General features: G+C 39.8%; 7 protein-coding genes across 12 annotated transcripts; 4 read left to right on the top strand and 3 right to left on the bottom strand.

Moving 5' to 3' along the window:
* Positions 1-4,663: 4,663 nt before the first annotated feature.
* On the bottom strand, positions 4,664-6,883 carry LOC102709752 (patatin-like protein 3). Its single transcript, XM_040525228.1, has 3 exons — positions 5,779-6,883; positions 5,631-5,693; positions 4,664-5,517 (listed from the first exon to the last, which is right to left on the bottom strand). Exons 1-3 carry the CDS (start codon positions 6,679-6,681, stop codon positions 5,242-5,244), a joined length of 1,242 nt encoding a protein of 413 aa, XP_040381162.1. The 5' UTR covers positions 6,682-6,883; the 3' UTR covers positions 4,664-5,241.
* Positions 6,884-27,420: 20,537 nt separating this feature from the next.
* On the top strand, positions 27,421-31,573 carry LOC102711268. Of its 2 annotated transcripts, XM_006656312.3 has the most exons (9): positions 27,425-27,599; positions 28,549-29,001; positions 29,187-29,361; positions 29,456-29,750; positions 29,984-30,056; positions 30,158-30,248; positions 30,534-30,613; positions 30,696-30,940; positions 31,063-31,573. In XM_006656312.3, the coding sequence occupies exons 1-8, from the start codon at positions 27,555-27,557 to the stop codon at positions 30,930-30,932; spliced, it is 1,449 nt and encodes a 482-aa protein (XP_006656375.1). In that variant the 5' UTR covers positions 27,425-27,554; the 3' UTR covers positions 30,933-30,940; positions 31,063-31,573. The 2 variants fall into 2 exon arrangements, with proteins under 2 accessions (XP_040381354.1, XP_006656375.1); XM_040525420.1 differs by lacking the exon at positions 31,063-31,573 and having other exon boundaries at positions 27,421-27,599; positions 30,452-30,613; positions 30,696-30,844.
* Positions 31,574-33,141: 1,568 nt separating this feature from the next.
* Positions 33,142-36,647, top strand: LOC102711538 (probable 3-hydroxyisobutyrate dehydrogenase, mitochondrial). Of its 5 annotated transcripts, none has more exons than XM_006656314.3 (11): positions 33,155-33,327; positions 33,659-33,805; positions 33,988-34,076; positions 34,192-34,306; positions 34,553-34,703; positions 34,887-34,969; positions 35,099-35,194; positions 35,290-35,432; positions 35,596-35,680; positions 35,880-35,959; positions 36,050-36,647. In XM_006656314.3, the coding sequence occupies exons 2-11, from the start codon at positions 33,707-33,709 to the stop codon at positions 36,135-36,137; spliced, it is 1,029 nt and encodes a 342-aa protein (XP_006656377.1). In that variant the 5' UTR covers positions 33,155-33,327; positions 33,659-33,706; the 3' UTR covers positions 36,138-36,647. The 5 variants fall into 5 exon arrangements, 4 of the variants coding, with proteins under 4 accessions (XP_006656377.1, XP_040381479.1, XP_006656376.1 ...); XM_040525545.1 differs by having other exon boundaries at positions 33,155-33,287; positions 33,385-33,805; XM_006656313.3 differs by having other exon boundaries at positions 33,155-33,287.
* Positions 36,648-38,257: 1,610 nt separating this feature from the next.
* LOC102710033 (geranylgeranyl transferase type-2 subunit alpha 1) lies at positions 38,258-42,625 on the top strand. Its single transcript, XM_006657183.3, has 8 exons — positions 38,258-38,624; positions 38,943-39,102; positions 39,327-39,493; positions 39,574-39,678; positions 40,126-40,893; positions 40,970-41,159; positions 41,626-41,803; positions 41,966-42,625. Exons 1-8 carry the CDS (start codon positions 38,509-38,511, stop codon positions 42,355-42,357), a joined length of 2,076 nt encoding a protein of 691 aa, XP_006657246.1. The 5' UTR covers positions 38,258-38,508; the 3' UTR covers positions 42,358-42,625.
* Positions 42,626-42,780: 155 nt separating this feature from the next.
* LOC107304421 lies at positions 42,781-44,039 on the bottom strand. The gene has a single exon (XM_040525042.1). It carries the CDS (start codon positions 43,889-43,891, stop codon positions 43,274-43,276), a length of 618 nt encoding a protein of 205 aa, XP_040380976.1. The 5' UTR covers positions 43,892-44,039; the 3' UTR covers positions 42,781-43,273.
* On the top strand, positions 43,999-49,277 carry LOC102710602 (zinc finger CCCH domain-containing protein 45). Its single transcript, XM_006657185.3, has 7 exons — positions 43,999-44,369; positions 44,869-45,285; positions 46,090-46,252; positions 46,365-46,475; positions 47,077-47,145; positions 47,272-47,358; positions 48,124-49,277. The coding sequence occupies exons 1-7, from the start codon at positions 44,020-44,022 to the stop codon at positions 48,910-48,912; spliced, it is 1,986 nt and encodes a 661-aa protein (XP_006657248.3). The 5' UTR covers positions 43,999-44,019; the 3' UTR covers positions 48,913-49,277.
* Positions 49,278-51,309: 2,032 nt separating this feature from the next.
* LOC102711985 (auxin response factor 17) lies at positions 51,310-57,750 on the bottom strand. The gene is made up of 14 exons (XM_006656315.3): positions 56,791-57,750; positions 56,021-56,139; positions 55,775-55,873; positions 55,634-55,690; positions 55,385-55,540; positions 55,222-55,306; positions 54,817-54,907; positions 54,534-54,698; positions 54,342-54,464; positions 53,966-54,041; positions 53,638-53,785; positions 52,345-53,534; positions 51,865-52,055; positions 51,310-51,783 (listed from the first exon to the last, which is right to left on the bottom strand). Exons 1-14 carry the CDS (start codon positions 56,846-56,848, stop codon positions 51,591-51,593), a joined length of 2,751 nt encoding a protein of 916 aa, XP_006656378.1. The 5' UTR covers positions 56,849-57,750; the 3' UTR covers positions 51,310-51,590.
* Between the last annotated feature and the right edge of the window lie 12,331 nt (positions 57,751-70,081).

A 70,081-nucleotide genomic window follows, 5' to 3' on the forward strand; every position in this document is an offset into this window, starting at 1 on the left:
TAGTCTCCGTTTAGGTCCATTCAAGTTTCATTAAATTTATAAAATTGCCAAGAATCCATTAAAAATAGTTTCTTTCCCTGTTTCAATAGTTTTTTAGCCTGTTTTGTTTGTTTTGACTTGTTTGTCGTAGGTTTTGACCCCGTCGCAGCGTCGTTCGTTCTCGAAGTCGTCGCCGAAGTTCCTCGTGGGTCTAAGCAAGGCAAGTGGCACCCTTCTTTGATCATATTGAACCTATGTTTATAAAATCCCCCGCTTTTACATTCAAACATGCATTGTTTTATGCAAATCTATTTATTGTATTTATCTATTGGGAATTTACCATTATATCCGTTGATTCCCATTCATTATTATTGTCATCCCAGGGTTAATTTGACTAGACTTAGGGTTAGTCAATGCTTAGCCATGCTTAGTTCAACTAGCTCACCAATTATTATTTAATTATTGTTGCACTTTGGTACGCCTTCAATGGTTGTTATCATTATTCATTTCCCGAGGTGGATTAATACAACTAAAATATTGCTTATGGTGGGCTGTGGGTGCATGGTTTTGAGAGTCGTGCCCATGGCAATTAAGGACTGGTTCTCAGGAAACCCTGAAGGTCTTACACGTACTAACCGCAAGCCAGAATGGGCAACGGTCAGACTCGTAATCTAGCTTGTCCCTATTCGACGTACCCAGGCAAGGGTAGGCGTGATGGAGTATGGACGGGCAATCGTGGTGTAACGAAAGCTTCTCCTGCTTCCGGATCTACCAAGGCACAAGAGGGGACTGCCCGACTTGGTGTAAAGGAGGGGGTGAAACCTGAAGTGTGGTGCGATTGTCTAGGGAGGGTTAGGTGAAAGGTCTTATCATGGTTTCCGTACTGAGGTATCGTGGTGATATGTTGGGGCATGGTAACATGCTTGGCAGCCATGTCTTGTGGGTAAAGTTGTACACCTCTGCAGAGTAAAACTATTCGAATAGCCGTGCCCGCGGTTATTGGGCGAACTGACAGACTCACTGGGATTAGTTGAACCTCTTTAATAATTTTATTAATCTTGGAACTGGCTTGACCCTGCGCAATGTGGTGTAACGTTGGCAGTGGTTTGGGTCTGTCGCAACGTGGTTTAACGTTGGACAGAGAGTTGACCCTGTCGCTACGTAGTGTAACGTTCGACAGCGGTCTGGGCCTGTTGCAACGTAGTGTAACGTTGGACAGTGGATGATTATTTTAAATGTTTACTTTACTTTTATTTCAGTCTATTTTATTTACTGTTTTGCTAAATTACTGCAGCTTTGTGCAATTTAACCTTAGCCTATCATTGATACCCTATTGCATTCATTATCCTCCCTCTCTTGGGTGTTACTTGTTGAGTACGGTGGTTTGTACTCAGCCTTGCTTAATTTTTCCCCCACCAGAGCAAGTGCCAGAGCCGGTGTCAGAAGAAGGTTGTTCCGAAGGTTGAAGTGAGGTTCAATCCGACGTCGAGAATGCCTGTGGTGTGGAGCCGTCTTCGCCAGCTGAAGCTGAAGATTAGATGGTTTAGTTTGTTTCCTTTTCCGCTGCATTTCGATAGATACTTGTTTTTATTTGTTTTTAAGACGTGGAACTGTGTATTAATTTGTCATAGTGTGTACTCGGGCTGATGCCTGGACCGAGATTTAATACATGCTATTGTTCAGAAATTTGGTGTAAATTTCTGGGCGTGACACTTAACAAAAACAATTCATGAGAGTTATTGTCACATCTAGCCAACATAAGGTAGAGTAATAAACCGCTCTCGAAAACATTTTTTATTCCATCACAAAGTTGCCTACTCAAACAACCATCTCACCCCTATTTATAGGGCTAATCCTCCATTAAAAAAAAGACCACAATACCCTTGAAACTTGGCGGCTACTCCAAGTCCTCACAGCCGTCGGATGCAAAATCAAGGCCTCAGAATGAGCCACGTCTCCTTTTTCTGATCTGCCGCAGCTGATCCGGATGCCACAGAAAATCCACCTTACAGTTACCTCCCGTGCGCATGTGAGGACGAAGGTCTTGCCACGCGTCGACTGCAGACTGGTTTCTCGTGTGCACCGAATATTTCGACCGGGGCCCGCCTGTCAGCAGCTGCTGCATCCCACCCGAGACCGAAGCACTGGTTGCTCTCAGCGATTCCCTCTGCATGGCGTGCATGCATCGCCTGGGCCCAGCCGTCAGCGACCACTGGCCCGTCTCCCGAGTGCATGCGTCATGGTGTTGTTGCATCCACCCGCAAGCTAGCTCACCAATACATGCACTTATGCAGGTTGACCAAGCCAAGCAATCCAAGCCAGCCATGCTGCCTTGCACCAACCAACTAGCTAGCCATCCATTCTTTGCACGTACATATGCATGCGGAATAATTAACTTTTTGTCACTCTTAGAAATGGCACTAACATATTTGCCACTGGACCCACATGTCATAGACACATGAGGACCTACGTGTCATAGACAGCGGGTGGCAAATATATAAGGTGTCATTTCTAAAATTGGCAAAAAGTTAAATCCCCCTATGCAATGCAGCCATGCATATCTACTGTACCTCCTCTTCCTCGATTTTCTTTGCGAATTCCGATGCTTCCGCACGATGTCCAATTTTGCGTACGCACCTGTGTCCCACCTTGTCACCCAACGTCCTCGATCGTACTAGACCACAAATCCCCTGAGTTTGATCCCGGTCTATCGTTGACCAAGGTTGACCCAAGCACCTGCACACAACAATACGAACCATCGTTTTGCGGGTACAGATTTCACGACCTGACCCTCATTAGTCAACACACACGCTTGCCACTCTTGTCAATTTTTTATCACAATTAATGCAAACCACTGTTGGTTTCTGTGTTAAATCTAGTGCAAAGTGAAACAAGATACACTTAAAAAATAGAATTCGAGCACGGATGATCTGAACAAAAATGGACGAGAACGGGAAATCGCAGACAATATGGGCCGGAATGTGATTACCACGAGCGGGCCGTGCTGATTCGGCCCGAAAAGGGTTTATCCCAGAAGGCTCGTCCTCCGCCCCCGCCACCGTCGGTGGCCACCTCGCCGTCGCCCTAGTCGCCGTAGGCAGCTCCCGCCGCGGCCATCCTCGCCGCCGGTTACGCCGACCAGCATCTCTCGTTCAGGTTTCAACTAACCGAAACTGCCCTTCGATTCCTTTCTGTGTTTCGTCGTACATACAGCCCATGACCGCCGCCGCCGCCGCCGACGAGAAGGAGAGGAGTCTCTGGCACAGCTGAAGCCAAATCACATCTACTCGCTTGGATTGAAGCGATTTTTTTAATGGACGCAGTTAACTTTAGGCCTTCAGGGACATAGGGAAGGAAGAGAAAAGAAGTAAGGAGAAAAAAAAATCTAACATATAGGGTCGTACGCAGTAAAATCGTCAAAAAAATAAATTTAGGGACTTTTTGAATTGTTTATGTGTGTTTAGAAGTATATATTTTTTGTTTTGGAACTAAGAGACTCGATAAACTCGACGTTAAGTTAAGAGATCCTAGTGAACTTAGGCCGTATTCGTTGCCCCTACTAGTTAACTTATCCTCTCAAGTTTTTCGCACGTACGCTTTCCGAACTACTAAACGGTGTATTTTTTTAAAAAAAATTATAGAAAAGTTATTTTAAAAAATCATATTAATATATTTTATATTTTTTAATAATTAATTAATCATATACTAATCTATTAGTATATTTTCCGTGTCGGGCATAAGTTAACTACCGGCCACCATCCGAACGCTGCCTTATTCCTCTAGGAAATACAGTCATCTGAGCCCAATAAGTTCTGGTTCGACTGTTGTAATGTTGTTTTCTAGACGGCTTGTTCTGAATCACCTGAAAGTCTGCATGAATTTCAGTAAGTTTTTTCTTCTGTGGTGATAGTCAGGCATACTGTAGGACATTATCACTGTTACACTGTACCAGTACTGCTAGCTAGCTTTCAATCTCTAAAGAAGCGGCTTTTCACTGACGGCATAAAAATCATAGCGCTGTTTTCCTACTGATTTTCAGTTAACTTTTCCCTCACTTTTGGAAGATGGTTCTCTGAAAACCTGAAAAATGAGCCAGGGATAAAATGGTAGGTAGAATGATGTCAGTTCATCCTACCCAGGTTGATGACAATGATGTTGGTACAAAGTGCCACCTGTTTTGTATCTAGGAAGTCAAATTACCTCTGAAGATTAGAATCTTTTTTATCGGTTCCTGATCCATAATGTGTTCTTGACTAAAGATGATTCGACCAAAGGGAAATTGGAATGGAGAGCCTTCTTGTTCTGGTTTAGTAGATGGTTCAGGAACTAGATTCTAGTGACGCATTTACGCTGCATCATGCTCCTTTTCCTTTGTGTGATCTGTGATGGCACAAAAAAACTGCAGCTTCCTCTCGGCTTTCAGTGATCCTTCATCTTTCTTTCCAAAAGCCTGAAAACTGAATGGGATAACATAGTGCTCAGGTTGGTGCTAATGCAGCCTAAATCCATGTAGAACGCTTTCTGTCATGACGATGTTGCTACTTGGTACCCTTTAACAATGTAGTAATTTACACCCTTCTTGTTTCTGTATGATCACAATGAAGATTTTATGTGTAAAAATTTACCAGATATGCAATCTGAACTAAAGATAGTTCTGAAATCTGAAGATGACCACATTGTTCTGAAATCTGAACTGAAGATGAACAGATTGTTCTGAAATCTGAAGATGAACAACATTGTTCTGAAATCTGAACTGATCCCTGGCAAATTGCACGGACAGTTAAAAACTTACATAGTTACATCAGCAAACGCCACATCGATCGCATTACATCGCAAGCAACTACGTAGCCAGTAGCAGTACATTGTACACATCATCATACGCTGCAGCTTCAGCTGCAGTGGCACACGTCACTCTTGCCACGTCACGCGGCATCTCTTCTTCTTTTTTTTCTCCTAGCTAGAATAGGAAGCCTCTCTGACAATCCTCACTCTGCCACTCTCCTCTTTCTTCCCGGTCGCCGGCGGCGGCCCGGGCGGGGAGCGCGAGCGCCCGGCGGCGCCGGCAGGCAACCAAAACCCGATGCGCCGGCGCCGCTCGGGCTAACTAAAAATCAATCAAAGCCAACTACTTTACTACTCCAAGCAACAAGATCGATGATGAACTCCAGCATCCAAAAAAGAAATTAAATAGAATAAAGAAAAAAAGGAGGCAAAGCTAGTAGTTAATTTTGGCGCCAGTTTGGTTCGTCGTGTGTGCGTGTCTCATGGAGACTCCGACGAGGCGTTGGTGGACACGGTGATGAGCGTGGACGCCGACGACGACGACGTCCTCGGCGTCGCCGACGGCTTGATGAGCACCACCGGCGTCTTGCTCTCCATCCTCCGGTGGTGCTCCCGCAGCAGCTGCTCCGCCACGCCGTCGAGGCGCTCGCCGTTGGTCTGCGCCATTAGCTTCTTTCCCCGGAAAAGGACGGACTCCACGCTCCGCTCCGTCATCGCCGCCTCCGCCGTCGTCGCTCCGGCCGCAATGCCGTTGCCCTGAGGTGAGAACGAAGCAGAGAGGAGTTAGTGCTTTGCAGTTCTTGGCTGGTAAAATGAGCATGTGTAAAATGGTAAAATGATTTTCTCCTTGTTCTTGTTTTTTTTTTTACCTGGATACGGATGTAGTTGGTCGCCCTGCTCTCGCCGAACGCCATTGATACAGCTTGGTCCACCTGAAAAGCGCAGACACCGTCGGGTAAGAGAGGATGGTACAATTAATTGTCCTTGCAGAGGAAATGCACGAGAATTATGGCACACCATGTCGGCCTGGCAAGCTCCGGCGATGCGCAGGAGGCTTGATGACGACGTGCGGGGGGAGGAGGAGGATGAGGCGGCGTTGTTCCCGCCGAGGGACAGCACGACGAGGTCGCCGGCGCCGACGGCGAAGGGGAACTCGCGCTTGTTGTGGAGCACGTGCGTGACGGCGACGGCCGTGGGGTTGGCCACGGCGCCGCCGCCGCCGGTGGCCGCCGCGGCGCGGAGCCTGGTGCGGCCGTCGAGGGACGAGACCTCGGTGGGCCCCACGCCGCACGCCGCGGCGCAGACCTGCCAGAGCGGGAAGTCGAACGCCTCGGCCTCGACGGCGTCGGCGCGGGAGAAGACGAACGGCGCCGCCGTCGCCATGTCGTAGCAGGGTATCAGCAGCGGCTTGGCGGCGTCCCTCACCGTCAGGTCGCCGAACACCTTCTTGAACACCGACTCGGGCCTCCAGAACAGCCCTCCCCTCCCATGGCGGCCGGAGAACACCTTCCGGTTCTTGGCAACGACGTCGCGCGCCGCCTCGGCGGGCATCCGGCACGCGAACAGCGCGGCGGCGAGGAACCCACCGGCGCCGGAGCCGGCCGCCAGGTCAAAGAAATCAGCAACGCGGGCATCAGGGTTCCCAGAGAGCTCCTTGAGCCGGCGCTCGAGACGGACCAGCGCGGCCGCGGCCAGCGCGCCGCCGTCGCCGCCATCAATCGAGAGCACGCGGACGCGGCCAACAGAGTAATAACCAGGCCCCTCCGCCGGTGGCGCGCCGAAGAGGAAGTTGGACTCGAGGATGGAGAAGATCTCCTGGCTGAGGCGGTCAGAGCCACTGCCGAACGCCGCGACGCCGACGCCGGCGGCGGCAGGGAACGGCATCGTCTGATCGAGCAACGCGAGCGAGGAGGTCGCCATTAGCCTAGGTACAGAACCACGCGACGTGCCTTCTCCCTCCGACGAGTTCGGTTCTTGTTTTTTTCCTTTTTTCTTTGGCTTCCGAGATGCCTTTCCGCAGCGAAGTGAGGCCGAGGGTTTGGTTGTGGTTTGGTCGTCTTCTTCCTCGCGCGCCGCGCCATTTTATACGCGCGCTGCAGCTTCCCGCCACGGCGCGTGCGCGTCGCGCTGGCGCGCCGCGTGTACTCGGTTGTTCTGGGGGTTCATGGATACTTGCTTGTACACGCCGGTTGGTGCTCCATGTTGCAGGGGAAAATGTTCTCTTTTCCAGCGATAAAACTAATTAAAACTCCTCTGTTTATGTTCCTTCATTGTCCTTATTCATGATTTTTTTTCTTTCTTTGACACAAATAATTGGAGGAATGACCAAGTGAAGCTAGTTATACCTTATTATCTCCGTTTTCGTTTTATAATATAAAATTTTCTAACTTGATATAGACTTACCCACTGATTAATATATATATATATATATAGATAATTTATTTATTAACATTTAAATAAATCTAGTCAATGCTTACACTATGAAATGGAGAGTACTTGTTAGCATGGTTTACATTACCGTGGCTTGCAGGGAGCTCTAAAACCGCTGCCCGGCAAAGTATGATTATCATGGTTTTTTCATTGTTTGATGGTTTGTTGTCATGATAATCGCGGTAACCGCGGCGCAGAAACAAACCGTTGGTTTCGTCTACCTTGTTTATTAGGGAACAAATCATAGCTTTAAAAATCCAGTGTCATGTCAGGTGGATTATGTGAAAACCGTCTCAATATATAAAGAGAGGTACATTTGGTTCTCTTAGTTATCTCGATTTTTATTTCTTATTAGTTTCTCAATCATGGCCCTGTTTTTCACCTATTAATGATATGGGTTATTATGGACATGCTTTCTAAATTCCTAAACAAAATGTTTCATAAAAAATTATAAAAGCTCATTGTCTAATCTTTGTAAACCATTTTTTTTATTTTGTAGCCGTTAATTCAGTTATTTATTATCCCAAACAGCTATAAAAAAATAAAAAACTCTAAAAAATACAAAAATAAAAATCTTCGGAAACGAACGGGCCCTTTAGTATTCACACGCCTGTGATGTGGTTATCTAGTTACACAAATTTAACAATTTTATTTATTAAATCCCTTTTTTGCTTTCAAGGAAATGTGCATGGTTCACTGGATTGCCTTGCTAGCTTTGAGGTATTAATTTATTGTTGTATATCAATTACCTAAATGCAATTTTATTTTTACAAATAACTCAACACTCCATCTACAAATGAACTTTCAAGTAGAAGTGATTTATCTTCCCTTATTCGCTGAAGTGTCTGTACTCAGCACCTCCCACATTATGTCAGAAAATTTAGGGCACAATTAACAAAACATCAATAGGCTGTTAATTACTGAATATAAGTTTAGACGGCCCTCAACTTTAGCAAGCATGAATAAAATGTGCATATTGGGACCAAACAAATTTAAACACCTGCCGCTTTTTCATGTTGAAGTCCTGCTCTTATCATACACTCGATTAGGATTATTTGGGTGAAACTTTAAGGAGAAGAATGTACGCACCTTCCCTTGATGAATTGATTAATCCCACATCATCCAAAGTAGCTAGCATGGCCCCCTGAAGTATAGTACACACTAAACATCATCCATCCCCCCTAAAGAAAAATGAATAAATAAATCCATGCATCAACTCATTGCATGTCTTAAGCTGAAGCTAGAGCATCATTCTAGCCTTGTTTCTTTTGCAACCACAAAGCAAAAACTAATAATAATAATAATAATAATAGTTCTACTCTCATCCTTCCTTTTATATCTCGAGGTACCAAAATCGTTTCTTACTGTTGGATCTAGCTAAGTAGGATGTGCACGGTTGGATCCAACGATCAGAAACGATTTGGTACGGAGTACCTCGAGTTACAGAAGAAATAATGGAAGTAAAACTATAATAAAAAAGTGAACACTCCCAATGATTTCCATCTTTCTAGCAAACCTATCTACCTGCACTGATCTCTCAACCCTGTTCATCATCTGGCTCCACACACACACACTGATTTTTGTTGTTCAGCTTCTGTTTGTTTCTTTCACCTTAAGCTTCATTCATCACAATCTAGCTAACTACCAACGGCTACACTATGAACGAACGAGAGAGGCGTACGTACGTGTACGTTGCTATTCGATCGACTTATGTATGGTGCTTATTATTACTTTTATGTTTAGTCGCAACGTTTGATTATTTGTCTTAGTCAAAAATTTATTCAAAAATGTAAAAGTTTAAGTTACAATTAAATATATTTTTTTTAATAAATCCATCGCAATAAATAAATAATAATTACATAAGTTTTTTAAATAAAACGGATGATTAAATATACGATGAAAAACCGCGTCATCTATTAAAATAGGGGCAGTATTGCCGTAATGGCCGGCCTTGTCGTGAGAATCCGATAAGCTACAGACTCGAGCGAACCGGCGCGATTTAGTGTCATTTCTTCCATGATTCGTGCGTGACCACGCCATAATCATTTGCAATTGAATGGATGGTGCCCCACTGACGAGAAGAGAAGAAAAACCAATGGATGGATTCATGCATTATTTCCAGTTAGGTACGTACCTACGTGTGCATCAGTGGCAACTACTGGTTAATTAATTAGGGAAGCAGACAACAATAAGGTCTGTTTATTAACTTACCATTTGATTTTTGAGTTGGTTTTAGAAATTAATTTTCTTCGTTAAAGTAATCATCAGACATAGCTCAGACAATCAATAATTCACAGAAGTTGTCGTTGGTATTTAATTTCGTTTCTCTGTGTGCGCAACTGTGCACTTCTACTCCCAAACATTCCAATTCCAAGTGGTTTATCTATGTGACATCTCAATTGTTTTCATGATATATGTATCCCAATTAGGCTAATTACTAATCATTTGCATGCATTACTTTTATTGGTGTTGTTGCTTGTGCTTTGGCCTGACCACAACCATCTTTCTTGTGAGATTGATAGACAGGGAGTTGGGGGGATTAAAGAATTTGCCAGTGCTCAAGGCAAAGACCTTCCTTCAGTAGTTCAATGTCATTTGGTTGTAAGGCAGGAACAAGACAGGGCATGATATTTAAACAAAGAACTTGATTCTAACCTCCAATTAATATTATTTTGTTTCCTTTCCTATCGCCCATGATGATCACCTCACAGTCGCATTATCTTTAATTTTAGGATTACTGGACGACAAGGTCTTGGATATATGCATATGAGTAGTAGTAGCTTGCTGTTCTCAAGAATATGGTGTCTTCAGTTCAACAAAGAATCTAGGATTTTCACTTGGCATGTAGTTACAACCAGATTTGACTCAATCACCAACTTGTATAATCACCAAATACTAGCTAGATATACCAGTTGATTGTAGTCTACGGATTATTACGAGCACACTTTTTAAGCACATTTTTTCTCGCATTTCATAGATAGAAGTTTATATATTTTTTTATTTAAGTCAAGCTAGAGTTTTGTAACTTTTGTAATAATTGACAGTAGCTTCTTTAAGTAAACTTTATTTATCTGCATTAAGTACGAACTCTATAATGCCTAATTCATTCGTGCGTGCGCTCGAGTTGGTCAGTAGTTTCATATCCCATCCATAATCTGCAATTCTGTAATTTATTGACAATACAACCTAACTCTGAAAAAAAAAATTAAAACAGAACACGAAGATATTATATCGAGATGAAATCACATAGCAACAGAATGCTACAGTCAGATGGACCCCTAACAACTGTCAGACATCTGATTGCAATGTCGATCGATAGAAAAAGATTTTTTAGAAAAAACACGCACACTGCAGCATTAGACAACAAGGACGTTTAGCGTCAGTTGAGCCATCACAGCCCGTACACATTAATAACAACAAGAAGAAAAAAAAAAGATAAACAAAGCAAGAAAACGCCTAATCTGAAGCGATTCTTGTCGATTTGCCTGTCTCGTCTTCGTCTGATCGACTGTCTGCTTGCTCTTTCCATGAAGCATCATGCCTTCTGCAGATCGATCAACTGAAACCCCACCCAAATTAATTATCACTGATGCTGGAATAATTAAGCTACGTGATTAATTAATTACTGAATGCTCCTCTGTTTCTACTCTAGGTACTAATTAAAATCACTGAAACTCTGCAAATATATACTCCCTCCAATTTTATTTATTTGACGTTGGTTAATTCAGCGTCATATATTTGCATACGGAGGGAGGATTTGAGATTTCTATCTCGTGTGCATAAAAAAACTGCAAAAAATTGAAAGCTGAACCATGCTGAGAGTCAAACAATATTAATTTGACAAGTGTTCATGATGTCTGCATGGATGGATGGTTAAAGTGTTTTTGTTTACTCCCAAATATATAAATCTTAAGGTATTTGCATTTGCATGCTATGAATATGACATTTTGCACGAAAGGGATATGCACATGGCTTGATCATTAGGAAACGGATGGAAAATGACCCTTGTTGAAACAAATATATACTTGAACATTCTGCTCCTGCCATGAACTACTCCAACAAAAATAAAATTCTGTTACATCTTGGGCCATACAAATATTGCATATTTAACCTGCATCGAACTAAAAGGAAAAGGACCAGGTAGATGGGGAAAGTTCTGAGAGAATCTCTGAGGAGAGCTTTCACAGCATAATCAACGGCGTATTCACATCAAAATTATCTAGCCCTAGTAGCAAAGCTAATCTGTCTACTAGATTAGCAGCTTAGTTAGCACACTGCACACAGAAAAAGATGCTTGCCTTCCTCTTGTGGGTCTCTAGAACGTCCTGAATATATGTAAAATTCATTGGCTAGATTTTGCAAATAATTAGAAAAAAAAACTCCTCATAAGTCATAACCTCTTGGTATATTCTCCCTCTATCTTACCGAACTTTAGAACTTGTTCACAAATACAAACATTTATACAGTGAATTCTTCTGAATCCAACTAGGATATTGAATTAACTTTACATCAATCTCAATATCTGCTAAAAATCTCTACAAAATGTTCATATGTATGGATAGAGCGAGCATGCATTTTTCTAATTTTTTTAGCACAATGAAAGGACCACTACTACAGCTTACAGCTTAAAAGAGACGCATCTTAAATTAATTTCCAGAACCATAAAGTCACGCACACTGATCACCCTGCAAAAGCCATGCCCCCCGGATCACATGTACAACGTGCAGTATAAAATTTGTCTCGTTGAGATCGATTTTAGTCGCAAGCGTACACACGCACACAGGCAAAATAGTTGCTACAGTGTCACTGTCCCACACAAAATAATTAAATCAAGGCTCTCTCTCTCTCCTTTTATCACACCTGGCATGCTCTGTTCTTACCGCTATGGAAAATGAAAAGCGTATGATTAATTAAATTAATAAAAAATAGATTAATAGTATACCTATCCTGAAACAATTCGTCTCATCTTATTTATCCTAAAATAAGTTCTTTTGGTGGTAATTATTGTATTAGAGTTTACTTGAAAGTACAGAACAAATGTATTACAAAATTATATAAAGTTATGTATACTGCATTGAGATTTGATAAATTAGATCGTATGTAGTCTTTTTCTTGTCTTTGTATTGATATGTAATGATGGGTAAAATTAAAGTTATTTTGTGATAGATGGAGTATAATCTTTTAAACAACTGTAGTGGTTATGAGAGGATGCATGATTAACAAATACACTATTTAGTATTTTTAGATGCGTGCACGATAAAAGCAATGGAAGAGAAGGTGTAAAACGGAGAAAATAACACAACCTACGCTGCTTCGTTTTCTTTCACTGCACAAACGATTAGAGCTGTGTTTAACAGTGTAGCAACCAAGTTTAACTGGCGATATGATGAGGGAATCTCACTCCAGGTACAACTTTTACTGCCTAACTAACTACTGTAACTGTATAATAGTACCAGTGTACGTGCCTACCTGCGTGCATGCAGTAACTAATTAATTAGCTAGGTAGTAGCTGGTTGTTAATTAACCAGGACAAAGTATTAATTGTCCATTGTAATTAAATAGCGATAAGTAAATTTGATGACATGACAAAATAAGTACGAAGAGATAGGAGGAATAAATTTTATCTAGATAAAACTAACACTATTTTCAATACTATAAAACCGATTGAAACTAGCATTAGAGTTTATAGTGTTTTATTTCTTTTACATCCAACCAATTAAATGCTATAACTACCTTATAAAACTATGAAATAAAACTATGTATTAAATATCTCGTTTCATTCATCAATCTAAATCGTTTTAGACGAGATGCACTCTTACAAAACTACGAAGGTCGTGATTGTTTGGATTTTCGAGAAAAAAAAAGAAACGATATATTTACAAATGAAAAATAATTTATAAATAAAACTTTATACATATGTTCTTAGCGATCTATAGTTAAAGGCTAAATATTAAATATGATAAAACCCTAAAATCAACTCTAAATTTAAGACCAAAAAATTTAATTTTGGCTTATACATATAAACACCGGTCAGTCCAAAAATAAAATTCTCCGCTGGCCCCAGTAATTATATTCAGTGATCTGCTACTGCATTATCTGACGCGGCTGCATGCGAGTGACCTACCTGCACACCCATGTATGCATGCACCGTGCATATATAGAGCACGAGCTGTATATTACATGTGTATCGATCCCTGACACCGTGACACGAGCGATGCTTTGAGACAGACAGACACATTATTATCATTATCATCGTCATCTCAATTTAATTTGGAAAGGAGACAAACAAATGTAAATGGCCACGGATCACGGCCAGGTACGTCCGTACTCCCTAGTGATGTATACACGTACGATATGTACGGCCATCGGTCAGGCTGTCTTCCGAAGCATCCAAAGATACCCAAATTAACTCGATCCAGGAGTCGAGATCGATCTATGCATGCATCGCTCGTAGTAGTAGTAAAAGTTTAAAATCGTAATTGAAATTAAGTCGCAGCGAGAACAGCTCGATCGATCACTCGTGTTTATGGCAGAATTTACGGCACAGAATCCAAGGCTCACGTACGTGCTTCATCTAGACTTTGTATAGTTGTCGATGTTTTGGATCAGGCTAAAATCACACTATTAAAATTGCTGTGATCTTAGATCACGAATAAGAAGGTGAACAGGTGATGGAAGGCAATCTCTAGCCAATATGAACATGAACATGCATCTTAATCTTATAGGATACTAAACACTATCATATAAACAAATATTTACTTATATTTTATATTATAATAGAAAATTTTAGTTAAATAGCATATGTTCTAAAGATGGTGTTATTGTCTAAAAGAGGTAGTTTGAGGTACGTGTGCATCGATCACTACTGCATAGTGGAGTATTCCAGAATAATGCTCGTGTTCGCCGTAAGAGGGGAAAAATAGAGAGAGAGAAAGGAAGAGTGGAAGTACGTGGATAGGCATCAATGCACAGTGCATCTTGACCAATCCATCAGCTGCTAACTGCTATAGCTAGTTATTGGGAACAGTTCTTTACCATATGGGGAGACATCCACCTTTTTTTTTACATGTAAACTAAATAGTTGGCATTTTTTTAACTAAATGATAATATAGATTAATATTATATATATCACCACACAAACGTACGAGTTTAAATTTGACTTGCACAAGTGGTAAAGAAACAAATTATACGCACATTTATAATTATAGTTGTTATTTTTATTATAACTTGTCGAAGTAGAATTTGATCCGATAGGTTTATAGAGTGTCTCATACTAATCTATCTAGTTTTTTTATAGAGTATCTTATAATTTCTTTAATATTTTTAATAATTATTTAGGTAACATGTAATAAATAGATGAACATCCTTCTATATGCTAAAGATTAGAGATACTTTCCTTAGGTTAGTGGGGTAGTAGCATGATCACTGCAGCTGCGTTCGGTAAACTGGTCATTAACCCGTGCAGAAAAAAAGTCGTGGTGGATTACTGTATGATTAATTAATTATCAACTAAAAACTTAAAAAATAGACTAATATGATTTTATAAAAAACAAATTTCCCAAAAAGCTTTTTGCGAAAATATATATTTTAACAGTTTAAAAGAAAAACGAGAAGTTACTTAACATACGAGAAGAACTGGGGCCTGCATCGATGAAGAGATCTTGAGGAGGAAGAAGAGGATGACGACATGGTAGGGTGGGGATCGGCGAAGAGAGAGCGTGTGCGTGGAGGCCGGCGACACTGTGCGTGTGCGTGTGCAGTGCAGAGGCAGGGGCCGGCGAGGTCCCCGTGCTAGCCTGTTTGTTGCGCGGCATGCGACGTCGGCTAGCTGCACCGCACGCGCGCACGCAGCTGACGACGGACGCCGCCGACGCCGACGCGCTCGCACGCACGCACGGCACCACCTGACGTCGTACGCTCTCCTACCTACACGCGCGCGCCCACCGTCGGCGCGCCCGGTGAATCGACGGACGATTGTAAGAACGGTATATTTATAAATAAACAATAATTTACGATATATATATATATATATATATATATATATATATATATTCTTAACGCTCTAAAAGCCAAGGCTATAAAATAAATCTTGGTTAAAAACTCTAAATTTAAAGTTAATTTTAAAGTTAAAAAATTAAATTATGATTCATAAGCATAAATTGAAACATAAATTTATTTTAAGTTTATAACAGATAATCATACCCTAATAACTTATGATCAGCTGCAGCGGATTCACCGACGACGCACCTTCCAAGAGATAACAGGACTTGCTAGATCGATGGATCTCCAGCTAGCTACCTTGCTATAGCTGCAGCGTCTGTAGCTCGATCTGGTGCTGCATGTGCACACAGTTTAATTTCAACCGATTAATCGAGCGAGCATATGCTCCTGGACTGGTTGGTCGATGATATATGGGTATTAACCTAGCTGCATGCTGCCGGCTCCGGCCGGGGCCATTTTTCTGTACGACGTTCGTTGGCACGTCCAAACGCACGCACGGTGAACAGGACAACAGATTCGATCCCTCCGTCCATATCTACTTCGACGTGGGCTTGCGTTCTGAAAATGAAGAATCGATGAAATGTTATCTAATCTTTTATAGTTATATAATAGTTTAAATGATAAATTAACTGTTTATCCAAAGCTTAGGACGCAACCATGATTTTCTGATGATCACCATCCATCCATCCATCAGTATTAATGCCGGACGGGGGGGAACGTACGTACGTGCATCTCCCAATCGGGCGATTGAATGCGGCGGATGGACCGACCGATCGATCGACGCTATCTACGCCGTGCTACGATATATCGATGATGCTGCAAATTGCAAACTCCATCGACGGCTCAACCGTCGCAAATTGGAAACAGTCGACGATATATGCCTAGCTACGCACACAAGGTACACCCGTACGATTGGAACAGCCTTGCAAGCCACACCGTCATGATTAGCTCATCGACCTTATTCATCGTATTCGTATTTTGTAAACAAGATCTGCATCACAATAATCTTCTGACATAGGAGTCAGACCGACTTAATGCCTGACATGTGAACCCATAAATAATGGACTTCACGTATCAATGACCATGTATCTTTTGACTTTACGTCAGAACTGAGTCCCACGATTTGGTCATCCAACAGTCACCACTCACTGCTACTCTAGCAGATCGATCGTGCGTAGTCTGGTCACTCTCTCTTCTCTCAAATTAATCTCATCTAATAACTAGCCTGGAATAATTTGTTATACATAAATGTTCAGTTAATCAACCAGCTATATATATATACTCCAGTAGCAGCTAGATATATTAGGTGTTTGGAGGGATTAGCTTATAGGCTTGGCTGGCTGGCATGTTCATCAGTTCGAGAGCTAGCGAAGACTGCAAATTGCGTGTCATGTCTCACAAATTCCTGCGAGTCTGCAACGATGGCGGTGCCTGCTGCCTGCCGTGCAGATCCGCATCATCCTTTTTTTTCACTTCTACGTATATACTCAATTTTAATCTTAAATGTAAAGTTGATTTTAGGATTTATTCATCGTCGTTTAATTTTCAGCATTGGCTTTTAATCATTAAGAACATATACATAAAGATTTATTTATAATTTATTTTTTAATTATAAAGTAATCGTTTCGTTGTTAAAAGATGGGAACCTCAATCGATGCATGGCATGGACGACACGGTTTTTGTCATCGATCAGCTAGCGACCAACTTAAACGTAGATTAGGTGCCTGTGATCCATCGACCAATTGATGATCAATGATTAATAACCGGTGGTTGCAGCTTGAAAACAAACGGGGTTATGTGCCTGCCTGACCCCCCTTGATTGATGGCATATTTGAGACTGTTTCTCTGGGGTCCTGGCCCTTGATCATCGACACCGTTTTTGTTCATGGCCGTCTGAATTAGTGTACGGCCAGTTCTGTTATAAAAGCTTAGCTGCAGTGTTTGCTTGCCATCATCGGGTCTGATTTCTGACGGACGGCCTTCCTTCCTAGCAGACGATTAAAAAACTATTAGTCGTAAAAGTGAGACGATCGTTCAGACACTGAAAATTGCCGGCCTGTCTGTGCATCACTGCAGAGGAAAAGACTAAGGGCAAGTTTACTGATAAAGCCGGTTGATTACTATTAGCAAGGCCACTTTATTTAATAGCCAATTTTAGAGACTTATGATACAATAATACAACACCAAGTCATCTCTACACAACACAAAACAATAACTTTTTAATTCAATCGATTGAATATGCATTGGGCAGAACGTCTACATGCACCTAGGGGCATATGCACAGCTTACTCTTAAACAAGCGTCAGCTCCCTTTTCTCTTACATTCTCCCTCCTCCACCTAGATTTTGGATGACATGGACAGGCTAATAGTAGGCACATATGGTCTTATTGCACCTGCCCTAAGAGCAGTCACAGACTATAAGCCAGCTATAAGCATATTTTAAAAAACAATTTTATCATACTTGAGGTGATACCAAGAGATGCCACTGTTTTCTGTTTTCTGTGTACCAAATTTTATATAGAAAACAGTGGTACCTCCTCAAGGATAAAAAAAGATTTATTTTAAATAGATAAGAGAGAAGAGATGTGGGCTACTAAATTGTAGCCAGCTACACACGGACTTTAAGACACAGTGCGTGTATGACATGTGAGATCATGTACTAATGTTTTGTAGGTAACTATTGTATGAATTAGCTATTAGATTGACTATAGATGAATTAGAGCTAGTAGTTGGCTATACTATTGAACTTGCTCTAAGGGTCCGGCCATTGATTTGTTTCATGGGGAAAACATGGAAGATCTTTATTATTTGAATCCTATAGAAAAGTTACTTATTTGGACCAAACAAAGGATTTGGACTCTAAAGATAAACTTTTGGTACTGAAAATTTGTTCAAAAATATAATAACTTCTACACCTACATTTGATGGATGGAGTTTGTGTTAATCACAACATCCCTCCAATTTAAATTCACTATTTTTTACACGCGCCCGTGATGAAAATTCTTAATCATATTCTGGGATGGAGGAATATGATTAAGAATCCAGCGTTTCAAATGGACAGGGAGGCCTCTGTTCATCACTCCTCGCTCCTGGGAATTCAGCGGTGGATAGAAGGTAGGCCGATGTTGCCATGCAACAATTAAAACTGTGCAAGAGCATCAATCAGCAGCCCAATCACCGGCTGTCGATCACACCGGCAAGCAAGAAAAAGACACGAGAGTAAAACAGTGTGCATCACAGATCGATGGATTAAAGGCAGGGCTCTCTTTCCCCTGAAAAAAAAAAGATAAAAGATGGAATCGAATTGACCATGTCTGAAAGAAGCTGGTCTATGGACAAGACGCACAGATGTGGCTCCACCATCGCCATTGCCAGCAAAAGGCTAGGGCCTCTCTACTCTACCTCCAGCGCTCCAGCTAGCTGCTGCAAGATCAGTCTGTCTGCATTGATCGTGCTATGTCCTGGAGAAAACTAGCTCAAGTTGCCCGAGATCCGGTGGCAACAAAAATTCGATCGGAGATCGAATAATCGGTTTCATCGTCAGATCAGATTCTGCCTGTTCTTGTTCTGTGCATGACGGTGGATGAAGTGTTCAGCTATAGTCGATCGTCACCGGGATTTCCCATCGAGAATCTAGCCAATTAATCTAGATGCCACTAGCGAGCAAGAATGGGTTAATGTCGCGCTCGCTCGCCGGAGTAACACGTCGTAGCTAGCTAGCTCGTCGTCTCCGAGCTACCGGGCGCCATGAACTACTCCACCTTGGCGTTCAGTTCGGGATTCACTCGTCGGGGACACAGCCGCCGGCGGGGCCCAATGCGAGCACGGCCGGCGTACGTACGTGCGTGCGTACGGGCGGGGTGCGTGGAGGAGGGTGGGACATTGCCATCCTGCGCCCTGCACCGATTCAACGCATCTCTGCCGCGCGCCGGCCCCATGGCCATGGCCATGGCCAGCTAAGCTAAGCTGCTACCTGTGGCGCCCGGGCTCCACCACCGGCGATGGCCTCCTCGTCGGCGCTCGGGCGCGCATTCACGCCCGCCTGGCCCCGCGTCCCCCTCGCGCCGCATGCACGCACAGTAGGTAGGATGCGCGCGCGAGACCACCATGTGTGCGCCGTGCGCGCGCGACACGCGCGTACCGGACGCGCTCGACGCGCCATGGCCATGGGCCACTGAGAGAGGGGGGGCCGGGATCTTGGGCAGTAATGGTCGGGGGATCTCATAGGGATCATCTCCTCCTCCGTGCTCCGTGCTTCGTGTGCGTTTGTACGGGGCAGTACATGCCTTCACGTGTCGGCCGCGTACTCGCCAATCATCTTAATTTGGGCACTAAGAGTTTGAAATAGCGCCCCCCTAGAGTTTAAATATGGATCGAATGTTTTCTAACCTTAGGAAGCTAAGATCCATGGATCAATTGTTCTGGTTGTTGTATTCATTTGCTTTGTTTGCACTCATTATAAACTCTCGGAAATAAATTTTTTAGATTCTTGTTTACACTTAAAAAAATTATTAAATTTGATTGAAATTTGGTGAAATGTTTTACTGTGTAGAAGAGAAAATTTATATAAATTTTGATCCGGTGGAACCCACATATACCTCTTTTCTTATTAACTGGGTTACTTATTTGATATCCATGGATAACCACTCCACATAATAAGCATGAATTGACTCTATTAAAACATAGGTCGATAAACTCAATAAAAAAAGTTTATGTTGATCCTAACCATAGCCATTCACTTCCTTACCTGCAAGATACACAGCGAGATCGACCTGGTAATAAAACATACTCGCAAATGCGTTTTTCCCCCTCTTGTAGTACGTGTTGAGTTGGTTAGGGAAAAGATGATGCATGCTTTACGTTGAGATCCATGGAGATCGAGGGCGAAATTATTGGGCTCAGGAACAGGAAGCTAGGCGTTGCGTCACCGGCACTGCACTGCTCTGCAGCTGCCCTCATTTGGTTCCACCACCGATACCAAACACAATCACAAACAGCTCCACTGCAGTGGGCTGGTTGCTGGCCGACGAGATCTCTATATACGAATTCAGTGCAAGTTCTTGGGCGAAGAGAGCATCCACGTGGCGCAAGCTGGTTCAAGTATTTGTATCTAGCGTCTCTCACGAATCTTCTACGGAATCACATCGTCCAGTAATAAGTTAATAAATTAAGTAATGCTTATATGATAATCAATAGCTCTGGTCACAATATACTACTAAGTAATGTTTTAGTGTTGAGAAATCGAATTGATCAATCCCTTTGATCATACTGGTGCACATACTTATCTGGTAATCACTAGACATTTCCTTTTAGTTGCTCTGGTTTGGATCATTCTATAAATGTTTTGAAACAAGAGATTATGCTCCTCTAGGAAAAAGATGTATATGTTTATTTTCAATATAGTACTACTGCCAGTCATTAAAGTTATGAGTCCTAGCTGTTTATATTTTTACTTTGGTTTACGTCAAAAAATATAACCTTGAATTTGTAATGACGGAACTCATGAGGTTATCCTTATGATAATATTTGTTCTTTGAAGATATCGGTTAAGTCATTAATCTTTTTCTGCATCTGGCCTTTGCGGTGAACACGGTTGTTTGTGACTATTTTTATCTAGGTTGTGGCCTTTCCGGTTGCTCGATCTTTTTCCCTGTTATTTCTATTTGGTTGCTATTTCTGCTACTTTGCTTTATTTTGATTGATGTCTACCAAGTGTATTTTTGGTTTGAAATCTAATTTATTGATAGATATGTTTCCAAGCCTTTAGTTTAGATATGATTAGTACCTAGCTTTTTTTATGAAGCTGTGCATATGCAATCAGGAAAGATACCATGATTTTTCGGTATGTTTAACACTTAGAAGTAAGCGATGATCCTTCGAAAATGCAAAACATCACTTAGCTGAAGGTGAAAGAAAAAATATATAATTTCTTAATAGCTATTTAATAATATAAACAATGGAATTAACTACTGCAAAGTTAAAAATATATTTTAGAAAGATCAGAAAACTTTTTTGCAAAAAGGCATCGTTTAACGGTTTGGGAATTGTGCGTGCAAAAGCTGAGAAAAATATTAAGAATATATGAAGAAAATAACTTGGCATTAGTAATGCACTTAATAAGGAGTTTAATCTTACTATAAAACTCCTTATATCCGGTTTTATGCTGCTATGTTGTGTATTATAGTCCATTTATTTGACTGAGATCCTACCGGGTACGGGTCTACCTGTAATTTATCCCATAGTATCTATTTTTGGAGCCAATTGTATTAAAGTTTTACCTATAAATTAGTTTCTATTTGTTAATAAATCATAAAGATAAACATAAACATAAACGAGAGAGTAATGTCTTTTATGCAATTCTAAATCAAAATAGTAAATGATTGGTCTACCTCAAATATTCACTAAAACTATAAAACTATAAACAAGCACCTGCCCAAACACCATAAGAGCGCAGCAAAGCTGCGCCAAATTTTCTAGTTCCATGCCGGATGATGAGTGAGTGAGCGAGCTGTAGTGCGACGCTGTGCCGCCACCTGAGCCGTCCCTCTTCTCGCCCCTGTGCCGCCACGCCATGGCTCTACATGCCTGCCTGCGTGCGTGCGTGCGCAGCTCACTCCATGACGACGACGGCTATCTGGTGGGCCGGCCACCGCCCACAGCCCCACACGTACATGTTGTCATTGTTACGTCGGCACTTTGACAGGGGTTGCAACTTGCAAGTCTCAACCTGAACGAGACTGAAGGTTTAGTTCCCAAAATTTTTTCCAAAAACATCACATTAAAATTTTGGACACCTAAATAAAATATTAAATATAGGTGAACCAAAAAATTAATTGCACAGTTATAAAAGAAATCTTGAGACGAATCTTTTGAGCCTAATTAATCCGTTATTAGCACATGTTGGTTACTATAGCACTTATGGCTAATCATGGACTAATTAGGCTCAAAAGATTCGTCTCGCGGTTTCTAGGCTAGCCGTGAAATTCGTTTTTTCATTCGTGTCCGAAAACCCCTTCCGACATCCAGTCAAATATTTGACGTGACACTTCTTCCAAAAATTTTCTTGATCTAAACACCACCTGAGTAATATATTCACGGGATAATCGCCTTGATTCCCCCCTAACATTTTAGCTAATCCTGTATGTGCTGCTGAATATTACCTACTTCCTTGTATACCTCTCTAAACTTGATTTTGATTCTTTTTATACCCCTCCCATCAATTGATTTAGTTGACCGTCTGATTTCTAATAAAATGATTATTTTACCATTTGGATGAACATATGATTTATAAATTACATTATTAAAAATGTAAAAGTTTATCGTATGTGACTATTAATAGTTATATTAATAGTTATGAGTTTATTGCACGATACATTATTTATAAAAAATGTTTTTAGATAATTAAATAAAAAATATGTATTTATTTTATTTTAAAAAAGTCATAAAAATGAGGAGCACTCATACAAATGTAGTACTACCAATGCTCACAATATTTTTTAAGAATGCTCCCGATAAAAAACATCTATGGTCCTATTAAATTTCAAACCATTAAGCGCAAGTTTAATACAAATCATTAATTCATTATGTAAAAAAAAAAATCTCATTAGGACTCTGAAGTCTGAACTAGACCGTCTTCCATCTTTGGCACAATCTCTTTGGACCTCCGACTAGTACTAGACTTTCTTTGGCACGGCCCATAATATGACCCATACTGTGTGGGCCGTTGCAAAGGAATGGCATGGTAAAGCGTAGCCCAGCCCACTGGCGGGCGGCAGGAGCATTTCGGCCCATGTACTGCGCCGGCCTCAACTAAACACTTTCGACCGCGGGAAGCAGAATTTAATAAATTGCAAGTTTACTTTTTAATCTTGGCTTTTAGATATTTAGAAATACGTATATAAAAATATTTGTAAATTATTTTTTAAAAATATATTGTAATCAACCTAATAAACGGTCACCCGATTAGCCGAGGAGTTGGCTCCACAGTAATCGCCGGCGAGCAAAAGACGGCGAAGATAGCCGGAAACGGCGGAGCTAACGTACAATTTGGTTGCTTTCGTTTCGGCGTTTTCCTTCCTCTCGCCACAACACTAGGAAGGAACTGTGTGTTTTCTGATTTAGAAGGTGGAGAGAAAAAGAAAGGATGCTATGCTTACACACGTAAGGAAAAAAAAATGGGCCGCTTTGCTGCAGATGATGATAAGGACTACTCTGGGTCTGGGAGCCATATCCTCACAGTGCTGGCAAATGGCAAATAATATTCTCTTCACGTCGGAAAAAGGCTTGTGGAATTAATGTCCATCGTGCAGTCTTCGTCATGTAGGTGCACTTCTTGCCGCCATTGATAGCTAGATAGCTCACTCATGTCAGCATGCTAAAATTTTAGCCAACAAAATTTTGGCACATTGCTTTCTATAATTTTTATAAATTAGCCCTGTTTTTTTTATATTATGAAATAATCAAGATTTGGTTCAAACAAGTGATATTAGAATAGTTGATAAAAAATAAGTCTATGATATTTTCTAATATATTTTCATAGCATAACATAGGTATTTTGTTAGTATTTGTTAATAACTTGTGGTCACTTTGGCTATGCAATTCTTTTTTCTTCTCAGAAAAACAGAGTTCTTTAGTGTGGTGGACATGTATGTCTTCAGTCTTCTGGTCCCATTTTTTCTTTAAAAAAAGTATTTGGCAGTGCGGTGATGACAGATTCACTGCTAACTAATATTACTTTTTTTTAAGAAATAGTAATTATGACTAGTACGTTTTATCCATTTTTATATCTTTTATAACCCCCACAAGTAGGACACAATGGTCCATTTGTTATTGCTATGTATTTGTAACCACCCCTTCGTCGGTCATCATCACTGATTGCCGCATGTGTTTTTGTTCACATAAGGATTTTTCATGTAAAAATCGATGTCTCCATATGTAATTATTTTTCATAACACAACAAGGTGTCGACTGAGATCATGGCTGGTTTGACTGGCAGAAATTCGACCCCACTAAAATGGCAATATCGCTAATTTAGAATAAATTTTGAACACATTTCAACACAAACCATCTGAAGCTCGAAATGCACCTTGATCTCATTTCGAGCTGATTCGAGTGGCTCGAAATTTGAGCGAAACCCCGTAAAATATGAACCCTGCTTGAGCAACTATTCAGGGTTATATTAAAATGGAATTGTTAAAAAAATTCGAAATTTTAAATTGCCCACCAAGCAAAGCACAAAGGAGCATTAGTTGTCCCGTGCACACGCAAGTTTCGATCGATTGATCAGTTCACTCACTTATGATGACTATTACGTTTCTCCCTTTGGCGCTGGATGAAAATGATTTTCTCGCTTAATGAATGATGATCAGCAAAGAAAATTGTTGCATTAAGATAAGAAAAGGTGAGCGTGACACTATGGCAGCTACTTGCAGCTAGCGGATTCAGAGTTCAGAGAGTCAGAAAAGAAAAGGAATCCAATTAATCTGATCACATGCTATCTCTCAAATCTCATATGCTTAAAAGCTCTCACAACATGCGTCCGGTTCTCTCCATCCACTGGCCTGGATAGCATAAACTCTTATTAGCCAAAAGACAATCAATTATCTAAGCGACAAAAACTCTTGCAAGTTTGCAAAGCCATTATTCTCCAAAGGACTTGGTCATCATGGCTTGCAGGCCCCAGCAATGGATCTGATTCTGAAGAGGCGCTAATCAGCTGCTTGATTGTTCTTTCTTTTTAATCTTCAGAAACAGCTTAAGATAAGTAGCTGCCTAGCTGCATCAATCAGATGGTTCCACATGCATCAAATCGAGGCCATTTCTCCAGCAATCCAGCCTCACATTCCACGGAATTTAAAGGCCGGATTATTTTATTTATCTCGGCTTTGCCAAGTGTCACGCGTGATGGTATTTTTGTATTCTGCACGGTTTCAGTATGTGTATCAGTCTGAAAAAAATACTTCAAATGGTGTCTTCTTCTCCTGTCTTCTTTTCTCATCTGTTATACTTACCTGTCTGATGATACATACTTTTAATTGAGCATGCATCTGTCTGAAACTTTTAATTAAGCATGCACTCATCTCACTGTATATACAGCAATAATCGAGTAAATACGAGTGGATTAGTCAGAGACTTTTTTGCATCAGTCAGGCAAGCACGAGAAGGGTGAGTGTCTCCGGAGAGAAAGGCACGAGGGAAAACAGCCGCCATTTCTGAACTTCAGCTCCTCTCCTCCTCTTGCATTGTCAAACCTAACTCGAGCCTAACACCTGTACAGGAATTAAGTTCAGAAAAGTTCAGAACTACTCTGAAGTCTGAACTTTCTCACTGAATGACACTATGACAGCCAGAGAAGCTCCCCATATGCTGGCCATCGGCCCACATGCTGAGATCATCGTGACAAGCATGTCCAGAATTATTCTTTATCTGATCTAACATATATGCCTCACATTTGTGCATATTTCATTTGGTAGGCAGGAGGGTCATTTTCACAATATAATGCACTAGCCTGCCTTTAGCTTTGGATGCCTGCCATTTCTTTTTCAGTCTCTAGTGGCTCTGATGAAACTTGCTAAAGATAGACCAAGCTTGCAAGGAAGAAGGATCAGTCCGGTGTACTTTACCGATCTGGACTTCTGCTTGACTACAAGTATCTAGTACAGTGCACATTCTAAGCTATAACGTTTGGGAGTTTTAGATTTTGAGAAACAGCTGTTTGGTATGGTAGCTAGTTTATGAGAATCTGGAGAAGCTTTGAAACCTAGTTCCCCTAGCTTCTAGCTTTTTAGTTTATTTTTCAGAATCTGTAACCACACACATATTCTTAGAAGTTGTGAACCGTTTGGGACAACTTCTAACATGAGCAATTTTTAGGAAAAGCTGAAGCACCTCCAACCGGGCCCAAATGTAGTACTACCTACAAGTAATTTACACTTTTACAGGGAACATGGAGATTTCTGTTTGTTGTTTTAACAGAATAATACCAACAAATATTTAATACAGTGCACAATCTTTGTATTTTATTTGGAATATGGAGGGTTTTTTTAAAGCCAATATTTCACTATTGAGATTTGAGATGCTCTCAAATCATTGTTCCTCTTGATCAGCACCAATATAAAACTGGGGTGTCTATATTTCGAACGTCAGTCACTTTTTTTAATCCCTTAGATGATAATCCAATGGTTCTCATCACCCATCTACTACTTATATTTAAACAAAATGTATTCTTTCGTGCATAAAGGACTAAACAAATTATTCTAATCTAAAAATTGCAAAAGTGAACTTGCAATAAAACTTTTTACAAAATTACATGCAAAATATGCAAACTTAGATAAAAATAAATTAATACCGTATATAATAACATTACAATTAGAATGAGCTAAAATAGTACATTATATACCACCACAATTACACTCTTAGCATCATGTAATTTTAGAGTACTGAAATTCTTGAAAATACTAGTACCATATAAAACAATTTAGTAGAGAATGTAAGACTTTCTAATAATTACTATATTCATATAAATACTAATGAATCTATATATATATATATATATATATATATATATATATATATATATATATATATAGAAACTACAAACAAATATATACCATATTAGAAAGTTTTACACAATGAAATGGATGGAATATATTTCCTACGTTGGATGCAAAATTTTAGTCAATGATTTAGGAATTTCGACCCTGGTAAACAAGGCTAGCTCCGTTGGATTAAAAATAAAGCAAAACCATATATAACAACATTACAATTAAAACAAACTAAAATTATGCTTTAGATACCGCCACAGTCGTAGGTTTAGCATTGTAATTAGAGAAAATCTAATAAATATTATTGACAAACACGTAATTCTAAGAAATGACATCGACGGACGAACATGAGTTCTACAAAATACTATCATACAAACAAATTTGTCTAAGAAATGCCATCGTCGTTAGGGTTCTGTCAACTTTTTCCGTTAAGTGCTATAGTATGAACAGTGTATTTAACGGTAAAAAATGGATGGAAACCTAATGGCAATGGTATTTCTCAGAGAAATTTGTTTGTGCGATGGTATTTCTTAGAACCTGTATTCATCAATGGTATTTTTTAGACTTAGACGTTTGTCAATGATATTTTTTAGATTTTCTCTTGTAATTAAGGTGACTGCAAATACTAGTACCATATAAAACAGTGTTGTAGTAGAACTTATTCTGAGGGTTTAGATGCAAAAAGGCAGTTGCGATTGCAAAAGAGAAGCTGCAATTGCAAAATTCTCCCCTTCTCCTGCCCTGAGCTCCCCCAACAAGAACACACCCACTTGCTCTCTCTCTCTCTCTCCTCGAATTCTGGCGGCGTCGAAGCGTACATGGACAGAGCGGAGGGTCAGTCCTCGGAGCCGGGCGATTACGCGGTGAGATTCTCGCCCAGGCACCTCGGCTCGCGTTTCCTGTTCTTATTTGGATTAGTTTTCATGAGGTTCTGGTGATTTCTTGCGATGGCGAGACAGTCTGTTCCGACTTATTATTATTGCTGTTGCGTGTTTCAGTTAAATCCGGCTCTTGATTTTGTTGATTAGAAACAAAAGATGCGAGCTTTAATGGTGAATTGCGGGGGGGCGTTGGTCGAATAATATTTGTGGATGCTCCGTGCGCATCTTTTTTCATCTCTTCTTTTGGAAGAGTTGATTTTTAGGGAAGATCGAATGATTTGTTTCCGGATTTTTGTTTGTTAGGGAAGTTTTCCTCGATTGTGATGAAAAGCTCGCGTTTGTTTGCCCACCCTGGTTTCTTTGTACTGTCAGTCTGTCACATAACCTAAAAATTACAAATTCTAGTGGGTTTGCTGGCCTTCTCTGACGAATTTGCATTACTGAAGTGTTTTGTTGTAACTGTAAGTGTGATTATGTAGGTACAAATTTAGTTTTTTAAATTTTAAAAACGTGTTTCCAAAGTTGTATTCATCAGACAGACTACCTATAGATTACACCTAATACTAGCAAGTGAAATTGGTAATGATATGCTCAGTTAGGTAGGTAAAATATGAAGTAGGATGGTCAGTAGAGATCATAATGATGTTTTCGTTGAATTCTCAAAACATGAATTTGAAGTTTTATTTTGAATTCAGTGGAGTAAATCAAGCCCTAAACAACTGCCCCCATTCGGAGCTCGTCTGCTTGTACGGTGCTACTCCATGTGTGTTCAGTAGCTGAGATGAGTGGCATGAGTCTCATAAATCGTATCAGCTCAGGAACCACTATTTGTCCCTTCTCTCTTTCATAGAAAGATTTATGCCTTTCCCTTCTTCATATTCCTTTTTTGTTGGATAGCTTGCTGTTAATACTTTTTTGCTTGACTATGTAGGCACCGGCCCAGGATGACAATGTGCAAACTGCATCCGGGCATAATTCGCGAAGGCCAAACCTTTCTTTGCAAATACCAGCTAGGACCCTGGATAACCAAATAGGCAGTTCAGCGCGAATTAATATATCTCCTAGTCCCAGTTCAACGAGAGCAGGATTACCCCCGAGGCCTAATTCAACTAGAACAAAATCTTCTCTGAAGAACATCATTCCACAACAGAATTTCCGGGCAAGAAGTTCAGCACAGGAAGGTGATCGAGCTATCCTTCTAACTCCTGGGACAACATCAGAAGGGCCGCTGGATAATACATCTGCATTGAGATCCTTTTCTTTTAGAAAGGTCATAAACTCGTTATCTGCAAAACGCACGCATTCTTTGCCGGTCACGCCTATAGCAACTGCAGACAAAGCTTCTCCTCCGGGAATTCAGATCGACAATGTGCCAACCACAGATGTAAGTATATACATTTATTTTTCTGAGAAGTTTTTCCCCCCAGAATTCCAGATAGATGCAACTAACTGCTAGATAGTAGTTCTTTTCTTGGGACCAATTGGAAATGAAACTTACTGTCTTACTCTACATTGTGCAAATATTTGTAGCTCACGAAGTTTTATTTAAATGGTTTGTGATTTTTGCAGAATCAAGAAATTCAAGCAAGAATTAGGCGTTCACTTTCAGCACCAGGAAATCGTAAAAACAGGAGTTTGAGGAGGGCAGATTCGTTAGGTGTCATCCGTGTGATCCCAACAACTCCCCGGCCTATCCCAGCTGATACAATTGCATCAAGTGATGGAATTGAAGAAACAGTGGATGGTATCTTCACTTCTAAGAATTACTGTGTCATATTCGTAGACCAAATTGTTTGCTTCTGAAGCAGAATTGGTTTGTTTTACTGCATTCTTCACAGGTTCTGGAGATGAAGGTGAAGATATTCCTGAAGAAGAGGCAGTCTGCAGAATTTGTCTAGTTGAACTAAATGAAGGAGGAGAAACACTTAAAATGGAGTGCAGCTGCAAAGGGGAACTTGCCCTTGCACACCAAGAGTGTGCTGTCAAATGGTTCAGCATCAAGGGAAACAAGATATGTGATGTCTGCAAACAAGAAGTTCAAAATTTGCCTGTCACTTTATTGAGAATACCAACTCAAACTGCTAACAGGCGTGTAACAAATGGTGCTCATCAAAGAGCTTCTCAACAATACAGGTAAAGATGCTTTAGAAAATAGGTTGGTTCACAAATATGTCTTGCTACCAGAGATAGGACTAGTACTGATTTATCATATGCCCTGCTTTATGGATTGCTAAAAAAACAAATAATTGTTATCAAATTATTTCATTGTTTTTGTGGTTGATTCCCTCTTGAACAAAAATAAATAAACACTCCCTGAACTCCCTGATGATTTTGCATGGTTATGAAAATTAACTCAGTTATAACAGATTTTGGCAGGACATTCCAATTTTGGTCATGGTTAGCATGCTTGCATACTTCTGTTTCTTGGAACAACTTCTGGTTAGTTTCTGTTTATTCTTATGCAATGCAGAATGTCCCAGTGTGTTTTTTCTTATCTTGTGAAATCCCTCTAAATGTTTCTGATTCTTTAATTGGAACAGGTTACAGATTTGCGATCACGTGCACTGGCAATTTCGTTGCCTTTCTCATGCGTTCTGGGCCTCCTTTCTTCCATGATTGCATCCACCATGGGTAACTAGATTCATCTTTTCCATTCAAGCAGTACTGTAGGTTGCACTTTCAATGTTGAAAGGGTAGTTAATTTATAAGAAACTAAGGGCATATCAGGCTTTCAGTATATAATTTCTCTTTAGTAGTTTGTTAGCTAGTGTAGTGAGTTCAAAACTTCTAATAGGAAAACAATGGTTGTTTAAACTATTTCAATATTTCTGCAGAAGTAAACTGCACCTACATTAGGGTTCATTATCTGTTACTCCTTGCCACCAATGACAATTGGGTTTTTCTTTACCCCTACAGTAACGAAGAGTTATCTATGGGCGTATGCTTCGTTCCAGTTTGCTATTGTGATCCTGTTTGCTCATATCTTCTACAACGTGGTAACCAATTATTTCCCGTTATTGCATTTGATCCAGCTAATGTGTTTTATCACACTACTTACTATCATCTTAAAACTTGTAGTTAAAAGTAAATCCAGTCCTTGCAGTCCTACTATCTTCATTCACTGGGTTTGGAATTGCTATTAGTGCAAACTCTATGCTAGTAGAATACTTGAGGTGGAGATCCAGGAGGAATCAACAGTTAGCTCAATCTGTTAATGATGGTCAGCGACAAGAACCTGCAAGTGATGCTGTAAGTGAAAACAATGGTGATAGACAGCAAAGGCAGCATCAAGAATCTGGAGATAACATTGTATGACCATTCAGGTATGTTACTAACAAATTCAAGACATTGTTATCACTTTTCTTTCTCTTGCGATGGAATTATCACATTTTAACAATTAACGCAAATGCATATGCTCATTGCCTCTGCTGTTGACTTAACGCAGATTAAGAAGTGCAATGAGTGTGAAGAGCTAGCTTTGATATGTCCCGTAGTTCTAGCTCGTCGGACTTCAGAATCACCGCTGCAAGGATAGGAAACACGGAGCAAATCTTCAGTGGCGATACCATAAGAGGCTGTGTGACAATCTGGAGGATGCGACAGAAATTGTTAGGCAACCAAAGTATCCAATCCAATGGGCAAGGTATTAGTATAGCCGTTTGACATCAGAAGTGTGGTTTGTTCAGTGTAAGTTTAATATTACCTTCGTTTTTAACATTATAAGATTTTTTTGGCCTCCTTTGGTATTAGAAAATTACATCACGTAAGTGAGTTCCACTAGTGGGCTAGCCATACAGAAATATAAATGTCATACCAACTTCTAGAGTTCCTTAGTCTGTGTGCGAGGAACAATAGACAAGGCTGTTGGATATAGGTATGTGAAGTATAGTATACCAGCTTATACAGTTATGTAGTCTGTGTGTGAGGAACAATATAAAGGCAGAGAATTATAGATAGATCATGGCATGGTTCAGAAGTCTGGACTGAGAAGTACATGGTGATGTTTTGGTGTATTTCGGGGGGAAAAAAAGAGTTAATGCATTGTGTGAGATCGAATTCGACTGAAATATGGGAATGATGTTTACTTGAAAGTAAGATTGTTATTCTTGTTCAGGTGGTTTCATTCTGAACACTCATGCTCAATATTTCCTTTTAGCTCAACATAGCCAAATCCATTTATCTATCCATAGCGAGCTACAGATGTCGTCATGTTTGCTCTGGCGATCAAGAAATTACCATGTTAGCATAGAAAAGATGATAAATATACATTATTACATCGTAGTGTGTTTAAATTATAACGGTTTAGATTTACCAATTCAAATACAAATTGATGAAGATGTAGGAGCCTAAGTAAAAGGAAAAAGGGGTGGATCGCTGCTATAGAGCAGTGGTGTGGAATACGGAATATAAGTATCGGATGGATGAGGTACGGTCAAACTATTAGTCAAGATATGGATGATTAAACGGAATTATACATATTTTTTTACATTCACTCTATTGCATATGTTTTTGACATTAAGGGATGTAGTAACGGAGATTGTATGATTTAACCAACTATATTTGTACTTTTGTAACATCATTATTTGCTTAAAAAATATAATTATACAAATAACACTAGGCTTGTCCATGGAACAAGTACAGTTGTGCTGCAAGGCTACAATAGTTTAATAAATACATTTTAAAGCCTGAATAGATCAATTAGACTAAAAATGAATAATTAATTATGTCATTTGGTTGCATAATTGTATTGAAAACTTAGTGCTATTCCGACTCGGTGATACGGTACGGGTCGACCACTGTTTTCACTTAGATAGCTAATTAAATTGTTGTGATGGCCGGCTTTTACAACACTGCTTCAGAGCATATTTGGCAGAGATTCCCGTCCTTACTTCTCACGAGGATCACTAAGAGTGGTGGCATTTTACTTGGTATAATTATGGTTCACAAGATCGTCTGTCTGTTAACGTCGCGGTAACACCAGTTACGGCTAGGATACGGTAACGGTAACAACTATTTTATGTAAAAATTATTTTAATTAGTGGCGATTTTCACTTTAAAATGTGTGATAACCATGGCAAGCTACGTGATTCCCACGATAAAACCGTCCCTACCTCGGCTTACCTCAATTCAACTGGCAGCGATTTAGACTAAAACCACACAACAATTGCAACACGAACAAAAAAAAAATAAATTCAAATGTTTGACCAGTGAATTTGCGACGCTTTTAACGGTAACCGTGATAACCACGCAACTATCGCCCTACTCCCTCCGTCCTAAAATAAACCAATTTTTCACTTTTTACTTTTAATTTTTGACTCTTCGTCTTATTTAAATTTTTTATAATTGATATTTTTGTTTTTATTAGATGATAAATCATAAATAGTACTTTACGTGTGACTAATTTTTTTTTTAATTTTATAAATTTTTTTAAATAAGACGAATAATCAAACGGTGAACACGAAAATCAAAAAAAAATTCTCTTTTTTTTTACAGAGGGAGTACACTGGGACGACCGGCTTTGACTTCACGGACGGTTTTGCAAACCCTTGGCACCACCCGAGATAGTGGCAGGCTGCAATGAAGGGATATACATTGTGACGCGGCGCCGTAATCCCACACCACTTGGGCAGTTCGGCAGCTCGATCGGACACTCCTCTCCTCTCCGTCTGTGTAAGCCTCCGCCTTCTTCCTGTTCCAACCTCCAAGAAAGGTGGACTTCTCGATTCTGATTCTTCTGTCGACCTTGGGTGTTTCTTCGAATCCGCAGCTGCCATGGTTCGATTCGGCCAAGCAATTTTGTTCGCGTGGGAAAAAAAATCCTTTTCCCCATTTATCTGGAAATGCGTTTTCTTGATTTGACCCCCCTGCGGAATCAGTGGTGAACTAGTCTGTTGGATAGCAGCCTGGATTTTTGCTGTTCTTTGGTGGAAATATACGAGCTTGTCACAGTTTAGAGCGATCGGGAGCTCACTTGGATCGCTGTCTCAGTGATGATGTTCTTGGTGGTTCTGATGTTTCTCTTCACTTGTATTTGGATGCAGAAGACCCAGTGAAGTGAAGCTTGCATTCGACCAGTACTCCAGAGAAGCATGGGGGTTGTTGGATGGAGGGTTCGTTCAATGGTACAGCAATGGGGTTGGAACTGTCGCCGGGGCCTCTCTTCTGCTGCGGTTCGATCTCAATTGGAGGTTGCCTTCTCTCTTGTGCTCTTCCCTGCAGTATCAAAATGCTAAGATGTCTTTTTTACGGTTGTACTTGTATTAAATTAACCTGACTACAGCATGGTTGAAATGAATAATCCTTGTTCTTTTTTGTTTCGGCACACCACGTCTTAGTTTTGGTTTTTATGTGAGTTCTTGATGTTTCGCAGAATGTAGGGTTCATAGGATTGGGAAATATGGGTGCCCATATGGCAAGGAACCTGGTGATGGCTGGATATAAAGTAACTGTTCATGATATGTAAGCCCTTGCCTATTTTCATTTGGTACCTTTTTTTGTTCCCAAAAGTTTTTATTCTCTGAGTTTACAATGCTCTCTGTTTTCCATCAAATGACCATTGAATATGGGATGTCAGCAATGAGAACACCATGAAGAAGTTCTCAGATGATGGAATTCCCACAAAACAGTCTCCACTTGAAGTGTCTGAGTCCAGTGATGTCATAATAACGATGCTACCTTCATCTGCCCATGTAAGTTGGTTGAACCATGATATGCCCTTGTTTGCAGTTACTTGTATTAGCTGGATCATGATATCAGACAGCAATATCATTCTTGCAGAATGTCCTGCATGTAGCAATCTGTTTAGCATAGCTTGTTGTTGCTTTGAACTTATGCTCTAGAATTCTTAAGAGCAGATGATAGACAAGTTCTGTAGATCAAAACATTGAAAAAACTTTACAAAATTAAAATCTTACGTGTTCACAGATGTTTTTCAGGTATTAGATGTATACAATGGACAGAATGGCTTGCTTGCTGATGGGGCCAACCTTGGACCTTGGTTATACATAGATTCATCTACGGTTGATCCGCAAACATCAAGAAAGATATCAATGGACATCTCAAGATGCACTTTGAAAGAAAACAAAGGTTATATATATTATAATAATATAAAAACCATGATCTACTATTAGAGGTTCAAAACTTGGATAGTTGAATATATATGTGGGATAGATGAATCAAAAGCTTCTTCATATTTAGCCCCAGAAATAATTAAAGCTGAATTATATCTGAATATTTAAGGTGGTGATGTCACCTTTTGTGTATCTCCAGCCTATAATGATAAACCGGTGATGCTGGATGCTCCTGTGTCAGGAGGTGTTCCTGCCGCAGAAGCTGGGAAACTGACTTTCATGGTATCACTCCTTGCTTTTTCTACCTTGGTGTTACCACCAGGCAAATACTGAAACATAGTTGGATCAGACAATTAGATGGAAGGATTTCTGGATTTGTGTCTTATTTTGGTGCAAAGGAATGATATATAGGTAGGTGGTTTAGAAGAAGCATATCTAGCAGCAAAACCCTTACTTCTCTCAATGGGAAAAAATGCAATATATTGTGGTGGTCCTGGAAATGGCTCGGTAAGTTTTAGTAATTCCAGCTCTTCATTGAGATGTATTCACAACTGTTGGTGCATTGATGGTTCAAGCGCAATGTCAATACTTTATTTTTCAAGGTTGCAAAGATCTGTAACAACATGGCAATGGCTATCAGCATGCTTGGAGTCTCTGAAGCTTTTGCTCTTGGCCAGAATCTTGGAATCAAAGCTAGCGTTCTTACAGACATATTCAACTGCTCAAGTGCCCGCTGCTGGAGCAGGTATTGTGTGCTCTTCACAAGCCTTAAAAGAACTGGGAGAATTGATATGAACATTATGTTTATGACTAGACTGTAACGAGTCATGTAAATTATTTTTCTTGGTATTAACTTGTAAGTTGAATCATCTGAAGTTTGTACGCATTTTTTCTGTTGACTTAAACAGTGACACATATAACCCAGTTCCTGGAGTAATGATGGGTGTGCCGTCATCGAGGAATTATGATGGTGGTTTCACCTCCAAACTAATGGTATGATGTCGAGATATGTTACTTTCTGCTAGATCAAATATGTCATTGAATGTGACTGAGCTGATCTGAGTAAACTGCTTGGTAATTGATTAACCATTATTCTTATTCATATCTTGTATTCCTGAAGAAAAAGAAAGAATTTAGGAACTATATACTCATTATCAGATTAAACTAATTTAATTTTTATGTTCTTTTGCAGACTAAAGATTTGGATTTGGCGATGGTCTCTGCATCTGGAGTTGGCTTTAAATGTCCCTTTGGTTCTCAGGCATTTGAAATGTAAAGTTCTTTTGTCTGTTTTTCTTAAATTCCCAGAACAATATATTTTCTCCTCTCAAATTTTGCACAACTAAACATTAGCTTTTGCAGTTACCGAAAGCTATGCGCGGATGGCTGCGAACTCAAGGACTTCTCATGTGCATTTCGCCATTACTATGATGGAAAGGATGAAAATTGATCCTGTAGTTTTGCCATCTGATTTGCCACTTGTTAAAATAAATAAAGTAATAATAAAAAAGTTATGGGAATTTAGTATGATTATGGCATCCACAATGTACTATAAAAGTAGTCATTATACAATAAATGCTCTCATATGAGCTACCTTTATATTTAACTTTTTGCCACTCTTAAAAATGACACCTAACATATTTGCCATCCGTTGTCTATGACATGTGAGCCCTCATGTGTCTATGACATATGGGTCCAGTGATAAATATGTTAGAATCATTTATAAGAGTGACAAAAAGTTAATTATTCCACCTTTATACATTATGAGGGCGGTCATTATAAGACTATCCATAAAAATAGATGCTCTCGCTTTTTTTATTTAGGACTCACTTTTTGTTTTCTGCTCCCTTCGTAAACATTATGGATTTGTCATAACTAATACATATATGGTGAATTTCACCTATACAGACTATATGATCGGTATACATTGTCCACGTCCTTAAAGTGTAATCAAAATTTGACTATCCTTTATGAAGTGCAGTATCTTAAATGGCGGCAACCTGCCTATAATATTTCGGGTGTCATTGTCGTGTAAAAAGCAAAACGGGCATATTTACAAGTGAAGAATAATTTATAAATAAAACCTTTATATACGTGTTTCTAGTGATCTAAAAATAAAGACCGACAAATAAGTTATGATAGAAAAACATAAAATCAACTAAATATTTAAATTTTAATTTATAAGTATAAGTGGAAGTGAAAAGATGAGGAACGAAATCAATTGGCTCAAGGCTACCCAATCCGGATATTTCTAGTAAATTGATTTTACTGAGGTATTGTCCCTCTGTATTTTGAGGGCTGTGTTAACATAAAGTATACTCTTGCTGCATACAGACTAAGTGACTGTTTGGATTGTTTGGATTTTTGGTTACATCGGATATTTGGGCGTTAATTAGGAGTATTAAATATAGACTGATAACAAAACTAATTGTATAAATAAATGCTATTTTGTTAGACAAATTTTTTAAACCTAATTAAGCCATGATTAGCAAATGTTTACTGTAGCATCACATTCACTGATCATGGACTAATTAGGTTCAATAGATTCGTCTCGCGAAATAGTCTAGAGTGTGAGGTGTGTTTTATTAATAGTGTATATTTGTGTCCAAACATTCGATATGACAGGGATTTTAAAAAAGTCACAGTCATCCAAACAGGGTCTAAGACTACGTCTAGATGTAGGTAGGTTATCCGGACGGGAGACATAGTATATGATTAGTTATTAAACATAGTAATAGATTACTACATGATTAGTTATTAAAAGTTATAAAATATATTAATATGATTTTTTATAGAAAATGTTCTCAAAAAACACACTTCACGGTTTCATACTAATGTCACATGGTTCAACGTACCGTTTTGCTACTGATTACTGTCACCCGACGGTATCAGTACCACAAAGCATAGCGAAAAACTGAGTTTTATAAACTCAGAGGGTTACCACACAGAATTACGATAACCATGTGATATTAAAAACACTGGCAACATTATTACCAGTGTTTGCTCATGCTTATAAATTTTTAGCCTTAAATTTAGATTTTTTATTCTATTTTATTTTCAACATTTGCTTTATATTGATAAAAACATGTAAGTAAAACAAAATTATTTATAAATTATTTTTTATTTACAAATATATCGTTTGAGTTTTTCTAAAAAGAAAAAACCATCGCCCCCTACGTTGGTAGTGGTTTATACCACCATAACAAAAAATACAGTAATAAAGTATTGCATCAGATGCATTATAATAATTATTGTCGTTTTGAATAACATCACGATCTTGTAAATCTATATTTAACTATAATTTTTCTATTCAAATATATAAAAACAAACAAATAATTACCTGTATTAAGTTATTATTTATGACTCGTGCACGGGTGTTTTCAAATTAAATATTTTAAAAATTTCTAATAATAAAAGTTTTAAATTTTTTACCACATATATCCATATCAACGAGAAGTATGAAACTGGAAAGAGTAGTACTACAAATCTAAACAAAAAGGATCCATCGGGATTTGTAATAATAAACTATATCTACTATTAGTATTGTGGACAAAGAATTTGCCCAAATTTGTAATGTTACTCCATATAATATATCTAATCCAGTATTATTACTGTGTTGCTGCATTTTTGGACTGACGAAGAAGAAGGTAAGAGTAAAACAATGTGGTAGTAATAGTATGCCACTTCTTGTGCTGAAAGGATCGAACTAGGCGTTGGATCTTTCGAAGTTTCAGCTTCCAAGTTCCCAAGTCCCAACCCCTCCTCTCCGTGAGATCCAAAGCCCCACCGCCGCGCCGCGCCGGAGGAGGAGGTGGGGAGAGATGCACGGCCGGCCTCGGCGCCCGGACAAGCCGGAGGACGCGGCGGCGGCGGAGGCCAAGGCCGCCAAGCTCCGCGACCTCCAGGCCCAGGTCCTGCGCAACCACCACGACCGCACGTAAGCTTCCTGTCGCGCGTCGCCGCCTCCCCTCTGCCCCTAGGGTTCGTAAGGTCGAATCTTGATGGCTATCGTGATTCGGAAATGGTCTCCTCGGACACTATTAGGCGTAAAGATTCGATCTTGTTGGTCGTTACTCGATTCTTGTTCGGAACTAGAGAGATCCAGTGCTGTGTGCCAGTTTGATTAGCGCCTTCTAGTAAAGCTTGCACATTTTTTGCTGTATTTTATTTTGTTTCAGAAGGTCTTAGATTCAGGTTATCACGTTCGTACTCAGTGACATGATGAATTTGTTATCTGGATCAATGGGACCTGCAGGTACAGCAAGGAGGCACTCGGGCTGAGCTTCAAGTTGCTTGAGATTAATCCTGAGGCGTACACTGCATGGAACTACCGGAAGCTTGCGTTTCAGCACAACCTTGGGGAGCTTTCTGAGCCGGAGGCCGTCAAATCTGCCATTGATGATGAGCTCAGAGTGGTAAGTTGTGATTAATCATATACTACAAGTATACAACAGGAGGCCACCATGGGTCTGATTGTCCTGTGCTCTTCAGTAGGGTCTATGCTTTCTCAAGACAGGAAAAGCAATTGCAGTTAGAGAATGCAAATGATAGTGTTAAAAAGATCTTGTTTGCGTCATGCTTTGTTTCACGTGTCATGCAGTTGATTGCTTATATGACCCTCAACTATGAATTTTTGAAGGTAGAGGTTGCATTGAGGCAGAATCCAAAGTCCTATGGGGCTTGGTATCACCGAAAGTGGTTGCTAAATCAAAAGCTTGCACCAGTGGATTTCAAGCGTGAATTTGGCCTCTTGGATAAACTATTGAAGGTGGATGCGAGGAATTTCCATGGATGGAATTACCGCAGGTAATTTTTTTCCTTTTCTTGTTGGAAATTCAGATTGAGTCTATCTGTTTGGAACTTTGGTTTGATTCCCCGTTGGACAGATTCCTTGCCAAATTCATGGGGGTGCCAGAAGAGGAAGAGCTTAAGTACACAATGGATAAGATCAGTGACAACTTCAGTAATTACTCAGCATGGCATAATCGCAGGTATGCCAAAGTTAATAGACAAATCTTTCTAAATGCCTTAGGACATGTCCATTTGGTGATGTTTGAACTTTTAAGTGCAGCCAGTATATGGACTGTGAAACATATGCAACTAATAACAGTAGGATAAGTGAATATAACTATTCAAGTCCTGTCTTGTGTTCTATCTGTAGTAAAAGATTGCTCAATTCCGCTTAGCAACTGAACTGACATTGATTTATAGACAATCAAGTGCTTATCGTTTAAAACAACAGATTAACTTGAGGACTCATCTCCTTAGATTATGACTGAATTTTTGTACCCTGGCTTACTATCCTTACCTAGGACTTAAATTTTTTTTTGAGTAATTTGTATTATCCTTGTTTTTAGTGGTTCCCATCAGATTTTGATAGTTACTTTTGTACAATTTGTTAAGTTTTATGCTTCAGTGTCTCACTCTGTGTATTGCAGTATACTTTTGTCCAATCTGCTGATCAAACGGAGCAAGGGTTTTGAGTCAAAGCAGAAGATTTTTTCAGAGGAGTTTGAACTTGTAACTCAGGCCCTTTTTACAGACCCAAGTGATCAAAGTGGGTGGTTCTATCACCTCTGGCTTTTAGCTCAGACATCTAGTCCAGAGAATCCGCAGCTGATTGCTTCGTGGCCTTCTAATGGTGCAAAGCTCAGTTTATCTTCCTCGAGCTCCATTTGTTGTTACTCACTGAAGGAAGGGATTCTACCAATTGTTCTCTATTTTAATGAGCCTGTGAAAGGGTTGAGTTCATCAAGCGTGAATTTGAATTCTGATTTGGTGGTTGGTAAGAACATTCAGTGGAAGCCCCTTTCAGTAACAGATTCTGGACATTCTAACTGCTGGGTTACTTATCTTGAGGTATCAAACTTGGAGTATAGCAGTCTGCAGCAATTTTCAGTTGAAGTGAGCATAACCAACTTAGATGAAATTGTGTCCAGAACTGGTTCTAATTTTTGCTGTCCCATGCATTTCTCGTTTACCGTTGAACTAAGCAGCATTGACAGTACAGACCAGGATACGGACCCAATTCATGATTTAATCTCATGGGATTTCTTAGACCCACTTCCATCTCATGTAAATCCCAGTTGCACCCGTTTTGAGCTCCTAAAGATTACTGATGCCTCGGTTCACGAGGAATCAAATTGGCATTTGGAAAGATTATCTGATGAAATAGACCTTTTTAGAGAATTGCCTGATGACAACAGGTTAGTCTATTTTCAATGTTGCATCTTCTGTGTAATTTATTTGGCTTCTCTTTTAACGTCATACCCTATTTCTCAGCAAGTTTGCGAAGTTGACTTTAGCACGGTTATTGCTTGCTTGTGCTGCAATAAAGTCCCGTGGAAGTTCTCTTGTTGAAAGGAAGGGATACTGTGAAGAGGCACTAAGGCTCTTTAATGACTTGATCCACCTGGATCCATCTCATAAAAGGTACTATGAGGATGAGCGGAGCCTAGTCCTAGTGGATCAGGTAACAATAACTCATGTGAAAAAAAACTATGAATATCTCACTATTTTGTGGAGGCATCTGACATCTATAATTTGTGGAAGTACTGAACTAAAATACCATGAATCAACATCTCACCATGTTATCATTGTTCATTCGTGAATAGTTTTTTTTGTGCTTATATTCATGAGGGCATATGGTGATGCACAGCCCTTTACATGTTTTAATTCACTAGAAAGTTTATTGCATCATGTTTGCTCTATATAATTACATTGTTCTAAGCAAATGAATAGATTAACCTTCTACATGCTCCTTGAAACCATATTGTTCTCTTGACTTTTCTGGTTTACAGTTTTACGAATTATGACCAGCCAAGTTAGAAAGTCAGAATGGTAATAGTGTTATTGCATAGATGAAGTATACGTAAATCATATCATTTGACATAAAAAAGTGACCCATTTCTGCTATTTAACTCAACATTTCCTTGCAGTTAACATGTGACATGGAGGCTGTCAAGAAGTACTGTTCTGTCAAAGTTCTGCCCAAGTTAGCTCCATTAAACCATGTGCAGCTTTGCAGATTATCTTTAACACGTATTGGATTTGCAGAACGCTTGTTGTGGGTTCAAATTTTGGACCTAAGCCATAACAACCTCAGATCGATTGAAGGTTACACCTTTTCATACCTTGTAACTCATTTTGTCTACTTCAGAAGCATTAATGTCAGTGTAGAGGATCTGTAAATTAGCTTCACAAATGCAATTGGCAAACTCACATGTATATTTAAACTGACACCCATCTTTAAATAAACTTTTTTTTGGTATTTTTCAGGCTTGGAGTCTTTGCAGCAGCTTGTATGCTTGAACCTCAGCAACAACCAGATCAGTAGTTTCACAGCACTTGAACCACTCACGAAGATAATTTCTTTGAAAGTATTGGATTTATCTTCCAACGAGATTGGAACTCACCCGATCGACACGGCCCGGTATATCTGCCCATCGCCATTCTCACATAAAGTTGAAGCATGTGAAGCTTTTGAAGAGTGCCTGAAGAAAAATATCAACGTGGAGGAATTCTGGGATGCCATATTATTATTCAAAAATGTTAATTTGGTACAGCTTTGTCTTGAAGGAAATGCAGTTGCCAACAAGGAGGGCTTCATGACTCTTGTTGTGACACTCAATCCATCTCTGAAATGGCTTGACGGGGCATGTGTTCATTAACTGTTTCTCTTCATTGGTAAAGATACAAATTGGATAGTCTGGTCATGTTGTATACAATTTTGTCTGATTTTAGGAACGCAAGTGCTATTTTTTGATACGGTCCATGCGTACTGGAATACTCGTAGATTTCAAAGGAAATTTAAGACATGGTCATGTTATTTAAGAGTTTTTTCTGTTTTAAATGAATGAACAGTTCCTTTAAAAAACGATGATATTACAGAGCTGAAGAAATTTCATTGTGTTTCATGATGCGCGATCAGTTTGGAGCCAGAGTATGGACTAATGAACTTCCCTACTGATATGGGAATCAATTATGTGCTACCATATCAAAACATGCTTCTCAAAGAACACATTCATATGAACTATAATAATTTACCAAACCGCAGTCACTAATAAGAAAAGTGATCTTGACAGTTATGATCCACCCAAACAGGAGTTTGCAAACATGTTACTAATGCACTTTGGCCTTTGATGATTTCTTGACTAAACAGGTAAGAAATGTTACTCAACACCATATGAGAAATCTAAATCATCAGGTTGACTGAAAACCAAACTGAAATGAGACACAAGCAGCAGTACATCACTGATCTGTTCTGTTCTACTGCAGTGAAACATACAAACACCAGCCCTCCCTAAAAGATTCCAGCAAAAACAGCACCACTAGGAGTATACCATATGACAAAAAGATTGCAAATTACTAATTCATAGCAGGAAGATTTTCATACATAGGTTCATCCAAAACTCATAAGCTATCAGCTTTTGCAATCAAGAAAAAAAAAAGAAAAACTGGTTGCAAATTATGTCACAGCACGAAGATTTTCATACATGGGTTCATCCAAGACTCCAAAGCTACCATCTTTCTGCAACCAGAACGAAAAAGGAAAGAACTAGTGAAGCATCACTCGTTTCAGTTCGTTCAGAGAGACAGGAGAGACATACTCCCCTCGACAGAGCAGTCGACATGGCAGGACGAGCGGCACGCCGCCGGGATGAGGATGAGGCCGAGGCTGCGCTGCTCCGTCGGGGACGGCGACGAGTGCCGCGCGCTCCTGTACTCCACGGCGTCCTGCAGGAGGATGTTGCCCTGCTTGTCGACGCAGTGGAACAGGCCGAGGAAGTAGCGGCCGTCGTTCACGCCGACCAGCATCCTCCGGAAGAGCATCTTCCTCAGCTGCTCGACATGCTGCGAGCCGCCGGCGGCGGCGGCGGTTTCTTGCGGTGGTGGTGAGCTGCTGCGGTGGGAATCGTCGGGGGTGGAGGTCACGTCGGCCATGGGGCTTCCCTGATCTGGAGGAGAAGCTGAGAGAAGGTAGGCGCGGGTAGGGAGAGATGCGAGAGAGAGAGGGTGGGTGCTGACCAGCGGCGGGGATGGAGATCGGATCGGCGGTGGCCGGCGGGCGGCGGCGAGGAGGCCGACGGTGGAGGAAGGATCTGAGGTGGGCCGTCGGGTGGAACGATTTGCCGGCCCATCACTGTTCACCCATTCCCGGGTCGGCACGCTTGGACCCGACCCATTAGTCCATTCCTGTCTCATTCCGATTCCAGGGCTCGATTCGGGATTCCAATTCCCGGGATTCGAACTGGCCCCTATAGTAGAGAGAGAAACACCTCGAGTCCCAACTCCCAAGCCGGGGAGAAAAAAACCCTAAAATCTCCTCCCCCATGGACGACGGCGACCTCAGCTTCGACTTCGAGGGCGGCCTCGACCAGGCCCCCGCCGCCGCCGGGGGGCCCGCGCCGCACGCTGCCGACGCCGGGGTGGTCGGCGGCGGCGGCGGCGGCGGAGACGGCGGCGGGCACGGGCGCGCCCGCCGCGGTGGCAGTAGCTACAGGCAGACGGTGTGCCGGCACTGGCTGCGCGGCCTGTGCATGAAGGGGGAGGCCTGCGGGTTCCTGCACCAGTTCGACAAGTCCCGCATGCCCGTGTGCCGCTTCTTCCGCGACTACGGCGAGTGCCGCGAGCCCGACTGCTCCTACAAGCACTCCTACGACGATGTCAAGGAGTGCAACATGTGAGATCCTCGATCCCCAGGGCTTTCTTTTTTTTATCTCTCTTCCTTCCATGTCAAATTTAGCATGTATTGATCCGGGGTTGGATTATCACTGCGAGGGATTCGTTGTTTCACTCCTGGAGGTGTGTAGTTGACTAATTTTAGTGGAATTTAGCTAGTGCGATCTAGTTAGCTTGTGCGCTAACATGTATGCCTTGTTTGCACGCTCGATTGATTCTCTGTAGTTTGATTCCATTCGGTTACATTTAGTGAGCTTGGTGCGTTTTCTGATTGCTGCTGATAGAAGTTACTCTCAAGATACTATGGAAATGCCATGTAAATGAGATTTATCTAATTTATAGAGCATGGTAGAAGCGATGATCAGTCCTACAGATGCACCATCACTTAAAGGAGTTTGTTTATTGTCATATGTGGAAACCATGTGTTGTTGTAAATAAGTCAATATAATGTTATTGATAATATCTCTGACATTTGTGTGTCATCCCGTGCTGCTTCACAGGTACAAGATGGGATTTTGCCCTAATGGTCCTGGCTGCCGGTACAAGCATGTCAAGTTACCTGGGCCACCACCTCCTGTTGAGGAAGCTCTGCAGAAGATTTTGCAGATTCGCTCTTTCAACAAATTCAATCAGCATAGGCACAATAACTATAATCAACAGGGGGAGAGATCTCAACATCCACAGGGTTCAGGTTTACCTAACCAAAATTCAGTAGATAATACTGCAGCCACAACTGCTCAGCCTGCTGTTGGACAGCAAGTACAAACAACAAATCAACAGCCGCCACAGCAGCAGCAGCAGCAGCAACAACAGAAGCCAAATACAAATGACCAAGTCCAATCTGCTCCAAATGTTCCAAATGGCTTGTCTAATCAAGCCACTAGAATTGCAACACCCCTTCCACAAGGGCCATCTAGGTGTGTGTGGAGTTTCTAGTAAATATTGTAAAGCTTCTAGCATATTTCTGAAAATGATATACATAGTCCCAGATTCAGTTATGATAGAACATAGAATTAAACAGCAACTCTGTTATCTCTTTTCACATTTGGTAATAAAATGTACTTATTTGTCAAATCTTGTTTTGCATCTTGTAGATTGACTTATAACAAAATGCCGCGATCATCTTTTTTGCTATTTACATAAGTTTCTAGCTATTAGTATTTCTTTTTGGGTACTGGTAGCTAGTTGTAGCTACCTCAAGGCTGGTTACATTGTTTAGCACTTTAGAAGAAGTGTGTCATATCAATCCATCATTTTTGTTAAATTTAAACTTTGCATGGTAGGATTCCATGATGGAAAGTTTGAGTACAGGTACCACATGAAAGTTCATAAACAGTTAGTTCTGGAAAATATATGGTCTGGTAATAGCCATAGCATGTCGTCTGCATGGTAGTGAGCAAGCCTCAACAATTTCTGGATGCAGCACATTCTATTGTTTACCTATGGAATTTAAATATCTAAATTGTTGAATTGCAAAACTGACAGTTTTCACTTGTTACTGCTTGTCGTAATGGTCAAATAATTTCAGTATTTTATTATCTAATCTTTATATAGTTAAATGGTAGCATTCATCCTTATCTTGGTACTGCCATGAGGAATAACTTAGCGCTTTTCCAGTTAGAAGTTCTGCTTGATTGTTTCATGGTGTCAAGTGTCTTCTGGTACTATAAGAACATGAAAGCTCTCTAATTGAGTCTTCGGTTGGTAAATGTAAAAATCAGGTACTTCATTGTTAAGAGTTGCAATAGAGAGAATCTGGAGATATCAGTTCAGCAGGGCATCTGGGCTACCCAAAGGAGCAATGAGGCTAAACTTAATGAAGCCTTTGAATCCATTGAAAATGTTATTTTAATATTCTCAGTCAATAGAACTCGTCATTTCCAGGTAAAGTGGAGGTTTTATCTTACCTGTGAATATTGAATGTGTGAACTCATATTGGGAATGACATTTTGAAGTCATACAATGTCGGGTACTTATCCATGTTATGTTTTTCAAGGGCTGTGCAAAGATGACTTCTAGGATTGGTGGCTACATTGGTGGTGGAAATTGGAAATCTGCTCATGGAACGGCACATTATGGTAGGAACTTCTCCATGCAGTGGCTTAAGGTACACTTTTTTCTTGCCCATTTTGTACTTTTGTTTCAATTCTAGCTCATGGAACGTAGGATCTTAGGGATGATGGTGCACAATCATGGTTGTGAGTTCTGATCACACCGCATAGAAATATCAAAGGTCATGAATTCTTATCACACCACATAAAAATATCAAATATGGCACCTCTTAATTTTGATAGTCAGCTGGCACTGCTAAAGATGCAATACTAGCTTAACTACATAATTTTCCTGCTGAATATTTTAAACTGCCGAGACAAGATTATAAAGATGAAAGTACTGAGAAAATCTCAAATGTTTACGGTCTTTTTTAGATTGCTATGAAGAGTTTTGGTCCGTACTATCTATTCAGAATTTTGGATATTCTGTTCATTCATTTGACAGTTATATAGCTAGATCATATAACACAAGTGGGCACGATGTAATTGAGATGGGTTAGCACATCTCAAGTGATTGAATTTTGCTGTCTTCCAAACTGTTAATTGCACTGGTGGCTATTGGTTTGTATTCCTTGTTTTTACCTTTAATACAGGAACATTTATATTATGTTCTCTATCATCATTGTGCATCTATTTACAACAGTTTTTGCCCTGCAGCTTTGTGAGCTGTCATTTCAGAAAACACATCATCTCCGCAATCCATACAATGACAATCTCCCTGTTAAGGTATAGTGCAGCAATTGAACTAAAGGCTACTTTTGTTATTAGTGTCTATTAAACTAAAGTTATGTGATGGTGTGATCCTTAAAAACTTCAGGACTGAACTGTTTAATTCACTTTTGGCTTATGCAGATCAGCCGAGATTGCCAGGAACTAGAACCTTTAATTGGTGAGCAATTGGCTTCGCTGCTTTATCTAGAACCAGACAGTGAGCTGACGGTAAGCTGTGCGTTTCTTAATTATTTTATTAGCATTTGCTACTAAATTATTATGGAGGGCATCGATATAGTCATTAGCTTCCTTTTTCTTACTTATGGGAATTCCTCTAGTTTGCACCATTGCAGTTAACACTAGAATTGGGTTACATGACTTTGCTTTGGGCTAGTATTCCTGCATAACAATCATGGTTCTAAATTGCAGAAATGCAGAAAAACATCCATGCTGTAGCATCCTTTGCTATGTTCAAGTCAATTTCTGTTGGTGTTGATACACTTGTGATGTAGTAGTACTTCTTTACACTGGTTCAGTCATGACAGAGGCAACGTGATTCGAAAAACACCACCATAATTTTAAGTTGTCAGAATTGCTTTGGAAAGAGAGTGGACAAAGACAACAAAGTTATTAACTTGCAGTTAAGGAAAGATAAAAAATCAAACTTCTAGTTTGACTAAAAATTAAAGGACAAATTGTTTACTCTTAATCAGTTAGGAATCACATATGCATTCAGAATCACTCTCTTGTAAAGTTACATTGCAAAGGCGCAGTTTTATGGTTCCCATACTATTTTACTTGAAGAAAGATATTGTGGTAAGTAAATAATTATTGTTACTATGATACAATTATAGCTGGCTGATTCCTTATCTAAGGATTAAAACCTTTTGTTTACTTGGTTTAGAAACTTTTAAGTCATTGTGCTTCTTTTTCTTGTTCACCTTTTGAAGTACTGTCATGCCGACACTGGCTGATCATTTGTATATTGTGTAGGCTATACTAATTGCAGCGGAGGCAAAGAGAGAAGAAGAAAAGGCTAAAGGAGTAAGTGCTGATGAGGCAACTGACAATCAAGATATCGTGCTGTTTGATGACAATGAAGAAGAGGAGGAAGAGGAAAGCGAGGAGGAAGAAGAAGGCAATGCTCAAGAATCTCAAGGAAGGGGAAGAGGAAGGGGGATGATGTGGCCACCTCAAATGCCAATGCTACGTGGTGTTGGACCGATGATGGGAGGGCGTGGCTTCCCTCCCAACATGATGGGTGACGGTTTTGGTTTTGGCGGTGGTTTTGGAATGCCTGATCCTTTCGGAATGCCTCGTGGTTTTCCGCCATTTGGTGGCCCAAGGTTTCCTGGTGACTTTGCTAGAGGAGGTCCTATGCCTGGTATGGTTTTCCCCGGCAGGCCCCCACAACCTGGGGGCATGTTCCCCATGGGGCTAGATATGATGATGGGTCCTGGTCGTGGACCACTAATGGGAGGCATGGGAATGGGTGGTCCTGGACGACCGAATCGACCTGTTGGTATGGCTCCCTTCATGCCTCCACCGCCTCCGCCAAACAATCGTGGCGCGAAGCGGGAGCAAAGAAGGCCAGGTGGTGAGAGAGGTGACAGGTATGAGACGACCTCTGACCAGGGAAGCAGGGGCCATGATGCCACTGGGAATTCTGGAGCAGAAGGAACCAGGTCTCAGTCTGGGGACAGATATGGTAGAAGCGCTCTCCGAGACGATGACAGTGAGAGCGATGAGGAAGCTGCGCCTAGGAGGTCGCGGAAACGATAAGGCGAGATCGAGCACTTTTGATCCTTGAAGATAGATTATGTGTTTTCTGTTGAGAGAGCTGTCGGTGAAACCTGAGGAGTTGAAACATTTAGAACATCCCCTCATTTTTCCCCCTTCAAACTCAGGTTAGAACAAAAATGGTGAATTAGTGAATTACTCTGTATTACTGAGCAGTGAGTGTGGTCATATTCGCCAATGGAGTTTTGTAACAGACTAAATATTAGGCTTGTTTTTTCTAATGGTTTTCAGAATGTACACAGCATCATGAGGATAATCTATATTGTTGTGTATACTGTGATGATTATTCATTAACAGGCCCTCGTTCCCAAAATTCAATTCATTTCATTTCCATGTCATTTTTCATTTACCTTCTGACGCCAAAAAAAAAAAGAGATCTGTGCCAGGGAGAACAATGCAGTAGCCCAAGCAGGCGACACGACAAACAAATTTTGGAGTTTTGACGCCATGTTGTCGCTGATGGCGAGGTATCCATCCATCGATCGATCTTGTCCATCTATGCACTGCACCACTTGTGTAGTTGCGTGCTATAACCTCCAAAGCTTCCATTGCTATGGATGAATGGATGGATGAGGCCAAGATGTGAGGAGGGGCAAAGGCGATGGGGCCTGCCACAGATCTGACTGAGATGGAAGGGATCATCAAGAGATTGTTGTGGGGAGAGCAAGATGCCCAAATCCTTCAAAGAGAAAGAGTGGGTGGTGTGTCTTGTTGCACTCCACATGCTCCTTCCCCCCACCTTTAAACTTGTCACAATCACAACCAAAACCCAAGCTAATTCACCACTCCCCTATAGTCAAGTCCTACACATATACTGCATCCCTTGGGAGCACCATTGAGCCAAGCACTATATAGAAATGCAAGTGGATAAGGCCATGTTTAGATGGCAAAAGTTTTTGGTAAAGAGATCACATCGAACGTTTGACCGGATGTCGGAAGGAGTTTTTGAACACGATAAAAAAACGAATTTTACAGCTCGGCTGGAAACCACGAGACAAACTTTTTGAGCCTAATTAAGCCGTCATTAGCACATGTTGGTTACTGTAGCACTTATGGTAATCATGGACTAATTAGGCTTAAAAGATTCGTCTCGAGATTTCTCACATAACTGTGCAATTAGTTTTTCGTTTTATCTATGTTTAATGCCCCATTTAAATGTCCAAAAATTTGATGTGATGTTTTTAGAACTAAACAAGGCCTAATACGAGGGTTGTGTACACACTGCAGAGTAGGATGAAAAATGGTCAGAAACAGTATCATTTTTATATTATTTTACGAAAACGGTCTTGGTACTATTAGGAACTTTTCATATTTATGAATTTGACTATTTAGTGATATTCAATACGATGCTGATGGAAATTAGAAATTTTAATTTTATAAATGAAAATGATCAAAAGTAATACTATTTTTATGTTTTTTAAGAAAATGGTGTCTGTACCGTTTTCAGCCCTAGCCCAGAGGTTGGAGGTGTAAACACTTATCCATTATTTCAAAAGAAAACTGGGTTGACCTTGACCCATGCTAGTTTATTTGATTTATAATTATGCAGCGAGTAAAATGCACTTCTAGTGAAATTAGTTGGACCAATGGATATTATTTGCGAGGAAACTTGCATCCCTAAGCACAAGGAGGGGTAGGGCATACCAATCATTTAGCACATGAGACAGATGGATGCATAGATGGGCATTAAGGCCTGAAGAAATGGATGTGTGATAGATGGATTGATGGTGGAGGTGAGAGGGGTATCACATTCACATTCACATCCACACACACACAAACTGGCTGACCTTGAGCAAAGGGAGGCCATCTTCCATTTCCTTTTCACTGCAATGCAATTGATGATTCAGTGTGAGTTGAGTGTGGGTTAGTCAGCTCGATGGGGACCCAAACCTCACATGGGGTGGGGTTTGCTGGTCCAGCTCTTTTGCAAAGCAATTGGCCTCCAAGAAATGATGATGCCTAATTTCTCCAAGTAGAGTAAGCCAGATGACCTCTTTCTTTGGGTCTATCCATGATCCTTACAGCAATACAAAGAACTACTTTCTTTTCTGATAATGGCAGAACCAGTGGCCACATTGGTAACAAATAAGTAACCTGGTACTTGTATTGCAAGCAGGTAGATTGTCCATCAAAGGCTTATAAATGGAATTCAGCGAGAGTGGCTTGCCAGCATAGCCATTGAAAAAGCTCATCAGACTACAACTGCGCAATTCCATTGTGCTAAGCATCTTGTCTGAGATTAATTCTGTCCAAGATGGCCCTACTAGGGAATGGAGCACGTTTTACCAGTTTTTCCCAGGACCACCATAATGTTTGGTTGCTGCCACCAGTGCTTCATGTGGAACCAAAATGCCATGATTATGCAGAATACAAACAAGATATGCAACATGCGCGAAACTTCGCAGCAAGTTTGATAATTTAGATGGCCTACATTCACAGGATTAGTGTTTCATGGAACAAAGCTTTGGCATATATATACCAAAAGTTGGTAGTTTCTACTGAGAATTTGATATCATATAGCATAATTATTAGATGGTACATAACTTAAGCTAAGCATGATCTATGTGCTTTCAGTTCCAGATCTCAAAACTAGGGAAAAAAAGGGGAGAAACATACGTAATAGGCTAGAATTGATTCAAGGGCTCGTTATCACCCTCGCTTCAGAATTCAACTGAACCGACAGATGCAATTCCAGTGCTCAGGCTTCTTGATTCCTGCCTGCTCACATAGTCGTCACAGCTGCTACCTAGCCTCTTTCCGGGAGCCGAGCTCAAAAGCTCAAAGGGCTTGCCCATCTGCTGCACCTCCTGTGGTGAAAGTATCTTTATGCAGGAGACGCTATTCACGAATTCCCTGGAAGTATCAAAGTGAAGTGTTGTGAGGAAGAGCATGAAACAGCTCCAATTATCATCAGAGTAATTTATAAATACGTACTGCCAAGGGTCATCGCCAACGAGGAGGACATCATCCTCTCGGTCGACGAATACAAGCTGCCAGCCTGATCTCAAAGGGTTTTCCAACTGGCCCTCAAGGCCAAATAGGCGCCCTAGTTCTCTACGGAGTTCATGATAACTACTAAATCTAGTGATATCAAGTGACCTTCCATAGGTTCCAGATTTGTAAACCTGTTTTCCACATTGAAACAATTTGCAGATTAGCGGTGATCCAGGAATTAAACAATAAGTGTATTACATCTAATTGTAAAGGTTACGAAGCATGAGTTTATTTCATATAATGCACAACTTACATACATTCTAGTATGTTGGTTAAAGGGAAAAGCAATACACAGTTAGTGATAAGTCACATATGTTAGATGTATATGTCTTTCATAACAACATAATGAGCAAAATAGCAAACAGTTGAAAACCTCAGCAGTAAAATGCCTGTCTTATAAGGAAAAAAGATAACACTCACCTTAACAAAGGTCGCAGGTGGTCGATTAATCACCTGATCAGAATTCTGTGAACAAGGCACATATCCTGATTCATCTAAACAGTCTGCACTATTTAGTGTTTGATCCAAGGGGAAATCATTTTGCGATGGGCTCAGGAAATTGGAGGTGGAATAAGGAATTGCCGTCGAATCATTCTCTCCCTGAAGGCTCGGGATGCCTCCTTGCATTAGAAGTGACTGCGAGTCTATATTGACACCGAACAGGAGATGATTTTGAGGATCAGAGCTCCCATCTTGATCCACCAAGCACCCTCTTCCAGGAAGAGGCGCCAATGCAGAGCTTTGTGGTATATTAGGTGTTGTTGAGTCCAACTGTTCTATCTGCGAAGTCACCTGAGGCCGAGACGGCAGCAAAGACTCCACTGCAACTCGCTTTGATGACCATGGGTCAGGGACAGGTATTGCAGTTGGCCTTGGCATACTTAGGTGCGAAGGTGCCTCTGATGAAAATGGCCTCAATGTATTATGTATGGTGGATGTATTGGATGGTGACAATGAGCTCATATTTGTGTCTGGAAAGCTCTGTGGTTGGGAGAATGGTAAGACAGTTTGCAGCGTCATAGGTGAAGACTGAGAAGCTGCGAGTTGAGAAAATGGTGACAATGCATTAGATACAGACTGATAATTGGCCATGTTCTTTTGTTGTTGCATTTGTTGATGTTGTGGGACTTGCATACACTGTGTTTGCTGCTGCTGCTGCTGCTGCTGTGACTCCTGCTGTTGTTGGGTTGGCAGCTGGGGCTTCTGCTCGGTAAATGACTGGCAGCGTTGAAGCTGCTGCTGAAGGAACTCAGATTGAGCCTGCCCTTGGATTGTCGTCTCATTGATGTTCTGGAGGTATTGCTGCTGCTGAAACTGAGGCTGCACTTGCTGCAAAACCTGACTTGGCAGAAGAGTATTAGCTCTGCCACCCATATTCTGCGGTTGCTGGAACTGCAACATCGTGGGAGAGACCTGCTTTGTTGGGTCCTGGAAAGCAGTCACAGCTATTGTTTGATATATGTCAGGTTGAAGACCAAGTAAGGAAGCATCCATCCTTGGCTGCATCCAAGGACTCATACCGAGACCACCAAAATTCAGTGATTGGAAACCAGGATTTGCACTTTCTCGAAGCCACATGAGAGAGGAAGTCAGATCATCATCCTTACCACCTGCAGGTAGTTATCATTGAAAGATGATTCACAATGTAAAAGAATAATATGCATTATTTAAGCAGCTATCTTAAAATGTATAAACATCAACTGTCACTCCTACCATGTAATGAAGGTAAGCCTGTTGGCCATGGACGCTTCAGTCTGAGTGGAAAAGGAGATGGATACATTGGGAAAGTTGTTAGGGGCTCAATCTCCCAAAGCGACACCCTTGGTTGTCTCTCTCCAGCAGTTGATTCATCCCAGCCAACCTGCATTATCCAAAGAAAACCGTACCAACATGCTGAATGATAATGTTGATGCCAGGACCAATGGACCAACAAGGAATCCACAAAGGTATGTTCATCCTGTCTAACAGAAAACTTGCATGGCCAAATGTGTGAAGAACAGGATTAGAGACAATAAAGATAAATGGTAGCCTCGAATTGTACCTTCACAGAACGCCAATGTGAGTTTGGCCAACGAGCAGCATCGAGATCACTAATTCCTGTAATCGTGCCCATGTATCTGTAAATAGAATATTTGGTCCAGTTAGGCAGTTAAGACCATGTATGTACTTGAGTCTATGATATGCAAGTCTAGTATTGAGTGAAATAAAAGGAGCAACATCAACACATGGCCAAGACAAAAATCTTATTGGAGCATGCACCAACCCAGCAGTGGAGCAGATTTTATCAAGGAACTAATGGGGTATGAGAACTCAAGCAATGAAACAGGAGATATAAACTCGCACAGTGGATGGTGTACAGGTCACTGGTCAAGTTCAGACCAAGCAAAAATATAGTAAGCAGACACACTTTATCATACCTCCGGACACTTGACTCTTCCGTCTCAAAAAGCATCCTGAAACGCATACCCACAGATATACGGGTATGATACACAGCCTTAACATATTTAGCAAGTGGGATAACAAACTCTGAAGGGCTTGCTCTGCATAAAACAAAAGGAGATAGTCAGAAGGAGGAATACTGGTACATAAATGTTATACAAAAATTATACCTTGGGTTATAAAAGATTGTAAACCGGCTGTTTGTTGAAGCAGCATGAGCAGCCGCAGCAAGAAGACCAATGTGCATGCTATCACTAGACAGGACTGAAGATGGCATGACAGTTTGCGGGCGGTTAGCTCGACGAATGCCCAGAAGAAGCTGGTTGTTGTCATTCCTGACAGGGCAAGGACATACATATATAAAACCACAAACAATCTCTCCGCTGCAACATAAACGGCTAAGGAGAGGACAGTATCAAGTGATCATTTTGCATTTTTGATAAATGAATGTACCAGATAAATAGGACAGAATCCCCGGCGACAAGTCTCTTTGCACTTACAAAGACACTCCAGCCTGTAGTTAGAAGATGTCGCTTTGGCTGGCCTGCACCATGAATTAGATTTTGTGAGCAACCTTTTTTCTCACCTTAAGCTACTCACTTTTCTAACAAAACAGTCCTATTCCCAATGAAAAAAAATCACTTCCATGACTCCATGGTTGTCTTATTGTGAAAAACATGGATTTAATTTTCCTTATTTCCATTAGATATCTAAGATTTTTGTCCTTTCGTTTATAAAGATAAATTGGCCACAATGGCAGCTAGAATCTAGGATAGTATTATCACAACTGTAAACGACAACACTAGTTTTCTTTATCAGAGAAATTAGAAATGGCAAAAAGAAAAAAAAACTACTCACCACGAAAGATATGACGGAACTTCCACTCGTTACCATGAAGATCTTTTGCAATCAATTCCTGTGCAGGAGGCTGCTGAGTAAAATCCTACAAAGTTAAAGGCAACTTAGCACAGTTGATGAACCAATTCAAAGAATATCTGGAAAACGGGAGATCAGCACAAACCAGTGGAGGAAACACTTTCTCAGCTGCTCGCCGAGGAACAGAGAATCCACCGTGCGTACTTGTGTCACTTGCAGTTAATGTTTTGCAAAAATAATTCGTTGGCTGTTTGTTGGCAGTACCTAATTCAGCTGGTAGATATGGGTCCTTGAGCTCTTGCTGAAAATAAAAGCAAGCCCAAAATTACACTCTTGGATACTATAAAAGACGTGCACATGGCACGAGCTGTTATACAAAGAAACTATGAATTACCGGGCTAAGTGGTTGTAGTGTCATCTGTGCATAGACCTCATCTGTTTCTGCATCAGCCTGAAGGGAGGAAATAAGCAGATGATATAACACAAGGACAGCAGCAAGATTAGTTGACTCTGGGAAAAAGTTCTCCAAACTTACATGCATCGTCACATTATGAAGTTGGCATATAAGTTGTGCAGGCAAGTTAGGATAATTGGGGATCTGAGATTCCATTTCTTTATTTGTTGATGCAGCTACCTGCAACAGCAATTGACCCAATAAATTTACATAGAAGCAACTTGTTTCGGATAGAATCAAGTCAGATTTCAATTTGACAGTGAAACCATCACATGATACATGACTTAGGTTCAAGAAGAACTTGTAGTGGAGTGAAAAAATTGTAACCTGCTCGCTGTGACCCTGTGGGAAATAAACCACTCGGCTACCAACTGCAGGCAAAGAAACAAGGGGGCCGGCACACGCGTGCCAAAGCTCCGAATTCAAGCATTTGTGCTCCTCTACAGCTGTGATAGCAAAAGCATCTGGTCAGAAGACTCTACCCTGTAAATTTTAACAAACAATGGTAGCTCCTGGAAGCATAAAGGGTAACATCATTTCTGGTTTCATATGCACAGGATTGTTCCAGGTGGAAATGGTACAAAATGAACTAGTGAGTGGCCTAACATTGGGGAAAGGGGCCTCTTTTTTCTGCATATTCCGAGAAAATAGCCAAGTACGCAGGTGAAAAGCACAAAAATATTATTCTGAGGAAAGAACAGCCGCGCAGAATCAAGGCACAAGGAAGAATTGGATCGAAAATAGACAAGATATACATGATTGCAGAACTTATCGTGGGAATACAAGGCCAAAATCCAAGTGAAAAAAAAAACTTATCGTGTTGACTGGAGAATCCTTTCTAAAATAAAACATCACAATAAATCCAAATAGCACAGAGAACTCAAATTTGCCGCATTTCTGTAGCATCCTGATCACAAGAACATAGCCCAGACACGAGCTCTGAAACTTTCAAGCAAAGCATACGAACAAACAGCAACAAAATACTACATAGTCCTATGAACTTCATCTTACTTTAAATAAATGAACAAGGAGGGGCATTAATGAGCAAAGCCACGGAACACACAAAACTCTGCATCATCAATAAAAAAAAAAAGTACCTTCCGGCGACGCAGCCTGAGCCGGGATGACGCTGCCGGACGACGACGAAAGCCTCATTTTCTCGTTCTCTCCCTTCTTCCCAAAAGACCAATCACAAGACCGATCTGAATGCAATATAAGAGCGTGCAGGAAGTTGTGAAGGAAGGAGAAAACGGAGGAAAGATTCCTCCTTTTTAGGCCAAATCACAGCGCCTTCCCAAAAACCATCGCTTTCTCAGTTTCGCCTCGCCAACTCACCACACTTCTTCTTCCGCTGTTTCGCAATTACGCTTCCCCCCCCCCCCCCCGGCAAATTTGTTACCGAGCAAGCGTGAGCTTCTCCATCAATAAAGAGCTGGGAAATTTTCACTTCACCGAGACCAGCAAGAACCAGTGGAAAGCTGCGATCCTCGGCAGAGGAAGGGGGACAAGAAATGCGCAAAGGCGGCGACGCCGCCGCGGAGCCAAGGAAATGCTGCTCCCAGGGGGCGACGCGGCTTGATCCAACAAGTTATGGCGTCAGATCTCGCGGGCGCGAGGCCCAGACGGTTAGCTCCGAGCTCTCCGCGCCCCGGCCGCCGCTCCCCGGCAGATCCGACCGCCGCCGCCGCCGGAGAGGGAGGCTAGGAGCATGCTCCTCCCTCTGCCTAGCTGGCTGGCTGGCTGATGCTTCTTTCTTTCTTTCTTCTTCTGTTGCAACTTTTTCCCAGCTCAAGAGTTGCAGTGAGATGTGCTAGCTTCTTCTTCTTGCTCTGGCTTGCTTGCTTCCTCCTCTTGCAGCTTCTTGCTACTTCCAAGTTGTTCTTGGGGTTTTAACCCCACGACTCCACGAGTGGTGACCTCTCTCTCTCTCTCTCATCAGTTGCTCTCTCTCTCTCTCAGCCAGTAAGGTGTTTTGGGTAAATTTTTTTATGTAGCTACAGTTAAGTATTGGATGGAGTATAATTGTACACGGGTGAACAACATCGTACGATGTACCCTTTCTACATGCTTCTTTTTTTGCACACGCTACGCTGAAGAAGAGGGGAAAACAACGTACTGTAGCATTTTCTATTTGTCACCGTGTTCACTGGAGCATCTCCTATCCTTGGAGCTTTTCTACTCCGTCCCTACAAAGAGACTTCATTTTTACACATTTTATTTGTTCCATAAATATTTCAACTTTAAAATAATAAATATATTTGTTTGTAAAAGTAACTGTATAGAGATTTATAAAGTAGAGATGGTAAATGTCTTTCCAGTTTTGTGTTGGTACATGTGAGATGTTGAAAAGATAGTTCTTTTAGAACAAATATATTAGTTTTGTCTTAAAATATAAGTATCTTTAGTTGTTTATTAGAAATTAACATCATAAAAAAACAATATGATGCCCCCTTAGTAATGGAGAATGAACTTGGATGGGAGCATGTGAAGATAAAATGGTAAAGATTTTAAATTAAGATAATTAGTAACGTGCATATTATAAAAATACTTATATTTTTTACCAGAATCAAACTATAGAAACATTTGTATTTCAGAATGGCGGAGTATTACTTTCCTACTTCCTACTTGAGATGGAGTATATTTTTATAAGGGGGAGAGACATCAAAGTTAACATTATATGTCAAACTATATTAGAAACTCAACTATATATTCTCGATGAATTATGTATTCTCGATGGAGCAATATCCTTAGCAGTAGTATTTGTTGACTGATATGTGAATCCCACTTATTAACTTAGATACCTCTCCTACACAAGTATTATGACAGATAAGTATCTTCCTATTTACGTCTCAGTGACAAAAAAAAAATGTCTCTAACATTGTCTAACATAAACATTTTGAAATTAGTTCTGATATTCTTTTCTTCCTCTCGAATAGCGGGGAAGTATATCTTTTAAGAGTTAAAAGAAAAGTTGTAAAATGAGTAAGAGAAATGTAATAACAGTATTATACCTTGGAGGTTGGGATATTATTTGTCAAACTGTCATAATTTTATCGGAGTAGTTAGAAGCTCCAACTGTCCAACAGTGGTCAAACTAGCTACATTACCGATCGTGCAGTGGCAGACTAGAAGCAGTGCACAAAGTTAATGTGCTCCCGAAAAAAAAAACAAACTAAGGTGGTGTCTAAATTAAGAAAATTTATAGAAAATTTTTGGAAAAAGTGTCACGTCAAATATTTGATCGAATATCGGAAGGAGTTTTCGGACACGAATAAAAAAACGAATTTCACGGCTAGCCTGGAAACCACGAGACGAATCATTTGAGCCTAATTAATCCGTCATTAGCACATGTTGGTTACTGTAGCACTTATGGCTAATTATGGGCTAATTAGGCTCAAAAGATTCGTCTCAAGATTTCTTTTATAACTGTGTAATTAGTTTTTTTGGTTCATCTATGTTTAATGATTTATTTAGGTGTCCAAAAATTCGATGTGATGTTTTTTGAGAAAAATTTTGGAAACTAATCAAGGCCAGAGCATTGACAAAGCCAAACTTTCGCATGTTTATCCAAAGTCAAATGTAAAATCTTCTAAGACAATAATTTTAAGGATCTGTGTTAGTTATAACTTTTCAGGATAGTAAACAATTGCGCATACAAATTCAGAGTTACAACCACATTTAAGGCTCCATTGAAATAACATCAGCATATTAATTTACATGAATTAGTTATTTCTATAAAAACTGCACAAATTAGTTAATTAATCCTAACGAGATTCATTCCACCCCAAGGAGGCCATCACCTCATCTTTTCGTTTTTTCTACTTATAAACCAAATTTAAATTTGTAACCTTAATTTAAGATTTTTTTTGACTGAATACGTATATAAACTCTTTATTTATAAATTATTTTTCGTTTATAAATACGTCGTTTGCCAGAAAAAGTCAACTATCACCCCCGACCCAATTTGGACAGCTCCTTTCGACGAACATTTGAAGATCGAAGCAATCCACAGGATGCCCATGTCTCTGTCACATACGTACGTACCAAACTGCCAAAATACTTTACCAATTAAGACAACGATGGCTATTCCTATTCTCTTCTCCTACTCGTCGTATCATTTTATTTCCAACTACAGCAACGGATGGATATATACGTACATGCTCATCGTCATTGCTACATATATCCGAGTGGATATACCGGTCAGATAAAAATACTCCTCTTAAAAAATATATATATACATGGCCATAGCCAGTACGTACAATGCAAAGCTAGCTAATCCTCTTCTGGCTTCCACACGATTTAATTTGTTTCTCGTGCTCGATTGCTGTGCTGTGGCCACCGTGCGACAGAGACCCGTACGTGCGTGTGTGTACGTAAGTACGCGCACGAAAACGTCGTCGACTAAAGAGATGTTTTACATCAACGTGCCCTCGAAATAATGGCGATGCATGCAATTTGGACATCAATTTGTTGTTCCAATTTCAACCTCAAGCAGTAGGGTAGAATATTGATGTCTTCTTTTTCAAATAATTGTGCTCATCTTTTGTCTCTTCCAAGAAAAAACGAAATGATATATTTATAAATAAAAAATAATTTATAAATAGTTTTTACATAAGTGTTCTTAGCAAACTAAAATAAAAGCCGGAAAATAAACAGCGATGAAGAAATCCCATAATAAACTCTTAAGATTTAAAATTCATTTTTTAGCATTATAAATATAAGCATAAGCGAAAATATGTGGTTAAACAGATAACGTCGACCAATATTGTTTTTAAAACCGTTAATATGTTAGAGTACGATAAATTTTAATAGTATGGTATATCTTTTAGGTATTTGCACTCTTTTAAATAGATAGTAAAATATTGAAGATAATAGGAAATAGGATAAAATACTTTAATCTCAATCTAGAAAATGCTTATGTTTTGAATACATGTAGCAAAATATTAAAGATAATATTTTCTTCAGCCATAAATATTTGATGTATTGAAACTCTTGTTATCGATAATTTGTCGAAGAAATAGTTTTAGAAAATTGCACGTGCAAATTTTCTTTGAAGATCCTTGATTTTAGACTTATTAAAATATAAAAACACGGGCATTGCTCCGTTAGTTTTGTACTTTTGTGTGGAGCTAGTAGAATTATATTTAAGGTACAAAACATAATAAATTATATTGATCTACATAAAACTGTGTTCTCTATTAAGTATATTTTAAAAACATACTTGGATTTCATATAGGACTCTTAGCTTCCATTGCCATGGATACAATGTATTTTATATACAGCTTTAATACTTAATATATATATCTTATTTATAATCTGAACCAGTAATGATCTAATGGTTCATATCATTTTATTTTTGTTATACTAATGTAATAGTTTCAAAATTTTAGAGTGAACATGATGACTTCCATAAAAACTATCTTAATATAAATCCCTATGTGGATGCAACTGTCCAAGATCTATAAGATTCCTCCTTTATTTTCTACGAAATGTTAGCAAGCAATTGTGTTTGGGGGCTTCTGCAATTTTTTCTTTAGTGTTTTTATATTGCAACAATGACAATAGAACGATAGTTTTAATGGTATTTTTTAGCTTTCTAATGGTAGTTTTACAATAATGATTCAAGCTATTGGTAAATGTACAATTGCCTTTTTTGGTGACATCTTGTCATCTAACATATAGCATCAATATTAACATCTAAACCCGAGCTAGCATCCATAAGAATACACCCTAGAACTTAGCCTTACGATGACGTCAAATTTTCCGCTTTATGAACCTTTTTATTTTTCTAATTTAAAAACTAAACTTCACATGCTTGCCAAAACTAAATATTTAGCCACATCGCCGCGTGTGGTGTAACCATGTAACAATGTCATGAGTGATTGGCATGAAAAAATATTATTTAACCACGTAACCTAGCGTATTCAAATAAAACTGTCACGTCAATAGACGGATCGGTGTGGATAAAGACTAGAGATCTTAAAATAAATATGGACGATAGTTTAGCTTTAAAAATGAAAAATAAAAAAGTTCACAAAATTTTAAAAAAATTCAGAGGCGTACGTCAAGAGGGTGAAGACGCGCCCGCCCGCTCGGACCATGCGTCGAACCGTACCATGCCGTACGTCGATCGTCGCTGTTTGGAAATCCCGTCCCGTGACATGCATGGGTCGGCAAAACCCACTAAGGCATGATTAGTTCCCAAAACATTACATCGAATCTTTAAACATTTAAATTAAACATTAAATATGTATAAATATTAAAATTAATTACATAATTATGGAAAAAATCATAAGACGAATCTTTTAAACCTAATCAGTATAAAATTAGTCATAAACGCTACAGTAACCAACATGTGCTAATAACGGATTAATTAGACTCAAAAGATTCGTCTCACGGTTTCCAGGCGTAATCTAAAATTTGTTTTTTCATTCATGTCCGAAAATCTATTCCGATGAAAAGTTCAACATGACCCTTTTACCAAAAGTTTTTGACAACTAAATAAGGCCTAATAACTGATCCATCGCGTTTTAGCCCTAGCTAAGAGCATCCCTAATAGCGTATCTAAATTTGGTCATCCATATCTTCATTTGGATAATTATCTAAACTAGTTTCATCCTTCATATCTCTTTGTACTCCTAGATCATCTATATATAACATCCTCTATATCTCTTTGGAGGATAGAGAGATTATCTAAGTATGAAGATTCTCTTCTAATATAGATGACATCTAAAAATAGATGATATGATAGTCGTTCTGTTGGAGCTTAATTTATACTCTTCATGCTCTATTTTTTATACGGTGGGCATGGTAACCGCGATAGGACAGGCACTGTGCTTGAGCTGTGTGGACACTGTAGCTGCCAAGCTTTTGCGTCGACTGATTCGATTGATTGCGCCGTCGCCACCGCCGGCCCGCCCAGTACTTCCTCGGTCCTAAAACGAAGGGGTGAATTTTTTTTTGTTCAAGACAACTAAACTAAACGACATATTTACAATTAAAAAATAATTTATAAATAATTTATTTATATATATATATATTCTTAGTGATTTAAAAGTTAATGTTGAAAAATAAACATCAGTAAAAAACCTAAAGTAAACTCTAAATTAAAAGTTCAAGTTTTGTCATATAAGAATAAGTAAAAAGCGAAAAAATAGGGTGAAATTAGCATTATTCATTTTGAAATTAAGTTATTTCCACGTCTACTCTATCGTCTGAACCAATTGTAACTATTCTCTATTTAATTTTTTTTAGCAGTTCTTGACATTTGTCTAATCATTATTATATATTTTTAATATCCATGTCTTGTTTTAGAAATATTTATACTGCGAAACGGTGGAATAAACAGTACACTAGGCAGGCTACTGGAGTAGCAGCAGCAGCTAGCGAGATCTGCAGCGCAGGAAATGGCATGTACCAAGGTTGGCCCTAGCTACAACTACATTACTACTATATAGTACCCCACTACTTCACCGGCGCAAAGACCCCAGCACAGTAAGGCCTCGTTTAGTTCACAGACCATCGCATCAAATTTTTAAATATTTAAATAAAGCATTAAATATAGATGAATCGAAAAATAATTGTACCGTTATGTAAGAAATCGTGAGACGAATTTTTTAAAATTAATTAGTGCATGATTAGCCATAAGTGTTACAGTAACCAACATGTGCTAATGACGGATTAATTAGACTCAAAAGATTCGTCTCGCGGTTTTCATGCGGAATCTGAAATTTGTTTTATAATTAGACTACGTTTAATACTTTAAATGTGTGTTCAAAAATTTGATGTGATGTTTTTGAAAAAAAAATTACAAACTAAACAACCCCTGAGGTGATGTTTAGATTGAGAAAATTTTTGGGAGAAGTGTCACGTCAAATGTTTGACCGGATATCAGAAGGGGTTTTCGGACACGAATGAAAAAATGAATTTCACGGCTAGCCTAGAAACTGCGAGACGAATCTTTTGAGCCTAATTAATCCGTCATTAGCACATGTTGGTTACTGTAGTACTTATGGCTAATCATGGGCTAATTAGGCTCAAAAGATTCGTCTCAAGATTTCTTTTATAACTGTGTAATTAGTTTTTTTTTCATCTATGTTTAATGCTTTATTTAGGTGAAAAAAATAGCGCATGCACGCATCGACCACACACATGTACACCTCTCTGATGGATCATATCGATCTCGTCCTAGTACGTACTAATCGCCACCGCGTTTCTCGCGTCGCCGATCGAGATCCATGGCGATCGACAAAACGTCGGGTAGTAGCTAATTACTAGCTAGTCCGATGCAGACCAAAGTAGCCCAAGTACCGCATCCATCATAGAACATAAGTATATCAAAGTTATTTGACATAAGTTAAGAAAATATGAAAAATATTCTTCTTCTTTTTTACTTCAGTTATCAATTTTTGAATTTTGAATTGATTAGATTTTCTAAACATCTAATTAGCTCTAAAGTCATTAAAATCATGAAAAGTTAGTATATAAATATTTGTACTATGAAGGGATGGTCCTGGTCGACCCACGGATATTTTAGAGTCGACTCTAGTTTAACTAAATGAACTAAATTTTATTTTAAGGTGAAACTTAGTTCATTTTATTGAACTAGAGTTAACCCTAAGTTACCCAAGAATCGACCTATGCCATCCCTAGTACCATGTCATGAAAATTGAGGCCTTGTTTAGTTCCTAAATTTTTTTTCCAAAATAATCACATTGAATTTTTAGACACCTAAATAAAGCATTAAATATGGATGAACAAAAAACTAATTGCACAGTTACGGAAGAAATCTTGAGACGAATCTTTTGAGCCTAATTAGTTCATGATTAGCCATAAGTGCTACAGTAACCAACGTATGCTAATGACGGATTAATTAGGCTCAAAAGATTCGTCTCGCGGTTTCCAGCCTAGCCTGAAATTCCTTTTTTTTATCGTGTCCGAAAACCCCTTCTAATATCCGATCAAATATTTGACGTGATACTTCTTTTAAAAATTTTCTCAATCTAAACACCCCTGAATTCTAGACGAGACAGATGGAGTACTAACTAGTAAAAGTCATGTAGCATGTTGTCCGTTATCTGGACACGTACGGATGTGCGCGTGTGGTCGCGGCGTGCACGTAGACGTACGTACGTACGCGTGCCGGGGAATGGAAGCGACGTGCATGCCGACGCGCGCACGCGAGGCGCGAAACGCGTGAGCAGCCGTCGTTGCTTCTCCCACCACGTACATAGATTCGCGTTTAATTAACAAGTTAATTTGGCGACCTAGATGTACATGTATTTGCATAATATAAGCATTACATTCAGACGAGACGAAACGCGCGAATAAGTTTAGATACATATTTAAGAATATATTATTATGTCACAGGTCATATATATATAGCTATGCATTTTTTCACAGTATATCACTTCTGCCAACTAACCCAACGGCTCTGTTAGAGTTGGAGGGGCCAAGATGAAGGCCTCCATGAAGCCTTGCGTGTTGATCGATTGGGGCGCGGTGGTACCGCCGGCGCCACCGGTGCGGCGTGCCCGGGTGGCCCCTGGTGATTTTTTTTTTTGCCTTCCGAGCGAAAAAACAAAATGATACATTTATAAATAAAAAATAATTTGTAAATAAAATTTTAGAAATTATATATGTTTCTTGGTGATTAAAAGCAAAGACTAAAAAAACTAAAATAAAAAACTCTAATTCAATTTTTAATTTAAATCTTAGCCGGAGGGAAAATATATATATGGGTGAGCCTACTGAGTAGTGTACGTGCATAAGCATAATAATGCGTACTGTAGCTGCAGGACCGCGTGCGTGCGTTGCGTAGGGAGGTCCAAATTAAGCAGACGATAGCTGGTCACCGCCGGTTTCGCCGATCCTTTTGCCGGTTGGTACCCCATTGCTCGATCTCTGGCAATATGCCATGCATGCATGCAGCTCTCGTCTCCATCTCCGGCTCCGGCTGGCCGGCCGTCCATCCATCCATGATCCATCGAATTCTACCCGTGTTCTTTAATCCATTTTATCGACCAATATTTTCTCGATTTTCACACGCACTCTATCTAAATCGATAAACGGTATGTTCTTATAAATAGATTTCTTATAAATAGATTGTAGAGAAAAGTTACTTAAAATTGTATAAATATATTTTAAGATATTTTATAACCAATAATTAATTAATTGCATATAAATCTGCTACTACATATTTTACTTTTTACATCGGTTACCAAACCAACAAAATTGTTATGAAGTATATTGAAGGGATATTATCCATTCAGATGTAAAGGTTGTTACGCGAAGGGGAGAATAAATCATGTGTTTATTCTTCAGGAGAACGCACCCCCTACCGATGTCTAGGGTACGGCGATTCCCAAACCGTTATACTTCTTCGATTTACGTTGTATTTCGATATATATTGAATTACCGATGAACGAGAATTCCCTCGGCATTCCTTCCCCTCTCTCTCTCGTACTTTTTCGTTCCCAAACAAAAATAACACGGCCTGAATAGTTACTAAAACCAGCAGAATAACATATTTTGGTGGCCAGCATGCAGCAAGAGCTGTCGGTCACATACGTACGTACGGACGGCCTTTTCCTCACCAACAAAGACTGGTCCATTTAATGCCATCGCAGCTACGGGCCCCACCTGTCGGCCAAACCCCTTAAATATCTCCTCCGTCTCCATGCCGGCTCCCATCTCCATGCATGCACGCTTGGCTGGCTGGCCGACGAGCGACGGACGGCGACCACCACCACCATTGCTGCACAGCGAAAAGACGCCCATGACGCGCGTGTTGTACCGCCCCCCTCTCTCTCTCTCGCGTCGCCCCCACCCCACGCGGAACTCCGGCGCGCGCTGCAGGACCATCTCTCCATCGTCGTCGTCGTCTCTCTCTCTCATCTCCTCGTGCTAGCTTGCTTGGACCCAACAATGGTGGCCCATCTTTCTCTCTCTTCTCTGCTGGGGGACTGGGGTTATGTGTGTGTGGGTACGACCGCAATGGCGGAAAGGAGTGGCTCTTTGTGGGAAGGGTCAAACACGCAAACGCTTCTCAGCTTTCTCTTTGCTCTCACCTTCTCTTTCCATGCAGTGGAGTTACTAGTGGTGGTACTGGTAGGGCAGCTGCATGCATCCATCCATGCATGCTCAGCAAGAAAACTACGGCTATTCCTTTTTTATGGTTTTTTTAATTTTAACCCATACCAAAATATAAAATTTAAAGCTGAATTATCCATTATCTAAAAAACCAAAATATACAATTTTTACTAATCATATTATATAGGTTATTGTTCGTTTTTTTAAGAAAACCAAACGACATATTTATAAACTAAAAATAATTATAAAACTTTTATATACATGTTCTTAATGAGTTAAAAGCTAATGCTGAAAAAAACCTAAAAATAACTCCAAATTTAAAGTTAAAAATTTAAATTTTAACTTATAAAAATAATCAAAAAGATGGGGTGGCATTTTCCTCGTCAATTACTACTTATTTATAATTTCATATTTTACCTCTATCTATAATCCCACCCATATCTACTCCTTATTTACTACTGCCTATTTAGTGAGTTTATAGATATTTTATAATATCTATATGAAATTACCTCTATCTATAATTTCATATTTTACCTCTATCTATAAACTCACTAAAATATCTATAATCCCACCCATATCTACTCATATTTACGGGATGGAGGGAGTACTATCTATAGTGTGTTTTGCCCTAGGAGAGGCTCTTGGGATTGGGACTGGAGTAGTTAAGCAAGAAATAGTTGCACGATCGACCATGGGTTACGGGGGAACTTTATTACAGAGATAAAAAATGGTGTTAGGTTTTCTGGGTACTGCAAATGAGCAGCATCTCGTTTTGCTTTGCATGGTGTAATTAAATCTGGTAAATAATTAACAGGGGACTTGACCACATGATTGGCAGGTTGTTAATTAGTTGTTACTACTGCTCTGGGTGTTTTAGGAATTGGGTTGCCACCACAATGCCCTGTTTTGGCATGTTTAGTTTTACAGCAAACAGAACATTTTTTTAGGAATTAATAGAAAATTTTCCCCTTAGATTGTTCTTACCATTTTATAGGTCGAATATGTATTGGTTTGCTTGGTTGTGTTACTTGTGTACATCCAAGTTGGAAATATATAGAGGCTGGGTTTTAATTTAATTCCATTATCTAAAAAAATGTAACGGGTTTGCTTGTAAGTTTTTAGGATATAATCCCTAGTAGAATTCATTGTGGTATTTACTCTGCTCACAAATACCTTTTGTCTAAGTATCTGATTAAACTTTTATGTCAACACCATATCTTTTTTTAGGAACATGTTGATCGATTTGTTTTGGAAGGTACCTACTTATATAGTACTACTGTAATTCTGTAATTTAGTGAGTTTTATAAATATTTTACAAGAGAAATTAGTTGTCAGATTACAAATATTTATAAAGCTCCCTGGAATATTTGCAAGCATATAATTATATATTTGAAACGACATCAATTTGTCGTCGGAGTGAGTACTTAACTAGGAAGCCAGCTTTTGTGTCTACTCTATGTGCATGCATCAGCTTCCTTGCAAAAAGAATGATGACCCATCCATCAGTCTAATTTGATAACCCCATCCATAATGTTGGTCTGAAATGAAATAAATCCATTAGGGGGCAGCTCTAAAGTTGCTTTTGGCTTTATTCTAAGCCAAAGCATGTGATGAGAGGCCAAAGAAGGGGGGGGCTAGAGCCACTGATGAGTAATCAACACACAAATAAAGGCATTTAGGGTGGGGAAAGCGGTGCAAACCAAGCCTAGAAATCCCAAAAGAATATATATCAAGTACCAAAGCAAAGTGTTTGTTAATTTTTTTTTTGCTCCCTTGTTCCCAAGCTATCTCTTCGAAGTTTGAATTTTTCTCCTTTTCTTTTTCTACTACAGTGTTTCTTCTAAGCTGGTCTGTTCTTTTGTGCCTAGCTTTTTTGGGAGCTTGTGATGAAAAAGATGCGTTTAGTTTCCAAAATTTTTTTGGAAGAAATGTCTCATCGACGATTATGATCACACATTTGAAGTATTAAACGTAGTCTAATTACAAAACAAATTTCAGATTCCGTTTGGAAACCGCGAGACGAATCTTTTGAGTCTAATTAATCCATCATTAGCACATGTTAGTTACTATAGCACTTATGACTAACTATGTACTAATTAGGCTCAAAATATTCGTCTCACGATTTTCCTCATAACTGTCTAATTAGTTTTAATGATTATATATATTTAATGCTTTATTTAGGTGTTCAAAGATTCGATAGGATGTTTTTGGGAAAAGTTTGTAGAAACTAAATAGGACCTAGTTTGTAGAAACTAAATAGGACCTGAATATGAAAGATCGAGAATTTTCAATTCATCATGTCATGAGGCAGGCCCACCTCCTTCTTGGAAGAAATCATGATGGCAATTTGCTATTGCTAGGGTTCAGATCACTAGAGCCATAGTGGTGGTAGTGATGGCTGTCAAGTCCATCAAATGAAAAGCACCCCCTTCAGGATTCTTGCTTATCTAGTGTTATTATTTAGATTACATATCTTCTGATTTCTTTCTTATAGGTGAAGCTAAATATATCTGCAACTTTTATTTCTTTTCTTTCTCCTACTTTTTTAGTGCAGTAACATCATGTGTTTTGTTTATCACTCGCTCCATTTTACAAACTAAGGGATCCTAAGATCATATCGTTTGTTTGTTGGCTTATTAATCTCAACCAAAATTTGAATTTTAGGAGTTAATTTTGGTTTTTTCACTGTAATTTATTTACCAGCATTGACTTTTATATCATAAATAATACAGTTACAAAAATTTTAGCTATAAATTACCATCGGTAGCTTGACTTATTTTCATCAACTTATTGCCCTAGTTCAACCAATCAAAGCTTTATTGCATTCTTGTGTCTAAAAAAGGTTCACTTCACATATGAATTGGGGAAGACACAAGCCCTCCAGAATGATTATAAAACAATGCATTTATAATTAGCATTTTCAGTTTTTTTAAATGTGGAGAGCCTATAGGAGTGTTAATATTGGAGCACTAGTAATATAAATATAGATTCACAATTCCATGGCCTTTTGCAACACTAGATCCTAGAGCTTTCTTACTGAGGGTTTGTCCAATTGTACCATTCTCAGCTTTAATTCTCATCGCTCTTATGTACTGGTGTGTGTGCTATGGGCTTTCTCTTTCTCCTCTCCTTTGTCCATGTCAAAGAACAGTATGATTGTGCTTGATGTGACTAGGTGACCCTAGGGGCTGTACAATTGTCACCAATTGAATCCAGGGAAATAAATTGACATAAACTAATCTCCCAAAACTAGCACTATTCACACATACCTACCATCTAATTACTGGCTATCTACAC

Source organism: Oryza brachyantha, chromosome 6, assembly GCF_000231095.2.
Source record: "Oryza brachyantha chromosome 6, ObraRS2, whole genome shotgun sequence".
Lineage (NCBI taxonomy): Eukaryota > Viridiplantae > Streptophyta > Magnoliopsida > Poales > Poaceae > Oryza > Oryza brachyantha.

Bases quoted from the DNA above. Each gene is read 5' to 3' on its own strand.
- LOC102709752 (XM_040525228.1), bottom strand. From the start codon at position 6,681: ATGGCGACCTCCTCGCTCGCGTTGCTCGATCAGACGATGCCGTTCCCT. The intron at 5,694-5,778 runs GTGTGCCATAAT...TGCGCTTTTCAG, and splicing joins GAGCTTGCCAGGCCGACATG to GTGGACCAAGCTGTATCAAT. The intron at 5,518-5,630 runs GTAAAAAAAAAA...TTCTCACCTCAG, and splicing joins CCAACTACATCCGTATCCAG to GGCAACGGCATTGCGGCCGG.
- LOC102711268 (XM_006656312.3), top strand. From the start codon at position 27,555: ATGGACAGAGCGGAGGGTCAGTCCTCGGAGCCGGGCGATTACGCG. The intron at 29,002-29,186 runs GTAAGTATATAC...TGATTTTTGCAG, and splicing joins ACAATGTGCCAACCACAGAT to AATCAAGAAATTCAAGCAAG. The intron at 30,057-30,157 runs GTTAGTTTCTGT...TAATTGGAACAG, and splicing joins GTTTCTTGGAACAACTTCTG to GTTACAGATTTGCGATCACG.
- LOC102711538 (XM_006656314.3), top strand. From the start codon at position 33,707: ATGGGGGTTGTTGGATGGAGGGTTCGTTCAATGGTACAGCAATGGGGT. The intron at 34,077-34,191 runs GTAAGCCCTTGC...ATGGGATGTCAG, and splicing joins AAAGTAACTGTTCATGATAT to CAATGAGAACACCATGAAGA. The intron at 34,970-35,098 runs GTATCACTCCTT...AATGATATATAG, and splicing joins CTGGGAAACTGACTTTCATG to GTAGGTGGTTTAGAAGAAGC.
- LOC102710033 (XM_006657183.3), top strand. From the start codon at position 38,509: ATGCACGGCCGGCCTCGGCGCCCGGACAAGCCGGAGGACGCGGCGGCG. The intron at 40,894-40,969 runs GTTAGTCTATTT...CCTATTTCTCAG, and splicing joins GAATTGCCTGATGACAACAG to CAAGTTTGCGAAGTTGACTT. The intron at 41,160-41,625 runs GTAACAATAACT...ATTTCCTTGCAG, and splicing joins GCCTAGTCCTAGTGGATCAG to TTAACATGTGACATGGAGGC.
- LOC107304421 (XM_040525042.1), bottom strand. From the start codon at position 43,891: ATGAGACAGGAATGGACTAATGGGTCGGGTCCAAGCGTGCCGACCCGG.
- LOC102710602 (XM_006657185.3), top strand. From the start codon at position 44,020: ATGGACGACGGCGACCTCAGCTTCGACTTCGAGGGCGGCCTCGACCAG. The intron at 44,370-44,868 runs GTGAGATCCTCG...GCTGCTTCACAG, and splicing joins GATGTCAAGGAGTGCAACAT to GTACAAGATGGGATTTTGCC. The intron at 45,286-46,089 runs GTGTGTGTGGAG...TGTAAAAATCAG, and splicing joins CTTCCACAAGGGCCATCTAG to GTACTTCATTGTTAAGAGTT.
- LOC102711985 (XM_006656315.3), bottom strand. From the start codon at position 56,848: ATGAGGCTTTCGTCGTCGTCCGGCAGCGTCATCCCGGCTCAGGCTGCG. The intron at 54,908-55,221 runs GTGAGTAGTTTT...TTCATGGTGCAG, and splicing joins GTTCCGTCATATCTTTCGTG to GCCAGCCAAAGCGACATCTT. The intron at 51,784-51,864 runs GTACGTATTTAT...TGATACTTCCAG, and splicing joins GTTGGCGATGACCCTTGGCA to GGAATTCGTGAATAGCGTCT.